At 47.5% G+C, this 71606-nt stretch overlaps 3 protein-coding genes across 3 annotated transcripts; 2 read left to right on the forward strand and 1 right to left on the reverse strand.

Moving 5' to 3' along the window:
- Window positions 1–23204: 23204 nt before the first annotated feature.
- On the forward strand, window positions 23205–26453 carry LOC136476933 (ACT domain-containing protein ACR6-like). Its single transcript, XM_066474916.1, has 7 exons — window positions 23205–23575; window positions 24408–24453; window positions 24584–24698; window positions 24822–24889; window positions 24961–25599; window positions 25674–25778; window positions 25862–26453. The coding sequence occupies exons 1-7, from the start codon at window positions 23496–23498 to the stop codon at window positions 26207–26209; spliced, it is 1401 nt and encodes a 466-aa protein (XP_066331013.1). The 5' UTR covers window positions 23205–23495; the 3' UTR covers window positions 26210–26453.
- A 184-nt stretch (window positions 26454–26637) lies between these two features.
- On the reverse strand, window positions 26638–29630 carry LOC136476935 (large ribosomal subunit protein eL8y-like). The gene is made up of 7 exons (XM_066474918.1): window positions 29514–29630; window positions 29265–29312; window positions 28968–29166; window positions 27474–27643; window positions 27222–27350; window positions 27043–27135; window positions 26638–26956 (listed from the first exon to the last, which is right to left on the reverse strand). Exons 1-7 carry the CDS (start codon window positions 29514–29516, stop codon window positions 26825–26827), a joined length of 774 nt encoding a protein of 257 aa, XP_066331015.1. The 5' UTR covers window positions 29517–29630; the 3' UTR covers window positions 26638–26824.
- A 514-nt stretch (window positions 29631–30144) lies between these two features.
- On the forward strand, window positions 30145–33612 carry LOC136476934 (uncharacterized). Its single transcript, XM_066474917.1, has 6 exons — window positions 30145–30387; window positions 31290–31557; window positions 31669–31775; window positions 31926–32058; window positions 32148–32342; window positions 33013–33612. Exons 2-6 carry the CDS (start codon window positions 31306–31308, stop codon window positions 33361–33363), a joined length of 1038 nt encoding a protein of 345 aa, XP_066331014.1. The 5' UTR covers window positions 30145–30387; window positions 31290–31305; the 3' UTR covers window positions 33364–33612.
- The last annotated feature ends 37994 nt before the right edge of the window (window positions 33613–71606 follow it).

The raw sequence follows: 71606 nt of genomic DNA on the forward strand, positions 1-71606 counted from the left end.
TCAAGCATCCACCACCTCCTGCAAATCCCCCGCAGCTGTAGAGTAGCCTTTGGAGCACCGGCCACCACCTCACGATGAGCTACGGCAAAGGACGCCACCGGGGAAGCCGACTCTGGCGAGCCCCGAGCCTCTCCCCTGCCTCACCGCCGTGTCGTCGTCACCGCTCCATTGCTGTCCCCTCCTCCGTCTCCCTCTCTCTCTGCCAGGTAGGCTCCACCGAAACGACATCTACACCCATCGGAAGAGAGGAGTCGGAGATGGCCCACACGTCAATGACACGTGATGCCGTGACCCCATGTGGCAGCCACCGTGACTCTCTCCTCCCTCTTTCCCTTCCTTCGGTGGACTCGGTCCACATAGACACTGAGGAAGAGAGAGCGAGTCCATAGCACAGTGCTATGACTGGTGCACAGCATAGTAGAAGCAGCTGACCCCGCCGCGCTGGCCCCGCGCGTCAGCCACTGAACCCGAGGGAAATTGCTGTGTACACCCGGGAAATGTACGCAGGAGGCTACAAAACCCATTTCCATGCATAGAAAAATTCCCAGAAAATTACTAAATAAACTAGGTACACTCCAGATCCTACCCAAGCATTTATATCCCAATTTCTTTATTCCAATTTCTAGAAATAATTCCCAAGTTATATTCCACATATCTTTTTCATATCTTTGATAAATCATATCTCCTTCACCCTAACTTCAAATTACTTGATTCTTCCACCAAAAATCTTCTAAACTCAAGCTGTACTTATTCATACCCTTTGCTATATTATTTGGTGCCCATTTAAATTCTAGTTTGATTGCTTTCCATTTCTATAATTAAATTAAATACTAATTATAGTAGTGACCTTCGCCAGTAGTAGTAGCTAAACCCGTATATTCGCGTATGTGTACGCACTATGACACGTACTTAAATATATCCGTACCCAATCACCTAAAATAATATAATATCTATACATACAAGGATACACCCGATACCCGGGTATACACCTATGTATGGCTAACTTTATCTTCCGCCTTTTCTTTAACCTAACTAACCCGAGGCACAAACATATGCATGTACGTATGTGCCACTAACCCAATGGACCTGTAGAAAGCCTGACCAGGTCATCTTTCCCTTTTAGGTTCACATAATAGTGAACCCTAATAATGTGGTCTGGTTTTCCACCAGATCACCACCTACTCTAACCTGACCTGTAGGAACCATACCCTTTGGATGAAATCCCTTCATCCAAACCTTACTTCAAATTTACATAATAATGATAACCTATATAACAACACATCACCCAATAGGATCAACCCATCTAGGATCGTTACCTCCACTTTGGTTGCCTATGCTTGTTTTACATGCCTTGCTTGTATTTTCCTTGTTTGTGTTTCTTGCCTACCGACACTAGACCGCATAGGATATAAGACGTGGAGAGAACCCAATGGAGCCTGGAAGTCTAGAAGACAGGAGCAGGAGAGACAGGAATTGGACAAGGATGTAATCGTCATCAAATGGAGGCAAGTCCTAACACCCACCTGTTCCTTCCCTCTACATTACATGCCATCCCTTAACCACCCCCCTTTCCACCATCACCACATTTTGCTAGCCTCCACCATAAACCCTCCACTTTCCATCTCCACTAATTAATAAACTTAACTTATAATACTTAAATTCTCCTTTTTATGAATTAATGGAATTATAATGGGTCATGACCTCGGCTATGTTAATGTCATCAATAATGATAAGGAAATGGTTACCTTGATATGAAATGAGCTCTATGAACCCGAGGATAACAATTGTGTACTTAAACTGGTAAACCTAGACTAAACCCTGACAGGGGGCGAGTGGGGGTAATTTATGTGGGGATAGATTACCTTGGTAGGAACATCTGGTGAGGGTTCCAGTGAGAGATACTCGCCTTGGTCACATAAGGATCGGTTCATAGTCCCTCTCACCTAGTGAGAAATTTCATACAGCCACATGTCTGATAAGGGTAGACTTGATCTCACACCCTGTTAGATTGAAGTATAATTTCTACTAGGAGATCGGTGCTGGCAGCAGAATATCAGGAGCCAACACGGATGCTATGTTATCTTCCGTGGTCCGGTTGGCGTGGTTGCTATGTGATCTTCCACGTTAAGCCCTTGAGTTTTTGGCCACGTTCGAGCCCATGATTATTGTTTTTGGCCGTGTTCGAGCCATGTTATTGTTTATTATGATGATTTGGTATCATCGGCACTATTATGTTGGGATGATGTTGTATTGTCTAAGATTATATGATGGGATGATGTGGTATCATCCGAGATTATGAGATGGGATGATTTGGTATCCTCCCGAGATTAGTGTGTTTTTCCAACCCCTGAGAAGCCACGGTAGAGTTATATGGAAATCTATGGTAGCACCCAAGCGAGTACAGGATCTCGTTAGGCCTATTCTTGCCACCGTGCATGGTTAGGAACTATGTCTATCATGTGGGGAAATTTGTACACCTCTGCAGAGTTTATTGAATCTATTCGAATAGCCACATCCTTGGAATGGGCAGATGCTGGGATGAGAGCAACTATGATTAGACTTCTACAACTGTGATAATCTAGTAAGATGTATTTAATTAATTTGGTAAACTATAGTTAACCTTGGGAACTGGTGAGAACGATAATACTCTGCCAGGGTCCAACCCATAATTATAATTACTTCACCCTATCACTTTTACCTTAACCACCTCCACCACTTTAACCACCACCATATAGCCTTCCCTTTCCACCTCCCCTCCACCCAAGTTTAGGGCTTGTTGAGTACTCTATGTACTCAACCCCCTCCATTCTATGTTTTTAGGAGTAAAGCTACAGGAGCACATACCCTGGATGGAACTATTGGAGCTACGCAAGGATAGAACAACAGAGTATAATCGAAGATGGAACCATGCGACTACATGAAGGAGCTACGCTAGGACTATGACAATTGGGATATAGGAGTACGCTTAAGGGATAAGTCTAGGGTTACGTCCACACTCCAAGTTGCCTATAGGAAGAGAGCCACGATGATATAGGACCGCTATCTTAGAACTCTGATGGTCTGCTATAAGGCCAATGGCCCAAGCTATGTAAACCCAAACCATGTAATATGTTTCCCCCATTAGCAATAAAAGTATGGTTTTTGATATCAATCTTGTTCGAATTGTGCATATCAGCTACTAATCCAGGGACTTGATACATGATGCACAGAGGACCCTAAATTAGGGGGACCGACAAGATGTGATCGGAGAGTTCATCTCTGGCACGACCTAATGAAGCGCTTGTTCACTGAGCTCAGACGCTACAAATGGCGAACGACGTGAGAGTTTCTCGACCTTGCAACAAGCCACGCCTCTAGCGAAGAGGTCGTCCGTGTAATCTTCTACAAGCATACGGGCAAGGCTCAAGCCTGAATCCACTAGACGAGGCTAGGGACCGCAATCACCGAATAAAGGGTAAGAAGGATAGTTGGAGGCGCCATGACAATGAGTTCGTCGCGGCTAGCCGACAGGGTCCACAAGCAAAAAACTAGCAAGCTCAACCATGTTAGTTTCGACAAGATAGTCAAGATGCCATGCCTGCAACCACTGTCTATCTGGTTAAGCACACCCTCAAGGAGTGTGACCTTGTCAAGCGCTACTTCAGTGGTGACTACAAGATGACCGGCATGAACACGCCATTCGGGTCCGCTGATAATGAAGAGAAGGGGAATGTGTATCCTAACCTGAGAGGGTGCCTCATGATCTTCGATAGACCGATGGTGTACTGAGTCCAAATGCTAGTAGAAACTCATAGCTAGGGAGATCAATGTGGCCTGCCCTAGGAGAAGCCGTCCCGGCCTTCCTAAAATGGTCAGGAAACTGTGACCATTTTTTACTGAAAGGATCACCTCGACCAGCATCCCGCAACCTAGGACGCTTCCCCCTCGTCGTGGTCCCGATCATCGGTGAGACCCACATGTCTTAGGTCCTCATGAATGGTGGGAGCGGCCTCAACCTTCTCTATGCCGAGACCTATGACACCATGGGGCTTTCATAGGCAGCCATACGACCATCTGGCGCTCCAGTTCCACAGAGTCATACCGGGGCTCCAAGTCATCCCCCTCAGGGCAAATCAACTTACCCATGACATTCGGGGGTCGAGCAAACTTCCGCACAGAGATGCTCACCATCGAAATAGCGGACTTGTGGGGGTATAACCCCCAATACCATTAGGGTTGTACATGGGCAGATCCGTTAGGGAATGCCTAGCCCACTAAGACTTTGCATGGGCCATGGTACTAGGTGGAGGCCCAGCCTATGATACGACTGCCTTATGAGGCACGACACAGGTTGGCATGCCTCACAAGACTGCATGAAGATCTTAGATGATCAAGAAAACCTGCTCGAATATGCTAGATCCTAGTAATATCTATAACTTTCTATCTTGTAAAATTGATCAGGATAGAAACAACCGATCTATAACCCTACCCCCCTGAGCTATATAAGGCGGGTAGGGACCCCCCTCATTTTCTTCTGATCATACAGTAATACAATCCACAAAGACATAGTACATAGGGTATTATGTCAAGCTGACGGCCCGAAACCTAGTCTAATCGCTATCTCTCGCATTCTATGTCACCATCCTGGCTCCCTTCATGCGCACATCCACCGATTCATATACTACCTATGGGCATATCCCTTCGGTAGACTGTCGGACGTATTTCATCGACAGTGGCACGCCAGGTTGGGGGTGTGCATGCTGAATTCATGGCGTACTAGACGGTCACTTTCCCAAGCTCCATGGTCTTTCCCCATCCTGGGCCAGATCTTCACTGGTCGGATCCATGACCTAGGGTCATTGGGCCCGACGACAACTAGGAGATCATGGAGACGGTGTAGGATCACCCTGCACCAATCAGTGCCAACACATGCAATGACATCTCTGATCCCAGTGCCCCACCGCTGGGTTAGGAGATCCATCAGCAATGATGATTTGATCGGATCCATCGATCGGGTCACAGACCGCTTAGCAGAATGTTAGCTCCTCATGGATTCGGTCTCAGATCAATCTAGAGCGAGCGACAAGTTTCCCATACTCCAAGATCACCAAGCCGCTGCAACCGAGCGACCTGCTCGGCCACATCGTTCAAGGCGGCTAGATTCCAATCTAGTGATCACGGCTACTCCAAAGGGGCGCATGGTGCGACGCTGACCACTTCCTGCTACTGGCCTATGTTTGGCTGACTACAAGGCCCCGATGGAGGACCCGTCGAAGCCCTATCCCTTTGGGCTGGAGGGTGTGGGATCTACATACCAGGATGTTATCCACCACCTCTTTATTGACCACGTCTAGCGTGACCTCGTCATCGACCTAACTAACTCCAGTCAGCCCACGCCCATGGTCAACATGGTGGTTGTTCGCTAGCTTTCGGATGAACCCTCTCTTCCAATCGAATCTCTCCACAATGTTCTGAATGATAGCCTCGATGATTATTCTGAGGGCTCAACTAAGACCGCATCGAGCTACCCTACTTTCCCTCTAAGGTTCGAGGGCATGATCTTCCATGTCAGCCATGATAGCACCACCACTGAAGAGCGTGAAGCTCGTCAAGCGAAGATCAGCCGATCAGCCAACATCAACAAGATGTAGAAGCAGCCCAAGTGGCTGACGAAGATGGTCAGTAGCATACCCCGCCTTCAACATAATCAAGAGGAGGCATTTGACATGGTGGGTGACCATCCAGTCTACCAGACCCAAGCGCCATTCGAGTTATCGCTTTCAATGAGCTTGATAAACTCCCTCACACTCCAAAGGTCGAGAAGGTCCGAGCACATATCATAGTAGTGCAAGTCCAACTCAATGAGTTTCCGAAATGATGCCCCATCTTATTCCACCCCATCAGCTCAGTAGTCGCCGCTCCCACCATGATGAAGGAGGACTAGCATCATGGCGTCGAGGGGCCCCAACCTTAGGCTAGAGGTCCCTACCTCTATAGAGGATCCAAAGGCAACTATAAAGCTCATTCACACCATGACGGACCGCCCACCGTGCCCCTAGGGAGGTTGGGGTGGTAACCACAACTAGGAGGTCAATCAACCCCCTCCCGACCTTCATGACCCCATCAACACTAGCATACATGTCCGCGGCCACATCAAAAATAGTAGGTCCACATGGTACAAAGCAGAGATGGAGCATCACGGGCAATTCGACTGCCTGAATATGAGGGATTTGTTGCCCGTCAAGCGCCACTTCCCACCGGCGCATCAGGACTTCACCCCTTCATAGAAAGGCTCAGAGCCATCTGGTGGCCTATGGATTTCAAGGTTCTTAGTGTTAACACCTATGACAAAAAGGCCAACCCTACTTAGTGGCTAACTCTATATGAGATCACTATAAGAGCCACAGGCGGAGACAAAGACGTCATGGTGAACTATCTACCCATCATGCTTAACCAATTTGCGAAAAAACTAGCTCCTTAGCCCGCGGGAGAATTCCATCTGATCTTGGGATGACCTCAAGAAAGTCTTCACCGATAATTACATGGCTATGTGCGAGCAGCCCGGCACCAAGTATGACATGGAGAAACTCCATCAATCCTTTGGGGAGTCCCTGCATGACTTCATCAGGCGCTTCTTGTAGACAAGAAATTCCATTCCCAACATCACTAATGCCAAGGCCATCATTGCTTTCACTAAGGGGCTCTGGCATGAGCAACTCTGTGGCAAGCTATACCGCAAGAGGCCCACAACCATCGGCAAACTGATACAAACAGCAAACGGATATGCCAACACCAAAGAAGCCAAATAGGTTGCACGCTCCGCTCACCACCAATGCCGCGACGATGACTGTCGTGAAGACAGGCGCTACGATAACCAAGACCACCGCCGTGATGACCAAGACCACCACAATGACCACGGTTGGCGCCAAGATGACCATGAGCCCCAGCGTGATGACCGCCCGGATAGCTCGAGAGGCAGACAAGGCTGCCGTCGCCAACCTGATAACTCCATCAACATAGTCAATGCTCATGCCAAGCACACCTACGATGCTGATTTTGGCAAGCTACTAGATGACCCATGCCCTATCCACAAGGATGCTAAGAACACCATGCGAGAGTGTAGAGGCCTAAAAATAGCGCTCAGCAGAGAATCATCAAAGAAGCCATGGTGCAACGATGATGAGACTGAGGACTGGTCAAGGTGGAGAACGAGACAAGAACAAGGGCCCAACATACCTAGGACCCCACCAAGACCAGTCGCCACCATGTTTGGTGGGAGAGCTATCTCTAAAGACAAGTGGGAGTAGAAGCTTGTAGCTCGACGTGTCATGTCGGACACTATGGATGATGGCCCCAGTCGCTGATCCCAAGTACCTCAACTAGTGGAAGCACCTAATCTCCTTCTCTAGGGCTAACCAGTGGTTGGATATCCCATACCTAGGGTGTTTCCCACTTGTCCTAGGATCTCATCATCAAGGACAGTGCGCATCTAGAAGGTCCTCATCGACAGAGGGAGCTGCCATCAACATCCTATTCGCTAGATCCCTAGAGGAGCTAAGGATCAAGAAAGAAGACCTTACCCCCATGGACTCTCTGTTCTAGGGGGTCATTCCCAAAAAAGCCTCCCTGCCTCTAGGATAGATTACACTACCGATACAATTCGGTATTGCCAAGCACTTTCACGTTGACTACGTCAACTTCCTGGTTGCCGACTTCAACATGGTGTAGCATGCCATCCTTGGCCAACCTACACTCACCAAGTTTATGGTCGTGCCGCACTACACGTACCTGGTGTTAAAGATGCCTATGGAGCAGGGGGGTCCTCTCCTTGCGCGCCAACCTCGACGTCGCCTACTCCTACGAGAAGGAAAGCTTCACGCTCACCGAGGCTACTGACATCTCCATCTGCATGTAGGACTGACTTGCATCTTCATAGCAGATCTCCTCATAGGACCTAGAGATCCCAACCATAGAGACCGCTTGAGCATCAACCAAGTCCAAGGAGGTGAAGGAAGTGGTCCTCGTTCCTGGTGACCAGTCTAAGACTGGTCGAATCGAGGCCGACCTTAATCCCAAATAGGAAGACGTGCTCGTCAGCTTCCTAAGGGAGCATGTTGACATGTTCACATGGAAACCGATGGACATGCTCGGCGTGCCTCGGGAGCTGATCGAGCACTCCTTAAATGTCTCAATGACCGCCAAGCCAATCAAGCAGAAGGTTAGACGATTTGTGCAAGACAAAAAGGAGGTCATTAGGGTAGAAATAACCTAGCTCATAACTACCAGTTTTATCAAAGAGGTGTATCATCCGGAGTGGTTAGCCAACCTAGTTCTTGTAAGAAAAAGAATAAAGAATGGAGAATGTGCGTTGATTACACCAATCTCAACAAACACTATCCTAAAGACCCCTTCAGCTTACCTTGCATTGATGAGGTCATAGATTCTACAACCAGTTGCGAGCTCTTGTGCTTTTTAGATTGCTACTCTGGTTATCATCAGATTGTGCTGAAGCAAGAAGACTAGATCAAGACATCATTCATTACGCCCTTTGGTGCATACTACTACATGACCATGTCCTTCAGGCTCAAGAACATGGGTGCGACTTATCAAAGAGCCATCCAGCACTACCTCAAGGACCAGATTAGGAAGAACATCGAGGCCTATGTTGATGACATGGTGGTTAAGTCTAAGACTACCGACACTCCAATCGTCGACCTCATTGAAGTTTTCAAAGCCCTGAAAGTGTACCGATGGAAGCTAAATCCCACTAAAAGCATTTTTAGTGTTCCATCTAGTATCCTGCTAGGCAACATCGTCAGTCACCACAGCATTGAAGCCAACCCAGAGAAGATAGCAGTGGTGACCAACATGAAGCCACCGACCTATGTCAAGGACGTCCAGAAGCTAACAGGGTGCATGGTGGCTTTAAGTCATTTCATATCCCGTCTAGGCGAAAAGGGACTCCCCTTCTTGAAGCTACTTAAGGCTCAAGAGAAATTTGTTTGGTTGGAGGACACTAACAAGGCATTCACCGAGCTCAAGCGGTTCATCACCACACCTCCGATCATGACCGCCCCCAAAAGGATGAAACCCTGCTAATCTGCATCACAACGACCAACCTAGTAGTCAGCACCACCATCGTTGTTGAATGAGAAGAGATCGTACACACATGCAAAGTCCAGCGCCCAATCTTCTTCATCAACGAGGTCCTAAACGAGTCTAAGACTCGCTACCCCTAGGTCCAGAAGCTACTGTACACCATCCTGATCACATCTCGAAAGCTTCATCACTACTTTGATGCCTACAACATAGCGGCAGTTACTGAGTACCCACTCGGCGACATCGTCCACAACAAGGAAGCCAGCGGCTGCATCATTAAATGGGTAGTCAAGCTCGGCACCTATACCATCGACTTTAGGCCTCGCCACATGATCAAGTCGTAGGCGCTCGCCGACTTCATCGCCGAGTGGACGGATATGTAGACACCTGTCCCAGTTGACCACCTCGAGTACAAGACCATGTACTTTGATGGGTCTCTCAAACTCAACGGTGCTGGGGTAGGCATATTTTTCATCTTGCCATATGGGGATAAGCTTCACTATGTTCTCCACCTATACTTTCGAGCATCCAATAATACCGCTGAATACGAGGTGGCACTTCATGGTCTCTGTATAGCTATCGAGCTTAGTGTTAAATGCCTCTAAGTGTACTGGTGACTCTGCCCTTGTGATCAATCAGCTCAACAAGGATTAGAATTGCACCAACGAGAAGATGGACGCTTACTGCGCCAGTGATAAGAAAGTTAGAAGACAAGTTCTACGGTATCGAGTACCACCATGTGGTCTGGGCTGACAACCAAGCAGCCGATGAGCTATCAAAGTTAGGGTCGACTAGGGCCAAAGTTCCTATTGGAGTGTTCATCCAGGACCTCATGACGCCATCTATCAAGCAGGGGCAAGAAGGCAGTTGAAGAAAAGCCACTTGTTGAGCTGTTAGTCACAGCGGTCCCTGGCCTAACAGTGATTAGAGGGAACCTTTCATCAAATACCTCACCACTATAGATGTTCTGGCTGACAACATAGAGAGAGAACGCCTCACCCGCCTGTAGCAAGCATTACACCCTTGTTGAAGGAAAGTTGCATTGCAAGAACGCCAAAGGAGAGCTACTCCAAAAGTGCATCTCCGTGGAAGAGGGCGAGAAGATACTCAAGGAGATCCATGCCAGCACTTGCGGTAATCACGTAGTCTCTAGAACACTGGTCGGTAAGGCCTTCTGAGCTGGTTTCTATTGGCCCTCAGCGGTTGCCGATGCGCGAAAGAAAATGAAGCATGAAACACCAACTGAAAAATCATATTCATCAAAGAGCCCTAGGTACAACCTAAGGCCCCTGGACACCATTGTGGAGGATGTCCACCATGTTCATAGTAGCCATGATGGCAGGCAGCGATGACGGCAAAGCCACTGACCATCTCCGCTCGCTCCGCCTAGCTAGCATGGTCCGAGAACCCAGGCACCACCCGACGAAAATCCTAGCCGGTGCGGAGCTGTAGGGTGCCGAGCGCAACGCCGGCTCCTTGACGGATTCTAGCCACAACCGCATGTTCGTAGTCCTCCATCAGGAAGAACCTCTTGAAGATGAGCTTCCTCCGTTTCATGGCGGGAGGCCACTAGCTACTCCTCCAATGCTGGCAATGAGGGGACACGAAGATCAGAAGGAAATAAAAAATGACAAACGATGAGTGAGACAACAAGACACAGAAGGATCCTTACCCATGATGTGGGCCTAGGTGTCAGCAGTTGCCACTTGTGCAGCAGCGGTCTCCCTCTTCGATGCCTTGAGGGCCACCCGAATGGCCTCAAGACGGCGCTCTAGCCAGCTAACCTCATGGGTGGCATCGGAGTAGCACTGGCGGGCCTCGTCCACCCCATGGACAAGCATGCGAAACTCACGCCAATCCTCCGAAGATGATGACGATGAGCTTGACCCCCTGGAAGGTAGGGTCATGGCGTGAGCGGCGCTGGTGGCCTCTACGGGTGCGGCGTGAGAAGCAGCCCTGCAAAATGCGCACAATCAACATAGGTCGAACCCTCAAACTCGAGCATTGTGAATGCACTTACCCTTGATCACGTAGGCAAGGACGGATGGGTGGCGGCGCCCCATCAACGCCCAACGACTCCTCCAATGACCGCTTGCCATGAGTCATCCTCGTTGGCAAGAAAGTGACTCCAGAAAGAGCTAGAGCGAGAGCAGGGAAGTAACAGAGTAGGTGACTCAGGGCAAATGCCTCCTCGCCATATTGCTCCAAGAGTATTTGTAGCTGCTAAGGATACTCAAGGCACACGCGCACCTGCTCACATTTACTAACCACCTAGAAAACCTCATAGAGCAGGTGAAGTGATCAGAGGAAAAGCAGAACAATGGGTGCCCATGAACCAAGTAAGCCACGCACATCCCCACTATGTCCATACCATTTCAATTTGCACGCTCGTGTTTCACGGCACACTACTGTTCGTGATTAGGTGCCATGATGCCACGATATGATCGAGGAGGCTGACCGCCCCCAGAGATAATGCATCGAGTGACCCGCTGCGACCATGACCCTGCATCATACTTAGGAAACCCACTCTTAGGCCGGCCCTTAGAAGGGCTCGAGGCCACAAAAGGGATAGGGGTAGGGAGGAGATGAGCCCCCATGGCTCTAATCGGTGGTACAGAGCCACATGACCATCTCTCCTTGTGTTCGAGTCGTTCACTTCGAAGTCTCCCGGGTTGACCCCTTTTGGGGGGAGGCATCTTGCCCCCTGGCCGCTGTGGAGGCGGTTGGGGATCAATGGGATTCACGGCCGACAATTTATGGGACATCTCACGTGAGGCACAACCGAACTCCAAGTTGATTGGTGAGGATATCAGGTCCCACTCGAATTACCCATAGACCCTGATGAGGTGCACCGCTCCAACCATGTGGTTATGGTGGACAAGCCTCTCCCCACATGGGGTGAAAACAAACTCTCTTGTGACAAGGCAACATGACCTTTTGAGGTCGGTAAGGATGCCAGGAAAGAAAAAACAAAGTTGGGTCCCCATAACACCAAAAGAAGTCAGGGCCTACCACGACTGATTCCTCCTTGCATCCCAGGTCTCAGACCTAAGGCCTACTCTGGAGACTCATAAACTATTAGAGGTCCACGACCTCTATGGGAGAGATCAACGAAGCAAATAGCCAGGGTGACACACAATGTGGAACCCCAAAACATGATACAGCTCGGTCACGCGGAAAAGACAAAAAGGTCCAAGACCTATGAGCCAATGCATGACTGCAAGAAACCTCATGACCATGTAGTAAGAGGTCAGGGAAATGATCGCCCGTGACACAACAACTCCTTCGGCTCCAAAGGAGGGAGTGCTCGGCAGTAGCGGTGCAGTCGCGTCACCATCCTACCCCGTTTAATAGGGGTGGAGTGATGGGGAAGCACTGCCTCATCCTCCTCCTATTCCACCAATAGTCTGGGTGGGCCAACGACTAGCGCATAGACCTCCGAGGGGAGCCAGAAGTGACTCTGGCCGTCGCCCATTTTGAGCACACAAGCCGCCTAGGCTCAAAGCAAGAAATGGCGGCAAGATGGCACACCAATGTCGTGTATGACCCGACGTGGTGCCATACTAACCCTTGCCCCTGACTCACAAGATCCCTTCCAGCATCGATTGTTGGGACGCACAGCCATGGCCTCTAGTTGCCACCAGCGATCCCCAGCGGGACACATGTTTAGGAACCGTGAGGTTCTCTTTAGAAACCTTTCTTCTCTTTCCCCTTTAAAAGCTAAGCTCCTCAAAGAGGTTAGAGGAAACTCAGTGCTAGGGGTAGTTCAAATAGGAAAGAAGCCCTAACTTATAGACCCAGAAGTGGGTTGAGTGGCCCGAGACCCCCTGAAAGCTCTAGTTTGGTTTTGGTGAATTGATAAAACCCTAAGTGCTAACCTAGTTCATCAAGTGATCATAAGATAGGTAGCACACTTCAAGTAGAGAAGCAAATGAAGATCATAACATGACAATGGTGATAGCATGGAGATGATCAAGGGCTTAAACTTGAAGAGAAGAAAGAGAAAAACAAAAAGCTCAAGGCAAAGGTATAACTTGTAGGAGCTATTTTGTTTTGATGATCAAGACACTTAGAGAGTGTGATCACATTTAGGTTTGATAGCCATACTATTAAGAGGGGTGAAACTCGTATCGGAATGCGGTTATCAAAGTGCCACTAGATGCTCTAACTTATTGCATATGCATTTAGGATCTAGTGGAGTGCTAACACCCTTGATAACATTTGTGAAAATATGCTAACACATGTGCACAAGGTGTTTGCAGGGTTGAGATGGGTTTGGGTCCCTACAAGATGCGTGTACAATCTCACCCACTATGTGATAGGATCCATGATGGGGGCCTTGACTTAACGGCCACCCAGACCAACGAAAACCATGACCCAAACGATCAGGATCATGGCCTTCAGCTCCTCAAAGACAACTAGGCGATCGATGACCTGAGGGTGGCTACCAACTCATGTACCATGTCCCAAGAAACCAAGAGACAAGGACAAAGACCACAGCGGAGATCATGTCGCATAGGATGGCTGGCAAACTACCACTGTGCCTACAGTGCCGCCATGGCCGGCACAGTAGGCACCACGCCACACCCTGCTGCGACATGGCCGCAAGGCGGTGATGGTAGCCACGATCAGACGTGCTCCACAAAATGGCGTAGCTTGCAAGCCAAGTTAGCTAAGACCTCCCTCAGGCTCACGACCCTTCGATTGGGAAGAACCTCCTGCTTTGTATGCGTTCTGGCCCTAAACTCTATATAAGTGCAGCCAGGGCACCCCTTCCAGACATTTAGAATCCTCTACCATTTCATTCATTCACCATTGTAGTAGGGCTCCTAGAGCTTCTCTTCGGGCAGCCCTTTGCCTAGCATAGGTCCTTCCATCTCTTCCACCATTCTTGCACCCCCCCATTGTAAGAACTTCAGAGCATTCAAGCAAGGAACACGCACTCGATCATCTCTAAGACTGGACGTAGGGGTTCGGCCTGAACCATTATAAATCCTCAGTGTCTATTGGATGCTACCATTGTCTTCCTAGAGCAGCGTGGCAATCGTATAAGTTTACTAGTCCGGTTTATGAAACACCGACATATACACAGTGCAATTGTTGTAGAATATACTTTCAGGATTCTAAACACCAGTAAATGGCTTAGGATTTAACAGTGCAATTTAGAAGATCGTTATATACTGTACTCCTTTTATGTTACTCTAAAAGGGACGGTTACTTAAGTGACATATCTCATAGTTCTCCATACCTAAAACCACTTATTTCATTGCAAAGACGAGTACGACATGAAGAGAGGAGTAGTACAAAAGACCCATATCAAAAGGGCCGGTTACTTAAGAAAACTATGACACGCCATGCTTCCATGTCGGATTTGTAACTATGGCAACTGTGAATTGTCACCTTGCCACATCAACATGTTCTTGTACTCTATTCATTTACTACAACTTCTAGAGTTATCAATTATCTCTTGCTTTGACATAATTGTTCAGTTTTTCAGTGAAAGTCCTAGAAGAACACGAAATGTGAATAAAGTGAAGCATCATTACCTGGATCACTTAGCCTTGGCTTTTGAGGAGATGGGGAGGTTGTTCATTTTTTCAGTGAAAGTCCAGAAGAACTCGAGATGTGAACGAAGTGAAGCATCATTACTTGGATCACTTGACCTTGGCTTTTGAGGAGACAGGGGAGGTCAAAAAGATATGTTTCACATTCAACATATTTTTATTCACCTTCCTCTGTTTTGGTGTTCTCATCAATTTTGAATCTGGTCATTTAGACTTCCATGAGACTTACTATACTAATAACCCCAATGTGATGACTTGAAAACATGTTGCCAAAATAGTCCTTGGATGTATTTTCTCCTTCCAGTACCTCATCGCCATAATTTAAGCGAGATTACTTTTGAGGTGTGTTTTATCCTTCAAGTACACATTGCCCAGATCCACACACATTTGTAGGGTAGCTGTTTCAGAGCTTACTTTGCAGACCGCGTTGCACATCTGCTAATTCTAAATGATACTTTAGGTGAGGTGATCCACCATTGCCGTGGATGGCGGACTACAGCAAAGGGAGACCCACTTTCTCCAGTGAAACAAAGTCGAATTAAGGTTAGCTCAGGGTCCAATACAACCTATATATGTTTGATAAGTAATTTAAATCGATCATGATGACCTTTTTTCATACCTAAACGGAGTGAAACAGTATATAGAAATGATGAGGCTTTGAATTTAGTCTTGTGCTCCAGTATCGCATTTCGTACAAACATAGATGAACTATTTTGGTGTGTGTACGATGCCTGTCATTGTTGTGTTCTAAAATTACAAGCTTACAAGCTCAGCAAAGATGATACCTTCGATTCATCCAAAACTGGTTGAGTTTAGGCTGTGGCTCTTTGCACCTCCAATCATTTTCATCTTCATATGTGCAACCATATTGGTAAATAGTGTTTGCAAATATGTAGGAAATAAAGAAATTTGTTCACAAAAACAGTAAGCACCAATATGCAATATTTAGCTACAGTGCAAAATCTCGCGTTTGTATGGGTGATCAACATGCTCTGATTGCATCATCTTTGTAGATTGAAACCGATTAATGGAGATTGAAACAACCATTTTGATATTGATTTAGTTTTTCTATGCTAATAGAGAAAAAAATACCATGGTTTTGCATATTATGATTGTGGCCTAAATTGCTTCTGCATATTATCATACAATGTATTTATTTCCGTAGATGTTCAGATAAGTGCAGGTGTGTCTGCGGCTTCCAAATGGTTGGTTATGCTATTAGATTACTCATTAGTAGGTTGCAGCTACGCTAAAATTACTAGGTTCACAAAATTGAAAATACAGGAAAAAGAAGGGTACAACAGCCACCACACCGAGTGCATCTGCTACTATGAAATTCAGGTACAACACTCTTGCTAAAATAAACCTAAACTCAACACTCTTCCATTCTGTTTGCATACATCTAACATGCTATGATATATCAACAGAATCATCCACGTGGCAAAGCACATCCTCATTCACCCGCGACCTCTCTGATCGTGTACCAACAGACCAGCATTCAAATATATAAAGCGCCTGACAACGCATGTAATACAAACCCATGCACCATCCTCAGCTCTTTGCTACCTTCACATATGTAATATGCAAATCCTCTATGTATATCTACCTACCGTATTACTTGCACTGCAGCGTCTATAACCTCCATATTCAAAATCTTGTTTGTGCCTGCCTACGCGAGCGAGGGCGCGTGCCCTCCACTAGTATACTTGCAAGTTCCTTTTATTTTCGAAAAAAATATAAAGAGCAAGTTTTTTTAAAAAAAACTATAAGGAGCAAGTTGCAGTATAGCGCTGCTGCACCTGCAATAAACAAGTACTCGTAGTGGCTAGGAGAATTTGACATCTCAAAAGGGGAATCGAATATAGTGCCACCGATTGCATATTGACATTTTGAAGTTGACTACTAATTATTATTACTACATATCTATAAACTATGTACAAGATATTATACTTCTATGAAACTATTTTCAAGACAGATTTACTCGTGTCACTTCCAAACGTCCAATCTTGAAGGGAGTAGTTGGCATGTTTGGTTGATATAACTATACTTGTCATATATTTTTGCCTAACAAGGCTACTAAGGTTGGTCTTGTCACTTTTTGTGGCAAGAAAATTAACCACTTAACCTTAGGCAACGTTAGGTGAAAAAAGTTGATCTATAACAGGTGGGAGAAATGGCTAAGAAGTTAGGCTAACTAACTTGTGGCAATAAACAAGTACTCCCTCCATCCTTAAATATAAGATATTCTATGAAGTTTAGGACAAATTATGAGGTATTGCAAATAACACATGTAACCCTTCCTTAAGTACAGAGAGACTTTTTACTTACCATATTTAGAACATGGTTGTAGACATTAATAGCAGATACACATGTGATTGGAATTTGACGGGAGTTAATTCACCTAGAATACCTTGTAGTTGGAAACAAATTTTTAATGCTTTAATACCTTATATCTTAGGACGGAGGGAGTAATTTCTAAGAAAACTATATATGGCTATGTAATCTTAGTTGTGGCAGCCGTAGGCCACAATCCAAAACATGCTCTTTTTATAGAAAAAGGATGTTTTTTCGGTATCTGTAAGAGTTTTTTGTACATAACTAAACCATATTACAGTTGCAGCCTCTTGCTGTTTTTTAGAAACTAGCAAAAATCAAAACCAAACAAAACAATGTTTCCATGCTTGGCGAATATTTTCATATCCACGGTCTCCATCATGCGACAATGTCCACTTCAAAAATGGCATATGTCGTTCTTCTTCTGCATGGTGTTGTAGAAACGTGTCCAATAAGTTACCTTAAAAATAACTTGCAAATAAGAGAATAGTGTGTAAGTTCTTAGAGCATCTCTAACATAATACCTTAAAAGTCTCATCATTTATAAATAGACAAATAGACAAAAAGATTGCACTAGCCCCCACACAAATCAGAGAGTGCAAGTGTTGGTCTACCTGTACAATCCAAAGCATGTTCTTAGAGCATCTCTAACATATTACTTACCCTCCATCTCCTAAAAGTGTATATAGATGATCTCCTATTATTGGTATTGTAGCTTTTTCTTCATCTCTTATAAGGGATAAGAGCGGACCCGCTAATTTGAGGGAGAGGGTGGGTAAGTTTTGAGTAAAAGACTTGCTATATTTCAGGTGCCTGAATTTCCAGGAATCAATTGAAAATCAATTAGTACAATCAAAAAGATAATTTACAATTTATTTCTATAATCAAACAATGACAATGTTACCTAGTTTTAAAAAAAAACATGTTACCTTAACCGCAACAAAAAATCAGACATATGAAATACTGGAGAAGTGTACTTAAAACTTTTAGGTATTGAAGATGGGACAAGTAGTCTATTCTTTGGAGCAACCACTATCCCTTTATATGACAGTTTTTTGGTATTAGAGATGGGATGCTCTTAGTCCCATGCGGCCATGCATCTTATCGTCCTCGATCTTGGTTTGTGTCAGAGACTTGGTTTGTAACGAGGGGCTTCTTATAATCTTGAATAAAGCTCTCTAAGTAATGAATGCACTTGTATATAAAAAAAATTACTCTATCCGTTCTAAATTATAAGTCGCTTTGACTTTTTAGGTTTATCTATTTTGCTATGTATCTAGACATGCTATTTATCTAGATGCATAACAAAATGAATATACCAAAAAAAGTCAAAGCGACTTATAATTTAAAACTGAGGAAGTATAAAAGAACTCACGTTCCTAAAAAATCTTATGACGAGAACGTAGCCGGCCGGCGGCCAATGCAATGCAGCTACGACATGAAGCAATCCAGAAAAGAACATCTCAGTTGCATGCCTGATTGATGACACCCACAGTAGTGGAGCGGCATGACGGAATCTCGCTAGATGGATATTTTAGCGTTGCGATCAGGCTTGATAATAGTGACCAGACACCGGACCAAATGGTGGCTCTCGATTCGACGCCGAGTGATCCAGATGGAACGCGCAACGGAGCACGCACGAGCGCGGCCGGCGCCGCTAGCTAGCTCTGCGCGTCGGTCGTGCGTGCCGAGTGCACGAGGACCAGCCCACCAGTCGCGGCGTGCTGTGCTGCGCTGCAGACTGTCGCTGTCGCCGTGCACGCCGTGCGCAGGCGCACGGCAACCAGAACATAGTGTTTGTTTGTTTGTTTTTTTTTCCTTCACGACCACACCACACTTGAGAGGCATTTTGGCACGCATGAGGCATTGAGGCCTCGATCTCCCTACTACTAGCTCTACAAGGAACGCTCGACCGTTGCCATGCTGCCACGACAGAGATTCTGTGACCTCAGCTCGTGACGATGACGATGACGCCCCGGCCGGGTGGTAGCTGACGTGCTGTCAGATATTCAGGCAGACTAATAACTTGTCTATTTGACGCTCCGCGCTCGACAAAACGGAATCGAGACCCTGGCACGGCAGATGGCACGCGATTCCGATCCGTCCATTGCGAATTCCCGGTTGCAGTACAGATGCAGAGAACAACAGTGCAACAGAATAGATCTGATCTGATCTGTGGACTTTGGGCGCCGGCGGGCCGATGCAAAATAAATATCGCCGGTCGTCTAGTGCCCGTGCCACTCGAGCACTCGACCTGCATGCACTGAAAAAAGGCTATCCTTTTTACCTGCTACTACTAGCAGATATGGAAGATTCCAATTCCCGGCCAGGATAACAGGAGGTGGTTCGAAAATTCGGGTTCGCCTTCGCCTTCGCCTTCGCGTGGTGAGTGAATGTGGTTCGGCGTGCTTTTGCTTGCCCAGGAATCGGAATCGATCACCCGTCGAGCTGGCGGAATCGCGCCTTGCCGTTGGCGAAAACTCTGCCTGTAAGGAGGATCGGTTCTGTTATTCGCGCGCGCTAGTCTAAGGTTACTGCCACCATCCAGAAGCAAAAGCTTGCAAAAGCCAAGTGGCAGGTGTATAAGCAAGGGAGATGGAACGAGCTCGCGTCGTCGTCGTCGTCGCGCACTTGCACATCCATCGATCCATGCCTTGGAAATGAAATGGGGAAGAAAAGAAAACGAACACAAACTAACAGCTGAGTGTAAGGGGTGTTTGTTTTCTACAAGTCCTCTTAAAATTCCTGTTACATCGAATATTTAGATACATGGAGTATTAAATATAGACTAATTACGAAACTAATTACACAACTTGCGACTAATTTACGAGACGAATCTTTTAAGTCTAATTAGTTCATGATTTGACACCGTGGTGCTACAGTAAAATGTACTAATGACATATTAATTAGGCTTAAAAAATAATCTCGCAAATTAGCATCTATCTATGTAATTGGTTTTATAATTAATCTATATTTAATGCTTTTTATTAGTATCTAAATATTCGATGTGATATGGATTTTATGAGCCACCGGCATGCGCGCGCGCGGGGTGAGGCGACATGATGGTTCTCAGGGAATCGGAGCACTGAAGCCGCTCGCAGTGGAGGATGGCATGGTGCACGTGTTCTATCCTACTACTCCGTAGTCCCGTAGATTTGTAGCAGCAAGCCAGCAACCAATGCAAACCGAGAGCCAGCTAGGAGCCAAGTGCGTTCTGCCTGCTTCTCCACAGGCTTCGCATTGAGTCGCTGTCGTCAAGAGTCTCTACCACTTCGCATTGCGTTCAGTTCAGACTTGAGAGGATTCTACCACTGCGCTGCATGTGACGATATTCTCCCAGCCAGAGCCAGCTGCCAGCAGGTCGAGCGGTGGCACGCACGGATGATGCACCAGCTGCTGCTGCTGCAGGTCACTGCGATGCAACTCGCTGTCCGGGCACAATGAAAGTTGGCTTTGCCCCGCCGTCGCCGTCGAGAAATTCTCCCGGATTCGCGAGCATGCAGCTGGACGATACATATCTCCATCTCGTGCGCCAATTCCGGCCGGACTCTCTACCATCTTGTCTTGAAAACAAAGCAGCAACCAGCCAGATTCTCAGATGGGTTATATCTGATATTGTGCAGCTAGCTCGAAAGGCGTGGGCTTGCACTTTCGCTTCGCTTTTCTGTTTTCTCTCCTCTCTCTCTCTCGAGCGGCCAAGAGCACGCTGTCTGTGAGCACTGCTGCGATTTCTTCTCGATCCAAAATCCAAATGGGTGATGGACATTCATCTCATGGAGCAAGACCTTAGCCCTGTTTGAAATGCACGAGTCTGAATTGCGCTGGAAATTCTCCCGACGAGTCATCTCAAATTCTCAATCCATCCGTACCTGTAGCTGGTATGAACCGGACCGTACGTCGGTCCAATGAATCCAAGGCACGCACGGACGGGCGTGGTGGATTTGGATTCAGTTCAGAAATCGGCACTGTCCCGATTTCCCGAATGTGATGAAGAAGAAAGTAACTGAAAGTTCCTTTCCGTCACCAACTGAAACGGATAAACTACTAGTACAACAGTTGACCCCACAGTGCGTGACGTGGCCCAACCCCGTACCCTCGCGCCATTTACGGATAATGAACCGCCGCGTGACGTGGCTCGCCTCGCGCCGATCTGTGACCTGTCCCCGCCCTCTCCTTATCCATCCAACGCACGGCGGCAAGGGTGCCCCCCGTCCGGCGGCCCGCCACGTCACAGGACAGGCAACAGGTCACCTACTGGCCGCTGTGTGGTGCCAACTGCCATCACGGAAAGGCTGGCGTTGATCGTGACGTGGCATGCGACGAGGTCCGCGCCGGCCGCCGCGGCCTGCGGAGCGGCTCGTCGGAAACGGCCCTAGGACGGAGCGGGGCCACGGTGGCACGCGACGGACGACCTGGACCGAACAAGACGATGGCACAGGGCATGGACTCCACGAGCTGCGGAGGTCATGATGGCCTGGTACCTAACGTACCGGGCGTTGCAATTCCAATGCTTGGGTTAGCTTACTGCTCCCTAATATAAGAGATCTAGAAGTTAAAACTACTACCAAAATTCCGAGCCCTCGATCCCCTCTTTCCTCTGTCTCTTCTTGGTAGAAAATATTGAAACTCCTTTTAAACTTAGCGTCATTCAAACGAACATTGTTAATTAAGGAAATAATAATAATCGGCTACTCTCTCTCCATCTTAATTAGTGAGGGCAATATGGTATTGTATTTTTCTTTTACGAAAGTAGTAGTCTTCCTCTCTACTTTATACTAAAATTCCCTCCCTATTAAATTGTAAGGACTTTTATTAAATATAAAGCTTTTAATGTGTCTAGACACTCACTATGTCAAAATACATATCAAAAATTATATTTTAAAAATGACAAAACGAGTTATAACTTGAAATTAAGGAAGTAATTTTTAAAAGGAAGTTCAAGTAGGTCACTGAGGTGCTAAGGCTGTCTTTCAACGGATGACCCATATGGACACCCAAACACAAAATAGGTCCTGGAGGGTACTGTATTAGCCTCCAATAGAGTACCTATATACGAGACACATTTTAGGTTGCAGCAGAGGCATAACCCAAATATGAGTATCCTCTCTCCTGGAGACTCATTTGCATAAATGATTCTCTTTTGAGTTCTGTTGTTGGAGAAGACAAAAAAAATAGGTATTGACCACTTTGTCTGTAGCGCTACCCAAACATGAAATGTGTCTTGTATTTTGGGTGATATTGTTGGAGATAGTCAACTTTTATCTTTTTCCCTAAGAATTAGGTATACTTATCCAACTATACTGTTTTAAAATTTATCTGATAACTAAGAATCCATCTTTTGACTCCTTTTTAAGTTTTAGCCGTATTCACTCCATGTGTCCCAAATATAGTAAAATGTAGGGTGTGTTTTGTTTTGTTAAAGCAATTCTTTAACCGACAACTACTACATTAGTAGATACTTTTATGATATAAATTTAAGTTATTGGTTTTGTATTCGCAAGTACTTATTAATCCTCATGAAAAATTTTCCTTTTTAAAAAATACATTTTTTGAAAAGCAAAAGTATTTGGAGATGTGGAACGCTGCACCCAAAAATACCCCGCCATGTCCGTACATAGACCATGGCTCACAGAGAAAGATACGTTCACAATGCATGCCTCTCGCCGTCTTAAAAACCCCTGCCACACTTGTGAATTGTGATAGGCTAATGCAGTCTACTCGTTTGTTGGTTTCAGTTAGGGTTTGTCAATCAGTCAACAGTGTTTTTCTCTCACGACAAACTAGTACCAGTCGGACTTATCAGCCTAGAAATCAACCAGCGAACAGGCTCATAACCTATTTACATACTCTCTCAGTTTCTAAATAGCTGTTGCTCTCGCTTTTCGAGGAACAATTTTGACTAAATATATATAAATAAATAATAATATTTATAATATAAAATTAATATCATTAGATAGATCATTGAATTTATTTTTATAATAAATTTATTCGGAGATACAAATGTTACACATATTTTTATAATAAACTTACGATACGGAAAACAAGAGCGAACGGAGAGGGAGTAATAAGTATGACAAATTTCTCGATTTTATAGTAGAAAATAAAAAGAAAGAAAGAAACAAAGAAAGAGTAAAATTACTCGCGGGAGGAATCTGCATCCGAAAAGATCCCGCGACATCCGTTTATAGACCGCAGTCTGCCTTCGTAGCACAGCACGACCAAAGGCAACTGGGCGGCAGCTGCCTTTACTCCCGCCCGTGTCCCTCGCCCCCCTGTCCGCGCTGCGCCCTCCGTCGCCGGCCTCCCCGCGCCGGTGTTAATGGAAACGGCCCGGCGTTTCCTTCCCACTGCCCCCCTCCCCTCCTCCTCCTCTCGCCTGGTCTCTTCTTCTCTACGACTCGCAGCTTCGCCGTCGCCGCTCTTCTTCTCCTTCCCCAACAGATAAAGCGGGTGGGTTGGCTTGGAAGCCTTGCGGTGGAGACGGTCTCGGATCCAACGGAGGCACGCGGATTTGCCGCCATGGCAAGGTGGGGGGAGATGGTGGAGGAGGACGACGACGACGAGTACGCTAAGCTGGTCAGGAGGATGAACCCGCCGAGGTATACGTATACAGATATACACGACTGCTCTTGTATGTATAGTTGTCTACTATTGCTCATGCCGTTTGAATTTCTTTACTGTTCTTTATTTAAAATTAAAAATTTTGGTTTGTATTTTTATGGTTGTGACTTCGTGAGGACGGTATTCTTCTCCTCGTCTACGGTTTGGTCTGCGTGTTGATCTTCCTCTTTCGTTTGTTCCAATCGATATCTAAAGCTATTTATTTATTTTTAATAATAGCAGATTAGATTTTTTTTTTGGTTTGGAATTGGAACCTATCAATTTTACATCCGTTTTCTCAATCGCTCCAAGGATTCCACTTTATTATTAATAATCAGTCGTAGGATTCCACTGGATTATTCTGCGTCACTTAGGAGCTAGGATTGAGTATATTGTGTGTTGCTAGCTAACTTGTGGATCCAACGAGTTCATGTATGTATTTCTTAACTTAAATTACTTAGTACCACAAATCCTTTCTAACACCTCAATCCATATTTTTCACTTCGAAGAATGAATTATAGTTCATGTTGTTCTGTACATGGCCGCCGTGATCTCCTTTATTCTTTGCCCTTATTCCTACCACAACCACTTTGATGTTGTCTAAAGAAGACAAGGAGTCCTTTCAGATTCATCTCTCCTTTTGTCAAAAGCTATATGGAATCCTTGATTCCCTACATGCTGCTTCTTCATGATGCTTTACTAACTACTATACAAACTGCCCCTCTAATCAACTTCCAAACTTAGAACTTTTGCTACTAATAGTCTGTCCTAGATGATCTTGAATGTTGCTTGTTGCCAAATGCTCATCGCCTACTGTGCTGATTCTTGCAGAGTGGTCATTGACAATGACGCGTGTGACAACGCAACTGTCATCCGGGTGAGATTGGACTTCACTTTCATTTGGGACCATACTGCTAACTACATTTGAGTATTTAGCTAACGCCTAACCGCACTACCTTTGTACTAGATATTAATTGATAAGGGGTGGACCTTTTCTTTCTTGCCAGGTTGATAGGGTCAAGAAGCATGGCATTTTACTGGAAGCAGTTCAAGTCCTTGTCGATCTCAACCTCGTCATCACCAAGGCTTACATTTCTTCGGACGGAAATTGGTTCATGGATGGTACTGCTTATATATCCTTTTAGTTTTTTAAATGAAATTTGACTTGCAACTGGCAGTAATAAGTTTGGTTGTTTGACCTGTCATGATGAATTTATTTGTTTTCTTGGTTCACGTCGTGTTCAGTGTTCAATGTGACCGATCAGGACGGGAGTAAGCTTCAGAACATGGAGGTCATTGACCATATTCAGAAAGTAAGCATGCTGCATTTACTGCTAATCTCTGATGTTTCCACAAGACGCCTTACCCTTGTGGTCTTCAACAGTGCCTGGAATCAGACGGCTACCTTGCGCCTCCGGCAAACGGACCGATGGGCGGCTTTGCACCGCCGGCAGAAGACCAGTTCACCTCCATCGAGCTGACCGGCGCGGACCGCCCGGGCCTCCTCTCGGAGGTGTGCGCCGTGCTCGCCGCCCTGAGCTGCAACATCGTGAAGGCCGAGGTGTGGACGCACGACAGGCGCGCCGCCGCGGTGATCCAGATCACCGACGAGTCCACCGGGCTCGCCATCCACGACGCGGGCCGGTTGTCCAGGGCGCAGGAGCTTCTCTGCAACCTGATGCAGGGCGACGGCACGTGCAACCGTGGCGGCACGGGCGTGTCTGTGGGCGCCGCACGCGCGGAGAGGCGCCTGCATAAGCTGATGCTGGAGGACCACGGCGGCGGCGGTGGCGAGAAGGCTGTTGGCGGCGGCGAGGAGAGGGGTGGCTGTGGCAAGGCGAGGCCCAAGGCCGCCAAGGTCGTGGTGATGGACTGCACGGAGAGGCAGTACACGGTGGTGATCCTGCGGTGCAGGGACCGGCCGAAGCTGCTGTTCGACACGCTGTGCGCGCTCAACGACCTGCAGTACGTCGTGTTCCACGGCATGGTCGACGCCGAGGGAGCCAGCAAGGAGGCCTACCAAGTATGCTGGCTGGCGTCGTGTTTTTTTGACCGGCAGCTCATGCTCAATGCTCACCGCTCCTGGCGTGGTTGCAGGAGTACTACATCCGGCACGTCGACGGCCACCCGGTGCGCTCCGACGCCGAGCGGACCCGCCTCGTCCGATGCCTGGAGGCCGCCGTCGAGAGGCGCGCGTCCAACGTATGAACTCCCTCCATCCATCCCTCGTCGACCCATCAGCATCGCCTTGCATGCCAGTAACACCATTGTTCACGACTGAGCAGGGGCTGGAGCTGGAGCTGGAGGTGAGGACGGAGGACAGGATGGGCCTGCTGTCGGAGATCACGCGCGTGTTCCGGGAGAACAGCCTCTCCATCATCCGGGCGGCGATCACGACCAAGGACGGCAAGGCGGAGGACACGTTCTACGTGTCGGACACGTACGGCAACCCCGTCGACGGCAGGACCATTGACGCGGTGGGCGAGCAGCTCGGGCACGCCGTGCTGAGGGTGAAGCGCAGCCGCAACGACGCGTCCGTCAAGGCCGAGGCCGAGGCCGGCGCGGTGTCCGTCCTGGGCAGCCTGCTCAAGGGCTCGTTCCAGGGCCTCAGGCTCATCAGATCCTACTCATAAACCGTAATCCAAGAACTCTAATTAGTTACACAAGATCTGGGCATTGTACATAACTCTGATTAGTTACACAAGACCTGGGCATGGGCTTTGTATATAACTCTGATTAGTTAGTTACACAAGACCTGGCCATTGTACATATATAAATCTGATGTAGGTTAGGAGATAGTGAAGTAGCAGGACATGGTTCTTGGCTTCTTGCATTGTACATTTGCGCAGTCAATCACATATCATTACAAGTGCTACAGTGAATATAGCAATACAAGTACAGGGTAGCAGAAATCAAGCCATTTCATCTGGCTTGGGAGGAAAACCTTCAGCTACATTCTTGCGTACTATGGAGGTCAAATCGTGCAAATCAGTGCCAATTGCCAGCAGCAACACATGATAACATGACACAACTTATTGTAATTCTAAACTCGTTACAGGCATAAACATAAACAGGAGATTCATAACCATTATAGAGTCACATGATCTAGGTAACAAAAACTTGGAATTCTTACATGTCTTTCTAGCATGGTTGGTCTCTCAGGAGCAAAACTCTCAAAACTAGATCTGACAACCACTATGATTGCACACGATCGCAAGGAGTACAAGATAAATTTAACAGGGCGTGACTTAGGTCATCCGCTGGGCAGCTTCCTTGGCAAGCAGCTTTTCCCTGGCCTTGGTTTTCGCCTGTGATTTGGAGCCCATGATACCACCACCCCACTTCTTCCTGACCTCATCAAACTTGTCGTTGAAGTTGGCCTAGGAGTGAGTCAAGTTCCAGTCAGTACACAAGTCAATAGAACACAAATTGGATTCTGAGAAAAAAGAAATCCATAACATCCAACCTTAATAGCCTCCAGGATCTTGCTGAACTCAAGCTTGTCCTCATTCTTGACGGTGGTCAGGCAAAGAACAGATGCGGTCTTCTTGTGAACAATCTACATGAAGTTATTCATTATTAGGACACTTTTGGCAAGCCCTTCAACACTTATAACAAGCAAAAGAAAGTTGGATGGGTTAATACCGATCCAAGGCGTGCTTTTCCCTTGACAATGCAGTATGGAACCTCCATTTTCCTGCAAAGGGCTGGAAGCCACACGACCAGCTCAATTGGATCAACATCATGGGCTATGACAACCAGTTGGGCCTTGCTCTGCAAAAAGAAGAAATAAGTAAACAAAGTATATAGTTTTATTGCCAGAGGCACCACTCTGCTATCAACCTATCACTAATCACTAATCACTAGAAGAAAACAACCATAATGGCACACACACACCTGCTCAATGAGGTAAGTCACATGGTTAAGGCCATACTTCACAACAATTGGTTTCTTTGCCTCAACAGTTTTCCCCTCATTTTCAGCCTGGGCCCTCTTCAAAAGCCTCTCCTTCTTGGCAGCTTGGTCCTCAGGGCGGTACTTAAGAAGCATCTTGAACAAGTTTGTTGCTGAAAAGGAAGATCAGGTAGAAGACAAGTTATAACAAGAACAAATGTATTAAAAGTACCATATAGCTTGAAATTTTAATTCTGGCAAAGAGATGACAAGAACCAAAGGTCTACCATATCACATATTTTAAAAGCATATATTTCCAACACTAGCCTGTATTAGTATAGATTCCACTGTGGCAAAATTTGACGCAAGGTTAATTTGTGGGTTGATAGTGTCACAAAGATTCACCTAGACATCTAAGGTTGAAAACGGACGGAAAATATCCCGTTCCAACCCGTTCCGTTTTCTACTTCCTTCCGTCCGTTTTCGTATTTGTGGGATCCCGTTTCCGTAAACGGGAAAGGGGGTTTTCCGTCCGTTTCCACGAGATCCCGTTTTTATCCAGAATTGACCCGTATTTATTCTGTTTTTCATCCCGTTTTCAATCTATGTGAGATATGTCTAGAAATTGATATGTTCATAAACCTACTAATCACAAATTATGCATTTTAACACATGGTATACTAGTGAATATTGGACCGATAATTTCGTACGTGTATATTATTTTGTGCCTTTGTTCATGTATACTCAAGAATATTTGATCATGTTATTCTAACTTATTTTTCCGGCTCTCCGTCCGTATTTGTCTGTTTCCGTATATCCCCATCTGTTTTTAATTCCGTTTTTTCGCCGAACCCGATCCCGTTTCCGCTAAAAATATAGAAACGGAAATGGGAGAGGAGTTTTTCCGCCCGTTTCCGTCCGTTTTCATCCCTATAGACATCTGTGGACTATAAACTTCATCTATTGGGAGTAAACTATGGCCAAGTTCAAAATTGCCTGCACTACATATTTCAGTATTTTATAAATATTTGCTAAACCTACAAGAATTTAATGTCCTCGATCAGCACTTTAAATATCTTCAATGGTAAAATAAACTAGTAACAAACATGTTTACTTATACGGCAAATAGAAAATTTGATAATTTAAGTTTAAGAAATGTTCTTTCCAATGCTACACAAGATAAATAAACACTGTTAAAACCTAATATCCAGAACACATGTAGCCTATTATCTATCCACTTCATCTTCATTTATGATACAAACACTCATATCCCAAATGATTGCTCGATGCATCACTCCCAAAAAATTACCCAATTACCTAGCAAATTGCATTCTTAAACTAACCAAACAATTCCTAGTCAGTAACCAAAACTTTGGCAGTGCTACTCCACGGTTGATGCTATTAACATCTCGACAAGTTAAAGTGGGCAAACCTTCTTCAAGCCTTGATCCTACTACGACCACCCTGCTATAGCAATGGACGGAACGAGGATCGTACCAAGGTTCTTGTCGAGGGTACGGGTGAACTGGTTGAGCGCTGGGGGGACCTTGAGGCGCTGCTTGAGGATGCGGCGCTGGCGCTGGATGCGCACGACCTTGGGCCACTTGACGAAGCGATGGAGGTCCTTCTTGGGCGGAAGGGCGCCGCCGATCCCGAACTGCTTCGGTCTCTTCTCGAACAGCGGGTTCGTCACCACCTGTGCCAACCAAACGCATAAACAAATCAAACCAAGCACGAAATAGCAAGCCAACAAACAACAAGAAGCACGGTAGATTGCACGGATCAGGGGCATACCGCCTTCTTCTTGGCGGGGAGCGGCGCCTTGCCGCCTCTCTTCGGGGCCTGCAAGACTAGACGATTAGCTAGATCATCAAACAGTAGTAGAACCTAAGACTCGTCGTTCAAGATCCATGGCAGCAAAGCTTAAAAGTTTCGCGAGATCCCTTGGAATTCCATTGGCGAACACAGCGAGAGGGAATTCCATTGGCGAACACAGCGAGGAGGCAGAACAGGTGAGAGGAAGCAAGAGAGAGGGGCGCGTACCATTTTGCCGGCGGCTGCTTCGGGCGAGCGGGGCGACGGCGGGGAGGAAGCGGCTGGGCGAATGGTGGCGGCGACGCGAGCTAATTTGAAGCCGGGCGGCGGTTTTATAGGAGCGTCTTCCGGGCTACGTGGTCGCGTCTGGAACGTCGGATGCGGCGTGATGGAGGCTTGGTGGGCTCTTACCCGTCCGTCCTGCGGATTAGGGTTTTGGCGGTCACGTCTGGGCCAGACGGCCCACTCAGGTTGAATGCGGCCGTGTTAGTTTGCAAAAAAAAAATGGGGCCGTGTTAGACAGGCCGGGCCGGAAGTGTTACTGGACTGGGCTGAATAACCTGTCTCTCCGCCGAGAAAATCACTGTCACCGACGTGACGTGACACGACGCCGGCGTCCAAGCGGCCGGCCGGCTGGCAGGAAGAGGGCACCTCATTTCCTCCGCCGTGGACGTGGAGGCTAGTGTAAGCTCACCGAAAGGTGGGCCCGCGCTGTAGCCTGTCTACTTCGGTTGCCACGTGGCCTATGTCTTGCGATTGCGAGCAGGTAGGTCGCTCTCCGGGTGGACTCAGTACCACCAACCCGCAACCGCCGCGCCCCCGTTAATCACTCCCCCCGAGTTCTCCGATTTTTTTCGAATTCCCCCAACTGACGGCCACCTCAAATGGAAGGGGATCTCGATCGCCTTAATTATTGCTGAAACCTGCCGGAATCCAATGAGGTAGTACTCCTATTTGCGTTCAGACCCTACACATAGCCGCCATTTGCATCTGCAGTTCAGTAGCAGCCCCGTTCGGAGCCCAGCCAGATACACACGGCAGACGACGACGCCCCGCCCCACGACGGCGAGGGCAAACAGCCGCCGCCGCACCCTCGTGACAGGTAACCCCACCCCACTCCTCCCCTTCAGTCCCCCCAATTGCTCATCGCGATCTCGCGCTTCGGTTGCACGCGGCGGCATTTACCGCCACGCGGATCTGGGCTGGTAGTCCCGTTTTCAAGTGTTAATTCGTTAGCGATTAGGGCGTGGGAATTGCGTTGTTCTCCCGCGGTGGATCTAGGGGTGGTAATGGAGAGCTGCCGGAGTGAGGCCTTCCCCCGCCGCCGTCGACGGGGTGGGTAACAGCAGCTTTCCCTCCGTAGGAGTCGCGTCGCGTTTCGACTATAAGAGTCGAGACGCGTCTCACTTCTCCGCATACTCTGCTCGTAATGGTAGTGCTTCTGGACCGTAGGGACTTCCACTTTGTGACCGGGGTCTGATTGAACCCAATTCTTCACTTGATCAATCAGTTACTCCTGGATTTATGTGCTGCGTGGTTTGCTTAGGTTCTACACTTCTACATGTGGCGCGATGTTGATAAGTTGCCAAACATTTCTGGCTCTCTTGAGTGTGCCGGTCACTGTAAACTAGGTCGTCCAATACTTGTGGAATTTTGTGTAGGGAGAGCTCACAGGTATCCACACTGTAGTGGATTGGATTATCATTTGTCAGATTGTACTGTTGTGACTTGACTAGCTGTGGATGATTACTGATCTCATGGAACCATATGAATTTCAGCTTCCATTAATTATGTTTTTTGCACTGTTGTTTTATTACTTTATCATTGTTCCATGGACTGGTGGTTGACTACACTCTGTGCTATCTATTTGTTATGGAAAATGCTCCAAACAATCACCAGAGATGCCCTTTTAACTATTTTATAATCTCCACCTGTTAGGAATGGACTGACACTTGTTCATTTTGTTCTTAAGTGCCTTTTTTTCTGCCAATAATCCACATGCAGGTTACAAGGTGTGAAAATGTCAGAAAGGGCTTTGAAAGATCTCAATATTTCTCAATCAGCAGACCTGGAGAACGGAAAAGACAATTCTGTGAAACCCTGCATCACCAAGCCTATGTTGAATGGCAACAAATGTGCCAACAAGGAAGAAAAGGCTCCATCTGCTTGCCAAGATGCTGTGACTAATGGAAATGAGGCTGTAATTGCAGATGTGGAGTACATTGATTCTGAAAATCTTGTAGATCTCCCAGATGTCAATGGAGCTCTAAGTGTATGGCACTGGTTTGCATGTTATGATATTTTATTGGACAGATGGGTTTCTCTTTGTTTGTTGGATGTAGTCAGAGCTGAGTTTAATCGTTTCTATTTTGTTTTTCAACAGACCTTAGCGAAAAGGTTGGATTCAAAGGACTGGGTTATGACATGTGAAGCTCTCAACAATGTTCGTCAGTTGGCAATGTATCACAAGGAACGATTGCAGGAGCTTCTGTAAGTTTTTCCCCAGCATATATGCAGAAAAAATTGTATTCCCGTTTAGACAATCCTTCTGATATCTTCTGGAACCACTTATCCATGCCAGTGGTACAGAATCGCATATCTCCTTTATTAATTGTTCAGTACAAACTGTTTGAATTTCAGGGAGCATCTAGTTCCTCTTATCGTGAAATCTGTGAAGAATCCAAGAAGTGCTGTATGCAAAACAGCACTAATGACTTGTGCTGACATCTTTAAGGCCTATGGTGACTTAATGGTTGACTCAATTGATCCACTGGTGAGTATTCCTATTCATTTAAAATTTCTTCTATTAACTCTGAGGTTTCTGAAAACATCCTTCTTCTTTTTTGTCTAATACATTCACAGCTAGTACAACTGTTTCTGAAGGCTTCACAAGATAAGCGATTTGTCTGTGAAGCTGCTGAGGCGGCTCTTATATCGATGACAAATTGGATCTCCCCTTTACTACTGTTGCCAAGAATGCAGCCTTACCTCAAGAACAAGAATCCGCGGATTCGAGCAAAAGCATCAGTTTGTTTCAGCAAGAGTGTACCTCGCCTTGTAAGTGAAATTTCTTGCCTGAAAATTTTGTACAGTTGCAGCTTCTCTAGTCCCAATTCTTAGTATAAAAGAAACATAAAATAGGACTTTTATTATTTAATTCAGATTATAGTTTCCTTATCTGATGTACCAGGTGATCAATCAAGTAGTTGTTAATGTTTTAGTTTCCTTGCATACTAGCCTTCTCCGTCCAATATATTCCAGATCTTTTTAGTTCTTTTAATACTTTGTATATTCTAAACATTAAATCTCCTAAGTCATAAAGTGGAGCTGGGTGGTAGCCAAATAATTAGGTAGTTGACATGTTAGGGGTTTGATGGTTTAGAATATTGTGATGGAAGATGCATAGTTAGCTGTAGGTTTTATCAGCCTGTTCGTTTGGCTATGGCTTGTCGTAAACGATCGTAAATTTTCAGCCGGAACAATATTTTTCTCACATAAACCAGCCAGCAGTACTTCTTTACAAACCAGCAACGATATGAACCAGCCAACCGAACAGGCTGTATGTCTTCATGCCTTAACTCATACTTGCTGTCATCTTCAATAGCACAACAGTGGTTGGAGGTTGAAAATATCAATTTTGTGTACTGTAGATCTACATGCGTTAGTCAATATTTTTGTTGTCCTCGTGTCTAATTTGAGGTTATATAATGTTTTTCTTTTTGTCTAGGATGTGGTGGGAATCAAAGAATATGGTATGGATAAGCTCATCCAGATTGCGGCAACCCAACTTAGTGACCAGCTTCCGGAATCAAGGGAGGCTGCTCGCAACCTGGCACTGGAACTACAAGCATTCTATGAGAAGTCTCAGGCCTCAACTTCTAACGAACATGAGGGCGAGCCTTCTGCCTCTCCTGATGCTGAATCATGGGAGGCTTTCTGCCAGTCCAAGCTCTCTGCATTAAGCGCCCAAGCCATCCTTCGTGTGACCTCTACTACTACAAAAGAGGGTGTGACCTCTACCACTACAAAAGAGGGTGTCACCTCTGCCCCAAAAGAAGGCTTGGCTGTGGGTTGCTAGCATAAGCCACAAGGAGAGATTGCGATTTTTTTCACCCCGTTCACTTTCTTGCTGTACATGCTTTTGGTTGGTCCTTCGTTACATCCAGTCGTGAAAAAAAAAATTCATCGGTTCAGGAATTCAGGTGTGACCACGGTGTTAATATTGGCGTGAGATATATCCATTATAGTTGACTGTACAATCATTTCGTTCCACTACTTGGTATTGATTGGTCAAGCAATGTAGATTTTGTTCCATGGTTCAGTTTTATATGCAACAGTCTTTTTTCTTTCGTTCCTGTGCTGGTTCTGTTATTTTGAAGGAAATGACGTTTTTTGTGTTTCAGAATTTGATGTTGATTCCTGTATCTGGTAGAGTAATCACCTACAGCATGCGCATCAAAGTGAGAACCCCTGGTGTTGATTTGACGCGAAGATACCTACGGCAGAGTATGCCACGTCCCAGTAATGACATTGTTATGCCGGTGCGCGTTGGTGGCCTGAGACTTGACATGGTTATCGTCTGGTTCTGCTGACAAAACTTGCCTCACCTCGCCTAGCGAGGAAGGCAACACGAAAACATGTTTGGATTATTTGTCCATCTGCTTCAATAGCTGTGCAGGTACGCTTTTCTTGCTAGATGAGGAGAGCCAGATTGTGTCATCGGGATGGGAAAGGTTAGCCTCGCCTGGCTAAGCAAGAAGCAAGGTTCGGCAAAACTTGCCCAGCATCCAAACGTGCCCACGTCTCTTGCCGCGTCTGTACGGGCATGTGTATTTTGCTAGCTTTGTCGTAATCAAACTATCTAAAACCAAACTAAATAGACATACTATAAAAATATATTCTACAATAAATATAATACACTTATTTTTGTAAACATTAGTATTTTTCTATAAATTTGATCTAACTTAACATGGATTGATTCTTTTTTTCTATGGAAGTTACTTTGTTTATATGAACGCCGGGAATTCACGTGATGCTCGCAAGAAAATTCGGAAAAGAGTTGCGATTTTGGAACCGGGAAAAGAATGATTTCCTTTTTCTTTTCCATAATTAATAATTACGTAAATTAAACTTCCGTTCGAGCTGACTCAACTAGTGCGACGAATAAAAGTTCTGACCTAACCAAATCTAAAAAATTTGACTCTAACACAATAGCCGGTAGGTACAGGCAAAAGATTGACTCAACGTTAGGTAGGAATCAAATTTCAAGAATAAACAAACGGAACGACTAGCGCCCGGACGTTCGGACGGACGGGGCGTCTATCCACCCGTGCCTGTAAGTAGTTTCGCGCGCCCATGCACGGCCCGCGTCAGCCCGATCGTCACCGGCATGGAGAAAGAGGGGGAGGGGGCAACAGATGCACAGTCGTCGCCGGAGGAGGGAGAGACATTGATGCGAGGAAATAGAAAAGCAAGGAGGGAGATCCAACATCCGATTAACTTTTGAAACATCTAGATGCAACACTTGCAATATACGTCTGAAGGCAGATGAAACACTCAAAACATGCATATGAAACACTTGCTGCAATACCAGATCTACTTTTGAAACATCCAGATGAAACACTTGCAACATACGTACAACATACGTACGGAAACAACTGAAACACTTGGAACATACGTCTGAAACACTTGCAAAAACATATGCAACGTCCAGATGAAACATTTGCAAACATATGTCTGGAAAAACAGATGAAACATTCAGAACATACACTTAAAACATGCGTATATAGCCATTGCAACATGTGCAACATTCCGATCAATATTTGCAACATCAAGATGAAACACTTGCAACATCCAGATAAAAACATTTATAACACTTAAAACATACACGCTTGCAACATGGACTTTCAACGCAATGTCATCTTGTTGCTTGGACGAATAGAGGCTTGTCGTTGTAGAGCTCGATGCCAGCGCGGAGGTCGGCGACGGCGCATGAAGCTTGTCGTGCAGCGGCGTGGGCAACTCACGGACGGGACAGCTTCACACAAAGCTCACCCCCCTTGCTGGCTCACCGGCTCAGTGGAGGCGGCCACATCTCGCTAGACCGGTGGAGGCGGCCGTGGCGAGTAGACAGCGCAGTGGAGCATGCCCCCGGGGGCTGAACCTGAACACAACTTCCCTACACGGTAGGGGAGCATGTGGATGACACACTCCGTGACCTCGGCCGCAACATCTGAAAGCTCTAGTTTGGTTTTGGGAAATTGATGAAACCCTAAGTGCTAACCTAGTTTATCAAGTGATCATGAGATAGGTAGCACACTCCAAGTGGTGAAGCAAATAAAGATCATAACATGATGATGATACCATGATGATGATCAAGTGCTTGGACTTGGAAAGAAGAAAGAGAAAAATAAAAAGCTCAAGGCAAAGGTATAAACCATAGGAGCTATTTTGTTTTGGTGATCAAGACACTTAGAGAGTGTGATCACATTTAGGTTTGATAGTCGTACTATTAAGAGGGGTGAAACTCGTATTGGAATACAGTTATCAAAGTGCCACTAGATGCTCTAACTCATTGCATATGCATTTAGAATCTAGTGGAGTGCTAACACCCTTGAAAATGTTTGTGAAAATATGCTAACACATGTGCACAAGGTGATACACTTGGTGGTTGGCATATTTGAGCAAGGGTGAAGAAGATAGAGTCGAAGAGGAGTTAGTCGTGCTGGTTACAGAGTGACCGGACACGTCCGGTATGGTGACCGGACACGTCCAGTATTTAGCGATAGACTCAGCGACCGGATGCATCTGGTGTGAATCAGAAAAGGCAGTATACGGCAGAGCAGCCAATCGGACGCTGGCAGCGTCCGGTCCGGTATCACCAGATGCGTCCGGTCGGGCAAGGATGCTTACTGTACTCCACCGGATGCTGAGGCTCAGCGTCCGGTCATTTTCTAATAGACGCGTCCGGTCAGCCTGGTGGCTTACTGGACTCGACCAGACTCGGTGGCTCAGCGTCCGGTCATTCGTAGTTCTACGTTCGGTGTGAGTGTCCGGTCGTCGGCAGATGGGTAGCAATGGCTCTGTTGTTTTGAACTAGACACATGGCAGTCTGGGAGCTACCAGACACGTCCGGTATGCCAACCGGACACGTTCGGTATTCACGATCGGTGTGTCCGGTGCTGCATCTGGTCAGTTGGACCGGAGCGTCCGGTCAGCCCGTGTTATGCCTAGTGAAGGGGTATAACGACTCTATTTCATGGGGGCTTCTATTTAAGCCCCATGGCCGGCTGTAGCTCATAACCTTTGGCCATTTTCATTGACATAGCAACCTTGTGAGCTTAGCCAAAGCCCTCCCACTCATCTCCATCATTGATTCATCATCATAGTGAGATTGGGAGTGAATCCAAGTGCATTGCTTGAGTGATTACATCTAGAGGCACTTGGTGTTCGTGTTTTGCTGTGGATTTCGCTTGTTACTCTTGGTGGTTGCCGCCACCTAGATGGCTTGGAGCAGCGAGGATCGTTGAGCGGAGGGTGGTGATTGTCTCTGGCTTCGATCCTGGTGATTGTGAGGGGTTCTTGACTTTTCCCCGGCGGAGCGCCAAAAGGCACTCTAGTGGATTGCTCGTGGCTTGTGTGATCCTCATCTTGTGTTGGTTGTGCGGCACCCTATTGAGAGTTTGGCATGTGAAGCCAGTTAGCGCGTGAACCTCCAAGTGAGTGAATCACCACAACGAGGACTAGCTTGCCGGCAAGCAAGTGAACCTCAGTAAAAAATCATTGTGTTCATCCTTTGATTCTGAGGTGATGGTCTTCATTGATATTGATTCTTGTGATTGATTAGTTCTCTCCTCGACATGGCGGTATAACTATCTTGCTTACTCTCTTTACATTACCGCAAACTAGTTGTCAAGCTCTTTAGTGTAGCTAGTTGTGAGAGCTTGCTTGCTTGGTTAGTGTGGCTCTTTAGTTAGCCTTTGAGAGCACACTAACATTGAGTAGTGTCATAGCTATTGTGTGAATAGATACTATCTAAACTAGAATTGTGGTAGGTGGCTTGCATTTTGAGTAGGCTAGCGCAACACTTGCTTTGCCTCATAATTGTCTAACCATTTTGTTAAGTGTTGTTGTAGAAATTTTTATTAGGCTATTCACCCCCCCTCTAGCCATTAGGACCTTTCAACATCCAACAAGATGGACGGTGACACAGCGTGTTCCTAGACTCGACCAGCCACGCGCTTTAGGCTTCTCCGCCTCAAGCATCGTGAATGGCAAAAATCTCTACCAGCGACATGAGCACTCAGCGCTTGCATCATAGCTACTCTCAACCAGCTGAGATTTTATACCTAACCATCAATGAATTTCTTCTGAGCCTAGAGATCGCGACACGCCTTAATAAGCGCACATCAAGGAGACACTCTAACGATGCGCGCGCGCCCAAGAAACCTATATTGATCGGCGTGTGCCCGACGACATGGTTCACTCATGGGGGCTACACCGCAACATACCGCGCATCGATGCCCACCGGGAAGATCATCACAATCCAAAGAAAAAGGGGACGACTCAAGGCACGCGTCCGCTGGGCCTGTCCTATGACACCACGGTCATGAAAATGGCGTCGTACCAAGCCAAAATACGCGGGTCGATCCCCAGGCAAGGTCACGACTACAACATTCAAACGAACGGATCAACAATGGATGCGCGAAAGAAAAAGAAGCACAAAACACCAACTGAAGAATCTTATTCATCAAAGGACCCTAGGTACAACCTAAGGCCCTCGGCCACTGCTATGAAGGATGTCCTCCACATCCACAGCGGCCACAATGGCGGTAGCAGTCGCAGCAAAGCCACCGACCATCTCCGTTCGCTCTACCTAGCTGGCATGGTCCGGGAACCCGAGTGCCACCTGACGAAAATCCTGGCCGGTGCGGAGCTATAGGGTAGCGAGCGCAACACCGACTCCTTGATGGATTCTGGCCACAACCGCACGTTCACTGTCCTCCATCAGAAAAACATCTTGGAGGCGAGCTTCCTCTGTCTCATGGTGGGAGGCCACCAGCAGCTCCTCCAATGCTGGCGACGAGGGGGCGTGAAGATCATAAGGAAATCAAGAATGACAAATGATGAGTGGGGCAACAAGACATAGAATCATCCTTACCCACGATGCGGACCTGGGTCGCCGGCTGTGAAAGCACGAAAGAGGCAGACGAAATGTCTTGTGGATCTCGTTGTGCTACCATAGCCCATGGACCGAAGAAGAAAGGGAGGACAGGGGGAGAAGATGTCAAGTTCCCAATGATTTCATGAGGAACTAACATCTTTGTCGCTTCTCACCTCCCCGCCCGCAAAATCCCTTCTAGCACCTGCTATTAAGGGATGCTACGCTAGCTCCTAGCCACCATCAGCTACTCCCAACAAGGTGCATGACTAAGAACCACATGATTCCCCCTAAATGCACAACCCTTGGCTCCTCACCATCTCCTCAAATACCTGGCCATTCTGGGAAGTCTAAGATAGCACGAGTCCACAGCCGCGAATGGTCCGAACGAAAGAAAAACACCTACTTATAAGGCCCAAAGGTGAACCAAACGGCTTGGGACCCCCACACCGCATGGCGCACCACGGAAGGTCATAACCAAATCCAGATGCCCACGTAAGGGTAGAGGAGTCAGGACCCTCCCAAAAGGAAAAACTATAACAGGGTCGACACTTAAGTCACGAACTCCAAAACATGATACACTAGCGTGGCAGGGCTCGTCAGTCACGTACCACATCGTCAGGACATCTTGATGGAACAAAACGCAACAACCACCTACCATGTTAAATATGCTAGCCCACAAGGGGTCGAGCGGCGAAGCTTGGAAAAGCCACGACCATGAGCCCGTGCTCTAACGCACACGCGTACCAGCACTTTCATGATCACTTCATGATTGCACAAATGCTCGGAGGCTACTATCGGGGTTGTAACCCCGGGGTGTCTTAAGGCACCGATTAGTTAGCAGGCCATGTGGCCCACAACACAATGGCTCACGAAGGCCTAAACGACCGAGGCCTAGTGAAAGTCGAGTGGAGCAGGCCAGGCACCAAATATGGGGTCAGCCCTGACCCATCTTAGTCACACGGCGCTCGAAAGACACATGACCTCTCCCCATCATGACCCCCAAAATGGATGGGGGTGGTCAAGCGCAGCTAAGCGTGCCTGCTCTGACAAGAGCAAGAATGCCACACTAACCCCACAAGGACCAAGGGAACAGCGGTCACCTCGGCCTGGTCAGACACCATCCTTGTGCCACGCCGCACCAACAAGACAACACCGTGCCACGATGGCAACAGGTACGGTACCCACCATCCAAATACATACCGAGTAGATACTTATACGATCCCACCCACTACGAGATGAGATCCATGACAAGGGGATCGACAAAAAAAACCATCCAAACTAGCAAGATGCCATGACCACGATGATCAGGGTCGAGGCCCTTGGCCAAGCAAAGCGACCAAAGCGATTGATGATCCAGGGCAACTACCTACTTTGGGTACGATGCCCTTAGGAACCAGGAGACGATGATGAAGGCCATGACACATGCCGCATTGCACATGATTGCTGACAAACCACCAACAAGGCTATAGTGCCACCATGCCCGGCATAGTACTGCCATGCCATGCCCTGCCACAACATGGCCAAAAGACCATGACGATAGCCACGACCAGATGTGCACCAGAAGATGGCAAAGCTTGAAAGCCAAGTTAGCTAGGCCTTCCCTCAGGCGCTCGACCCCTTGGTTGGGAGAACCTCCTCTTTGTACAAGCCCTGGCCCTGAACTCTATATAAGGACCACCAAGGCAAGACGGTTCACATCCTCTACCATTCCATTCACTCACCATTGTAGTAGGGCTCCTAGAGCTTCTCTTTGGGTAGCCCTTCACCTAGCATAGGTCCTTCCATCTCTTTCACCATTCTTGCACCCCCATTGTAAGAACTTCAGAGCATTCAAACGAGGAACACACACTCGATCATCTCTGAGACTAGACATAGGGCTCTGGCCTAAACCAGTATAAATCCTCGTGTCTATTGGATGCTACTATCGTCTTCCTAGAGCAGCATGACAATTGTATAAGTTTACTAGTCCGGTTTACAAAACACCTACAGTTGGCACGCCAGGTAGGGGACAGTCGCGCACTCTCGATTGTTGAAAAGGAAATGATGGCTCCCTGCACTTACGACGGACTTGCTCTTGGCGCAGCCCTCGACGGCCACATCCGCTTTGGAAGCCTTGAGTTCACCAACATCAACAAGCCAACTCCCGTTGACGGTCTTCTCCCTAGCCAAACCTTGCACTTTGGGGACTTAGACTTCGTGGCCGACCGCCTGGGTCAGTTGTGACTGAGCGAAGAGAATGCGGCTTTGCCGCACATCTCGATGCCTGATCATGGACCGGCCTAAGCCGGTCCTGCGATTATTGACTCCGATGCGCTAGCATGCCGAGTCGATGCCTATCTCGGGGTGAACCCCATGCCAAAGTTGAGCCGATGCGTGTTTTACATGTTGGCAAACGCTTTTGCCCAACTCTCCAAAGGTGGGCCCCTACTGCCAGAGGCCAAATTCTAGAACCCTAGCACTCCACTGTCCTTCAAAATGAGGGCCATGATCGTGCTCTTTGAGCAAGAGCTAGCCAGGCGCAATGGCCAAACAATGACGCTAGATTCCCCTGGGTTCATGGGAATGATGGAGCGAGACCTAGAGTCCCTCTATGACTTCTTGCTAGCAACCCCTGAGAGCACAAACTCTGAGTCTGATTCTAAGGGGAGTTGCCCTCCATTGAGGGAGTGCAACATGTTGCACCCTTCAAAGGATGGGGCAGCGTCAATAGAGGACGTAGAGGATGATGCCTATCCGATCCCCTACACCCCTAGGGAACAGGCCGAGTATGACCAGGAGCACCTAGAATGAGCTAGGGCACGGGAAGCTGATCAGGCCAACGCATGTCGTGACTATGGATGCCCTAGCCCGTAACACCTCGATGCTGAGGGCACGTGGGCATGGGCACACCGTGTGTATGATCAAATCCAATAGGGTAAGAGCGAAATGCCAGTCATCCCTTGAGCTAGCCAGAACATCATGGCTAAAAGCTCTAGTTTGGTTTTGGTGAATTGATGAAACCTTAAGTGCTAACCTAGTTTATCAAAGTAATTATGAGATAGGTGGCACATTCCAAGTGGTGAAGCAAATGGTGATGATCATGATGATGGTGTGACCATGGTGATGATCAAGTGCTTGGACTTGGAAAAGAAGAAAGAGAAAAACAAAAAGCTCAAGGCAAAGGTGATATCCATATGAGCTTTTTGGTTTGGTGATCGAGACACATAGCGAGTGTGATCACATTTAGGATCGATAGCCATACTATTAAGAGAGGTGAAAATCGTATCAAAATGCGGTTATCAAAGTGCCACTAGATGCTCTAACTCATTGTATATGCATTTAGATTCTAGTGAGTGCTAACAACCTTGAAAATATTTGTGAAAATATGCTAACACACATGCACAAGGTGATATACTTGGTAGTTGATACATTTGAGCAAGGGTGGAGAAGTTGGTGAGATGAAGGAGGTGATTGTCACTGAAAAATAGTGACCAGATGCTAGTCACGTAGTGACCAGACACACCTGTGCTGAGTCCGGTCCTTTATAAATTTTGTGGCGCTCTTGGGCTTGGTCTGGTGGTTGACCAGATGCAGCACAGTCATTGTGACCAGACGCACAGGGCCTGTGTCCGATCACAAGTGATGTAGGCTAACATGGTGGCACTTAGTGAGTAGAAGGAGGACCTAACACTTGGTGCGTCCGGTCAGGGCAGACCTAACGCGTTCGATCGGCATTTGGATGCTCTAGAACCTCTCTGGAGTTGGCCTGATGCATGGAGGCTGTTCTAATTGATGTGTCCAGTCATTCTTTGGTGGCACGTGGGTGTGCATAGATCTAACGTGGAGGTGGCATGTCCGATCACCCTATGTGGCGTCCGATCATCACTTAAGCTAACTCGTGAATGAAGTAGCAGTTGGTGATCAGCGACCGAGATTGAACCGAGGGGCAACGTGGCAGCCATCCGTTGATAGGATGTTGGCTGGGTGCGTCCGATTGTTTTGATCGGCGCGTCCAAGCAGCGCGTGATAGGCAGCAGTGTTGATCCCAATGACTCTTTTTTTGTGGGGGCTTCTATTTAAGCCCTATGGCTGGCTCATGCTCACTCTCTTGGCCATTTGCATTGACATAGCAACCTTGTGAGCTTAGCCAAAGTCCTCCCACATATCTCCATCATTGATTCATCATCTTTGTGAGATTGGGAGAGAATCCAAGTGCATTGCTAGAGTGCTTATATCTAGAGGCACTTGGTGTTCATGTTTCGCTGTGGGATTCACTTGTTACTCTTGGTGGTTGCTGCCACCTAGATGGCTTAGAGTAGCAAGGATCATCGAGTGGAGGTTGGTAATTGTCTCCAGCTCCGGTCATAGTGATTGTGATGGGTTCTTGACCTTTCTCTGGCAGAGAGCCAAAAGGTACTCTAGTGGATTGCTCATGGCTTGTGTTATCCTCATCTTGTGTTGGTTGTGCGGCACCCTATTGAGGGTTTGGTGTGTGATGCCAATTAGTGTGTGAACCTCCAAGTGAGTGAATCACCACAATAAGGACTAGCTTGCCGGTAAGCAAGTGAACCTCGGTAAAAAATCTTGTGTCACCTTGTCCAAAAATTTCATTGGTTATCTTATGATTGATTGATTGGCTTCATCTTGTGATTGGCTCATACCTCAACATGTTGGTATAATCATCACCATCCTCTCTTGCATTACATTCCTAGTGTGTAAGCTAAGCTCTTTAGTGTAATTAGTTTTGAGAGCTAGCTTGTGTTGGGTCTAGTGGTTAGTGAGGCTCTTTAGTTAGTCATTATGAGCTCACTAACTTAGTGTAGTGCCATAGCCATTGTGTGGATAGAGACTATAGCAACTAGAATTATGGTAGGTGGCTTGCATTTTTAGTAGGCTAGTGCAACACTCGCTTCACCGTTTATTTGACTAACCACATTGCTCAAGTGTTGTTGTAGAAATTTTTATAGGATATTCATCCCCCCTCTAGCCATTAGGACCTTTCAAGTGGTATTGGAGCCATGGTCACCGTGATTTGAGGCTTAACAACCTTCAGTGTCAAAATGGCTCAAATCAACAACACCAAGAAGCCACCCTAATTTGATGGCACAAATTATCCATATTGGAAGTCAAAGATGACCACACATATCAAGTTAATCAATAGAAATGTGTGGAAGGTGGTAGAAACCAAAATTGAGATTGCCGATCCAGAGAGTCCCACCACGGCTGAAGAAGTGCTTCTCTAAAACAATGACATTGCTCTAAGTGCCATTCATGATGCAATTGATGAGAGAACATTTGAGCAAATCAAGAACATTGAGATGGCTCATGAGGCTTGGAAGAAGTTGGAAGAATCATTTGAGGGCACCAAGGCAATAAAGGGTGCAAAGGCATACATTCTCAAGGACAAATTTGCTAGCTTCAAGATGAAGGAAGATGAGAGTGTGTCGGACATGTTCCATCGGATGGAAGTGCTTGTCAATGATCTCAAAGAACTTGGTGAGAAGGTGGAGGACAAGGACTTCTCTCATAAGTTCTTGAGATTCTTACCCACAAGATTTGGCATGTTGGTCACCTTGCTAGTGAGGACCGGTTTGGACATAATGACACCAAATCAAATCTTGGGACATATCATGACCGATGATGCTTATGTAGATGATGATGAGAATTAAGAAAAGAGGGAGAAGAAAGATGAGAAGAAGGATGACAAGAAGAAGAGTGTGGCATTTAAGGCCACATCATCCAAGGGTAAGGCAAAGCAAGAATCATCAAGTGAAGATGAAGACTTGAGCTTTGATGAGATGGATGATGAGAAGATGGCTCTCTTTGTCAAGAGATTTGGCAAGTTCATAATGAAGAAGGGTGGTTCATATTTGGTCACTTGGGATAGTGATGCTTCCTCAAGTGATGATGATGATGTGATGATGACAAGACCACCAAGAAGAAGGCTCTTGCAAGCATTGCTATCAATGAGAAGCCTTCTATCGGTGCAGAAAGTGACCAACAAGTAAATATTTGTAGTTTTGCCGTACGTTGTGATCGGAGGTGGCCTAGCACTCAATAGCATAGGGCTTATACTAGTTTAGGCAACGTGCCCTACGTCTAGTTTGAGTCAGTCAGTGATTTTATTCCTAAGCCTAGGTGCTCGAAGTTTGCAGTGGGGTTACAAACAAGGAGGAAGATGGGGGGTACAAGAGGTTCGGTCGGTCTCTGCATGAGGATTCGGAGGGGCATGAGCCTATGAGGACTCTACTTCCACTGGTGGCTGTCCTAGAGCACCTGCCATAGCATACTCCTAGGACGGATGGTGGCTAGGCGCCATGTCGCTGATGCTAGAGCCATCACTCTCAACATCGTCATCCATGAGGTCAAGGAAACAGGTGGGAGCATAGCTCGCCATCTCCATGAATTTGGACATGAGAGGGGGTGTCTCCAACATCCTTCAGAGCCCCTAGGCGTACGCATCCACGGGAGACGCGAGGCCGTAGGGGAACCGGTCGCATGGCGATCACGGCGGGGACAACTGGGTCCCTTCGGATAATTGGTGGAAAATAGAGAATAGTAAGTAAATAACAGTATGTACATTACTCAGAGCGGGGTTTAAGCAGAGAGTTTACTCAGAATGAAGTGCAGATGCCTCATCATTGAAGTCGTCGTGCGTCCCAGAGCCGATGGAGGGTGCCCCTTCGACGAGCGCCAGAACGAATGCCTCCTCGTAGAGATGTAGTACGCCAAGCCAATCGGCAACGAAGTCCAGGCTTCTAAAGAGGAAGGCCTAGGATGGCTTAGAGATGGGTGGAACCCATGTCCCAATAGGTGGGAGTGTGGGAAACTCCAGTGAGCCAAAGCAATTAGTATCGCCTGAGCCCACCATGGCGAAGGTGGCAGAAAAGTGGGCCATCCGATGACCAAAAAGTGTTGAACATACAATGTCTTCCCCACGGACAGCGCCAACTGTCGGTGCAGAAAGTGACCAACAAGTAAATATTTGTAGTTTTGCCATACGTTGTGATCAGAGGTGGCCTAGCACTAAATGACATAGGGTTTATACTGGTTCAGGCAATGTGCCCTACGTCCAGTTTGAGTCAGTCGGTGACCTTATTCCTGAGTCCAAGTGCTCGAAGTTTATAGTGGGGTTACAAATGAGAAGGAGAAAGATGGGGGGTACAAGAGGTCTGGTCGGACTCCGATCGGAAGGGCCGAGAGTGATAGGAGCCCCGCTGTGAGCTAAGTGTTCAAGCATGTGCTTGTGGTTCGAACCTAGCAGTTCTGTGGTTGTGAACTAGGGAACTTGATCGATCTAATGAATCTGACTGAGCTTGATGAACTTGGATGAACTGAGTTTTTTGGGAGAGAGCCCATCCCATTTTATAGACGAAGGGGATGGCCTTACAAGTGAGAGGTAGGGAGTACGTATGCTTCTAAGCCTTGTTGCCCATGTCGGTGGGTACATGATGATGGTAGGCGCCCACAACACTATTGGATGTCAGATGCACGTGGGAGGTTGTGTTGTCTTCTTCGGGTATGACAGACGTCGGTGCTCGCCACACTGGTGATACCTAGAGGTTTGTGAGGGGTTTTACCATGTTCGCCTGGTTTGGCAAATGCCGGCGCCTACAACACTGTCGATGCCCAGAGGCATGTGGAGGGGCCTTACCGTATGGGAGTCAATGATGCTCACAATACTATAGGGGAAAATATTGGCACCTACAACACTACTCGAGCTTTGTTGTGCCAGGGAGGTTGCAGAGTACTATTTCTACAGGTGTACAGAGTATGGTCCCCAGTATTGCGGTTTGACTTGTGCGTCCTGCCTTACTTTCTCCATCTATTTCCTGGTCCTTATCGAGCGGGCATCCCCGGTCGGTTAGTCCCAGTCAGCTCTGACCGCGCCAGTCGGAGAAGAGTAGTGAGCAGGGGCTTGACGCATCCCCGGTCAGGAGACATGGGTCAGAGTCGGAAGTAGTGCTTTCACCAGGCGTTTTGGTCAGAGAGGACGTCCGAAGGTGGGCTAGGGACCGAAGCGAGCGCTCCGGTCGGAGATGTGGGCTAGAGTTGGAAATGGGCGCCGTTCCTCCTCGGCCAGGCCTTTCGGTCGGTGATTGGATTGCCCTTCTGGACTGTTATTTAGGTACTTGGGCCGGCTCATGAGTTGCGCGTTGTTTGCAACATTGCCTGCTAGGCCGAGCCTCTGTGGGGAAGCCGGTCCGCGAGGGACCCCGAGTTTATGAACCCAATAGGATCCCCTGAGCCCCCAAGCCCCCGGGCAATTTGGGTAGAATCATCTGGGGGATTTTTGTCTTGACGGTGGGTGTGCGCGAGCGCACCCGCGGGTGTAGCCCCCAGGTGATTCGGGTAGAATTGTTTGGGGGGGGTTTCGTGTTGCCAGCGGGGGAGGTTTTTGTTTCGTCAGTGGGTGTGCATGAGCGCCCCCGTGGGTGTAGCCCCCTAGCCCCTGGGTGATTCGAGCAGAATCATCTGGGGGTGTTGTCAGCGGGCGTGTGTGTGTGTTTTTTAGTTGAGACAGAGTCATCAACCAAGGCGTCGTTGCGTAGCCGAGGCGATTAGTTTTAGGATTAGGTGAGACAGAGCTCACGGATGCTGGTGTTGGTGCACGCCGTGGGATCGGGCGAGGCAGTTAGTTTAGGGATCGGACGAGATGGAGTCTGCAGGACCTAGCATCGATGCGTGCCGGGGGACTAGGTGAGTCAGAGTCGTGGATCCTGGCCTTTATGTAGCCCATGTATCCATGGCAGTTAGTCAGTTAGTTTAGGGATCAGGCGAGGCAGAGCTCGCAGATCCTGATGGGGTGAGTTTGGGGTCGCAGACCTAGCTGTTTGGTGTGCAGTCGAAGCATAGCCAAGGGATGGGGCGAGTTCGGGGTCGCAGACCTAGGCATTTGCTGTGCAGTCAAAGTGTAGCCGAATGGGGCGAGTTTGGGGTCGCAGACCTAGGTGTTTGGTGTGTAGTCGAAGCATAGCCAGATGGGGAGAGTTTGGGGTCGCAGACCCAGGTGTTTGGTGTGCAGTCGAAGCATAGCCGGATGGGGCGAGTTTGGGGTCATAGACCTAGGCGTTTGGTGTGCAGTCAAAGTGTAGCTGGATGGGGCGAGTTCGGGGTCGTAGACCCTAGTGTTTTGGCGTCTTGAGCCCTCAAGCCCTATTGGGCCTTGGTAGGGGTCAGTTTGAGTTATGTGTGTTACCCCGTCCTTAGTTTCTCATGACCAGAGGGGCTAAGCTTTGTCGCTTGCCTTGATCACTCGGGCTCAAGTGACGCGCTCGGTGAGTTCGCTAACGGGTATGATCGAGTGGAATTTGGGTTCATCATTCATGATGGGGTTAGCATAGCCCTCTTATGACATTCCACTGCTCCTTTACCTGCAACCTGGCAGATGCCTGGGTCATTCCGGAGACCGACCTAGGTGGCCTAATGGCCTCCCCTAGATGGAGATTCTGTGGGCTTGGCAGAGGCTTAGGATCGAACGAGAAGATTGAGATGACCCTGTCTGCTTTGGGGAAGATGGGGCGAGGGCCGCATGAGGCTCATCTGCATTTTCTCCCCTGGCTCTGTTTGATGTGGGGTAGCTTTCGAGCCCCGGTCGGTCGTTGCTCATGTTGAATGAGGCAACTGCCGCTTCGTGACACAACACGGAGTGTTGTGATGCATTTCGCTGCACATGCGTTGCTTAGTTCCTAAGGCCCCGAGCGGTTCAGGGCCCAAATCATCCAGGGGGCATGGGCATATGGAATGAATGCTTGTATGGATGTATGAAATGATTATAAGGAAATAGTGGGGGTCGATAGTGCTACCTTGATGACTTGAGTGATGGGGTTTGAAGAGCTCTAGTCGGAAATGTCGGACCAGGACCCATGCTCGTCGTTCATGATGGAGTCAGTATGGCCTATATGGGGCGTCCCTTTGCTCCTTACCTATCTCTCGATATTTTTCTTGAGCCATTCGATCGACTTTAGGAAGCCCGATGGTTTCTCCTGGCGGAGATCCCATGTTTTGGGTTTTTTTTCAAGTGCCGCCTGGGGAAGCAGAGAGCTGCCTGTGTGTGGTGGTGCTTTGGTTCTTGCGCCCGGCGTGCGGTAGTGGTGGGCTATACCCAGGCCATGTCCCGTCTGATCAGGCGCTGTTCCAATAGGCAGGGTATGTCTCATCGGTCAGGGCGCGTCCCATCGTATCTTATCTGCATTAAATGGAAAGGGAGAGGGTTTTTCGCTCTATCATTTTGACTTTCCCGATCGGTGCGCCTTCCCCAACTGTTGCGCCCTTTTCCTTAAGTAGGAGAAGGGAGAGGGTTTTCACCCCATTCCTTCGCCTATTTCCCATCTGTTGCGTCCTCTTGTCTTCCTTCTTGCCGAGAGCATCTTTGAGAGCCGCAACGGTTCCTAGGAAAGAAAAGGGGAGAGCGAGGGAGAGGAGAAAACTCACAAATCCTTTTGCGAACCCGGAGCAAAATGTCAGACTGGAGGTCATCCACCATGAGGGAGTCGGTGCTGTAGGCCTTCATTGTGAAGGGGTTTTTGATGAGGACATCACTTCTTCAGAGGTACCCACTGATCCTCCAACCATCATGCAAGGTCCAATGACCCGGGCTCGAAAGCGACAACTCAATTTAGAGGTGAGCTCGTTCTTAAGTGATACTTTTCATACTTTTGAGAATAGACTACTACCTAATGATGTTATCTTGCTTAGGAACATTGGAGAGGGTCATGAAGGACTTAGAGGAAGTGGTGGAGGTGATGATGACCAGTAAGGACGTCCAACACAAGCCGGAGGCCCAGTCCAACAAGAATTCGAGTCTGCCTCGGCCTCCAGGACCAGTCTGCCTTAAACTGGTCACCCAAGACGCATCCAGACTTCGTTTTCGATGATCCACATATGGATGGAAAGCTAATTTGATAAGGAAGTCAATCCAAGTGTTTTCATGTCAAAATCTATTCGGAATCAATGGGAATCATCAAAACAAGTCAGTGTCCAGAATCTGCCAGGGTGCTACGACACCGTCTTTTGGTCCATTGGACCATGTATCGAGTTTGGACCCATTAGGGGCACATCCAGGGGTCTTGCATGACCCTAGAGTCTTCATAAACAGCTGCCGCCCCTCTAATAGGGTTTGGGTTTTGCTTAGATTAATCTGTTGAGAACAGTTTCGCCGTTCATCGGTTTGTGAGACCCCAACTCGTGAGATTAATCATTCATTTGCAATTTGGTTGCGTTCTTTCTTGTTCTTGCTTGTGTTCTTCGTTGCGTAGGCAGGGATTAGCCTTCTTGGCGAGGTCAACCTGGTCCATGACTCAGTTGATAACCAGAGGAGCTGTGGTGCTAAGATTGCAGGGTTCGATCTTTCGATCTGAAGCCGGATCGGTGTGTCATTCTTCGCCGCAACGATAGTTACCATCACCTGACGGAAGATCGGGATCCTCATCTCCATTAAGTGGTAATCAGAGCTAAGGCATACCATCAAGTTTAGTTTTATTCCCTAGTTTTGAGTGTTTCGCGTTTGTCCCATAGTCTAGTGCCATACTTGTTTTTCCTGTCCTAGAACCTTCCGCGCTATAGCCTTTGCATATTTCAGTTTCAGAGTCCGTCGTGTTGAGTTTGTGTCCTGGTCGAGGTCTTGTTGCTGGTTAGGTTGTGTTAGAGTCCAGTTTGTGTGTTTTTCCCCATCGTTTCCATCAAATCTTGTCTGTTGTGACCAATTTTGCACACATTGCTCCCGTTTTGTCCTCTAATTCGGAGCCAATTCTTAAAACTGGTCTAGTTTTCACATACGAACTCCGTTTTCGATGTTCCATATATGCAAATCGACCAGGAAAAATTTTTGGATCCGTCCATCCCTAGCTTTGTAGGGGTTTGGAATTTTTAGATTGGTCAAAAAGTGGTCACAAGATCCTCGTTTCGTGGTCACAAGGTTTTTGTCGATTTTGATCCAGTTTTCTAGAAATTCCACAGGCCACATCTTACACTTGTTTCAGCTCATATTTTCTGTGGTTACTTCTTTTGTGCTCCTAAATAAAGAAAAAATATCAAAAAGATAAAATAAAAAAGTCGAAATTTCCCAAAAAAACAACGACAGCCCAAAAAATAGAAAAAAGAGAGGGGCAAAAGAGGAATAATATCTAGAGGAGCACATAGAGAAGACCAAAGTGAGCTGTGTTAGTGTGTGCTGTCTGGTTCCTTGTTTGTGTTGCTGTTTCCATCCACCATACTTGTTTTTCTTATATCTATCACCTTGCTATCCACCATACTTTTGTCACACACCTGGTACTTGCAACATTTTAGACCAGCAACGAGAATAAGTACTTTGGACTATAATTTAGCATTACTTTCTGTTACTGACTTGTATGCCAGATATACATATTACTCTTTGTTTACCTTCCAAGCTCCACAAATTCTTTAGATTAGTACAGAAAAAGGGCCTTGCAATCTCGGTACCACTGCCTCACAGGTATCACGAACCAGCCGCCGGTTGTACCGCCCACTGCTTGTGTTGGTAAGAACTTTGTAAGAGCTTGGTAAGATGCTTCCACTTGCTGTGAAAAGTGACACCACTGCAACCATGTAGTCATTTGGTAGGGATAACTTTCACCTATTTGTTCCTGTTTTTGTGTTTTCAATGGCAGGAGATGAACAGACTGGAGATAACAATCCTAAGGGTTTCAACGAGTGTGTCAGTCAAGAGTAACTACAAGTTGTTGTAGAGGATGCCTAAAAAAGGATGAATGAGGCCGTTAGGAAGGCCGTCACTGACGCACTCATTGAGCTCAATATTGGCAATAGCATGGAGAGATTGGACAAGCGAATTTCCACGCTAACCGACAAGGTTACTGAGTTGGAAACCTTTGTGGCGGGCAACAACGATGTCTCCGGCAGCAACACCGATGGTCAAGACATGGTGTATGATGCCAATGGGAACATAAGTCGAGCAATTGTCCAACAAGAGAGATTACGACAACGTCTTTGCCGCAACACGACAGGTATGGGTGGTGTCCACCACCACCACCATCAAGGTAATAATCACCGTGTGCCCGATGATCCTTATGCTAAAATTAAGTTCACAATACCATCTTTTTTGGGTCATTATGATGCTGAGGGATATCTTGATTGGGAGATGATGGTAGAACAAAAGTTTAGTGCCCACCTTGTACCTGAGCAGCATAGAGTTAGACAAGCTACTAGTGAGTTTAAGGATTTTGCCATTATTTGGTGGAATGGGCTAGCTGCACAGGATGCTTTACCTGGTACATGGGAAGAACTTAAGGTAGCTATGCGTGATTGTTTTGTTCCTCCTTATCATAGAGATTTGCGTAAGAAATTGACGCATTTAGAACAAGGAGATAAATCTGTACAGGATTACTATGGTGAGCTCCAAAAGGGATTGATGCGCTGTAGTGTTGTGGAGGGAAACGAAGATGCCATTTGTCATTTTTATTCGGGTTTGAGGCATGAGATTCAGGACATTGTTGATTATAAAGAATTTAACACTATCAACCAGTTGTTTTAGTTTGCTATGCTTGCAGAAAAGGAATTGTAGGGGCATGAACAGCAGGGCAAGAGCAAGGTGAGCACCAGCACATACACGCCACGCTCGGCACCATCTTTGGGGCTGACCAAGCCAACCACTTTTCAGACGCCTCCACCAGCGAGCAAGCGACCAACAGCCTCTGGAGTTTCTGCTACACCTAAGGCACCTCCCGCAAGACCTTCAGATTTAGGTAAAAATTCTTTGCAGGTGCCTACCAAGAGTTCCTCATCCGTTGCATCAATGGGACGCACTTTAGGTATTTAGTGTCACCGCTACCATGGCATTGGCCATGTGTAGAAGGATTGCCCAAGTCAACGGGCATATATTGCTACAGAAGATGGTTATATCAGCACCTTTGACATTGAGAATGAAGAAGACCAAGATGCAGATGAGGAGGACAGCAAAGTCCTTGGTGACGAGGCCATGGCATCCTATAGGAGCATCATTGTACAGTGGGTGCTCAGCTCACAAGTCCAGCAACCTGAGAAGCTACAATGGCATAACTTGTTCCAGATTTTCTTTGTCATCAGCGACCGTCGAGCACGTGTAATTATTGATGGAGGTAGCTGCAATAATTTGGTGAGTTCTGATTTGGTCAAGAAGCTTAGCTTGACCACACGCCCACACCCACGTCCATACCATATTCAGTGGCTAAATGATTCTGGTAAAGCAAAGGTAACACAAACTTGCAGAGTTTCATTTTCCATTGGTTCTTATGCTGATTCTGTTGACTGTGATGTGGTACCTATGCAAGCTTGTTCACTTTTATTGGGTCGTCCTTGGGAACATGATAATGATGCTACACACTATGGTAGAAGTAATAAATACACTTTTGTGCATAAAGGAAAGAAAAATACTTTGGTACCTTTGACCCCTGCTCAAATTGTACAAGCTGATAGAGAACGCGCTGCTAGTTTGAATGATGTTCAATCTGAAAATCAGCAAGTTGCTAATTCTATTTTCCCACCTAAAAAGGATAAGTCTACATCTATTTCTAAGGCTGAGGGGATTAAATTGAAGGGTGGTGTTATGCTTGCAACAAAATGGGACTTTGCTGAAATTTCTGATGATGATATTTGCTATGCTTTGGTATGCAAACGAGCTATGTTTTTGCTTGATGATATTGTTAGCTCGGTACCTTCTACTGTCACTAACCTTTTGTAGGAGTATGAGGACATTTTTCCAGCTGAGATACCCTCGGGGCTGCCACCTATAAGAGGGATAGAGCATCAAATCAATTTGATTCCGGGAGCAACCTTGCCCAACCGTGCTGCTTATCGAACCAATCCTGAGGAGACTAAGGAAATTCAACGACAAGTCCAAAACCTTTTGGACCACGGGTATGTACATGAAAGCCTTAGTCCTTGTGCCGTTCCTGTACTTTTGGTTCCTAAGAAAGATGGAAGTTGGCGTATGTGTGTTGATTGTAGAGCCATCAATAATATTACTATTCGGTATCGCCATCCTATTCCTAGGCTAGATAACATGCTAGATGAGTTGTGTGGTTCTATAATTTTCACTAAGATTGACTTGCAAAGTGGCTACCACCAAATTAGAATGAAAATTGGAGATGAATGGAAAACTGTGTTTAAAACCAAATTCGGGTTGTATGAGTGGTTAGTAATGCCTTTTGGTTTGACAAATGCACCTAGCACTTTCATGCGCTTAATGAATGAGGTTTTAAGAGCTTTTATTGGACATTTTATGGTAGTTTACTTTGATGATATATTGATTTATAGCAAGTCTTTTGATGAACATATGGATCACTTACGTGTTGTTTTTAATGCTTTACGTGATGCACATTTATTTGGTAACCTTGAGAAGTGCATCTTTTGCATGGATTGAGTTTCTTTTCTTGGCTATGTTGTAACTCCATAGGGAATTGAGGTGGACGAGATGAAAATTGAAGCCATAAAGAGCTGACTGGTTCCCCAAATCGTTACACAGGTGAGGAGTTTTCTTAGTCTTGTAGGATTCTATCGCCGCTTCGTCAAAGATTTTAGCACCATTATTGCCCCATTGCATGAGTCGACGAAGAAAGGAGTGGTGTTTCATTGGGGAGAGGCACAAGAGGAGTCCTTTGACACTTTGAAGGACAAGCTTACACATGCACCATTGCTGCAACTTCCAAATTTTGGTAAGACTTTTGAGCTAGAATGTGATGCTAGTGGAGTTGGCATTGGCGGTATTTTGATGCAAAATGGTAAACCAGTTGCTTACTTTAGTGAAAAATTGCATGGTCCTGTTCTTAATTATACCACGTATGATAAAGAATTGTATGCACTTGTTCGTTCTTTGGAGACGTGGAGTCATTATTTGTGGCCTAAAGAATTTGTTATTCATTCTGATCATGAATCGCTTAAGTATCTTTGCTCTCAAAATAATCTGAATCGTAGGCATGCTAAATGGGTTGAATTTATTGAATCTTTTCGTTATATCATCAAACACAAGAAAGGGAAGGATAATGTGATTGCTAATGCTTTGTCTAGAAGATATACATTGCTGTCCCAACTTGATTGCTGGATTTTTGGTCTTCAATCCATTAAAGAACAATATGCGCTTGATCCTGATTTTAAGGATGTGTTGCTTAATTGTAGAGAGGGACGCACATGGAATAAGTTTATGATCAGTGATGGGTTTTTGTTTAGAGCTAACCGCCTATGCATTCCAGTTGGTTCCATTTGTCTTTTGTTATTGCAGGAGGCACATGGAGGCGGATTGATGGGACATTTTGGTGCCAAGAAGACGGAGGAGGTGCTATCCACACACTTCTTTTGGCCAAAGATGAGGCGAGATGTAGAGCGGTATGTGGCTCGGTGTGCCACATGTCAAAAAGTTAAGTCGTGGTTGAACCCACATGGTTTGTATATGCCTCTTCCTGTTCCTTCTACTCCTTGGGCAGATATATCTATGGATTTTGTGTTGGGATTGCCAAGGACTAAGAGGGGAGGGATAGTATTTTTGTGGTGGTTGATCATTTTTCTAAGATGGCACATTTTATTCCTTGTCATAAGAGCGACGATGCTGTTCATATTGCTGACCTTTTCTTTCAAGAAATCATTCGCTTGCATGGTATGCCTTCTACTATTGTTTCAGATCACGATGCAAAACTCTTGAGTCATTTTTGGCGCACGTTGTGGAATAAATTGGGGACCAAGCTACTGTTTTCTACAACATGTCATCCCCAAACTGATGGGCAAACTGAGGTTGTGAATCGAACATTGTCCACCATGTTGAGAGCCATTTTGAAGCGCAATTTGAAGATATGGGAAGAGTGTTTGCCGCATGTGGAGTTTGCATATAACAGGGCGGAACATTCCACCACCAAGGTAAGTCCTTTTTAGGTAGTGTATGGTTTTAACCCCCGTGCTCCTATTGATCTTTTGCCTTTACCTACCACTGAGAGAATACATAGTGATGCTAGAGAGCGTGCTGATTTTATTCGTAAGTTGCATGAAACAACTAAAGCAAATATTGAAAGCATGAATAAAAAGTATAGAATTGCTGGTAGTAAAGGTAGAAAAGAGATTAAACTTGAACCGGGTGATTTGGTTTGGTTACATTTAAGAAAAGATAGATTTCCTGAGCTATGTAAGTCTAAATTAATGCCAAGAGCAGCTGGTCCTTATAAGATCATTGAGAAAATAAATGATAATGCCTACAAACTTGAATTGCCACCCGAGTTCGGGGTTAGTCCCACATTTAACATTACAGATTTGAAACCTTATTTGGGAGAAGAAGATGAGCTTGAGTCGAGGATGACTCCAATTCAAGAGGGGGAGGATGATGAGGACATCACTTCTTTAGAGGTACCCGCTGATCCTCCAACCGTCATGCAAGGTCCAATGACCCAGGCTCGAAAGCGACAACTCAATTTAGAGGTGAGCTCGTTCTTAAGCGATACTTTTCATACTTTTGAGAATAGACTACTACCTAATGATGTTATCTTACTTAGGAACATTGGAGAGGGTCATGAAGGACTTAGAGGAAGTGGTGGAGGTGATGATGACCAGCAAGGACGTCCAACACAAGCCGGAGGCCCAGTCCAACAAGAATTCGAGTCTGCCTTGGCCTCCAAGATCAGTCTGCCTTAAACTGGTCACCCAGGACACATCCGGACTCCATTTTTGATAATCCACTTATGGATGGAAAGCTAATTTGATAAGGAAGCCAATCCAAGTGGTTTCACATCAAAAGCTATTCGGAATCAACAGGAATCATCAAAACAAGTCAGCATCCAGAATCTACCAAGGTGCTGCGACACCGTCTTTTGGTCCGTTGGACCATGTATCGAGTTTGGGCCCATTAGGGGCACGTCTAGGGGTCTTGCATGACCCTAGAGTCTTCATAAACAGCCGCCATCCCTCCAATAGGGTTTGGGTTTTGCTTAGATTAATCTATTGAGAACAGTTTCGCCGTTCATCGGTTTATGAGACCCCAACTCGTGAGATTAATCATTCATTTGCAATTTGGTTGCATTCTTTCTTGTTCTTGCTTGTGTCCTTCGTTGTGTAGGTAGGGATTAGCCTTCTTGGTGAGGTCAACCTAGTCCGTGACTCGGTTGATAACCAGAGGAGCTGTGGTGCTAAGATTGTAGGGTTTGATCTTTCGATCTGAAGCCGGATCGGTGTGTCATTCTCCGCCACAATGATAGTTACCATCATCTAATGGAAGATCGGGATCCCCATCTCCATTAGTTTCTATCATTGAAGGAGGTGGCGCACTGGAGGGCTTTCAGGAGGGAGGAGTTTCTGCAACCTTGGCCCAGTGAGGTGGTTTCTTTTCTTGCCTTTCATGAGCATGGGTTAGGATACCTCACGCATTGGTTCCTACGCAGGCTCCTCAATGAGTGGCTTCTGGAGCTGCAGCACCTCAATCCGATGGGGGCGCTGCATATCGTCGGCTTCGTCACCATCTATGAGGCCTTCCTCGGGATGGAGCCACATGCAAACTTCTTCCAACAGCTGTTCTCTAGGCAAGCTTTGCCAGTGGGGAATCCGCCCGAGGTCGCACCGGTGGGGGGCTTCACCCTGTAGAGAAAACCAAGCATGGGAGGCTCATATCCCATGTATATCCCCTATGACTCCAATCGTGGGTGGCACAGGGAGTGGTTTTATATTAGGAACCTGGTGGAGGGGCCATTTCTGGCATTCACCGGTGGGAGGCCGAGGAAGCAAGATAGTTGGTCGTGGGGCCCTATCTGTCGGGGGAAGAAGAAGGTGGAGATCATCGAGGAGGAGCTCCAAAAGCTCATGTGGCATGGCCTTGATGGGGTGCTGGTGTTCCATACCCTATATCGCTGTTGGGTTACTCCATTTGCAGAGAGGACGCGACCGATGTGGAGGTATGGCCGCCCGTTAGACCCTGATCATGCGTCGCCGGAGGAGCTACCAAATGATGAGGTCTAGAGTCGCCTCAATCGGGTGCTATAGCTAAAGCCCAAAGAGAAGGTCGATGGAAAGCCCAGACCTCAATGCCTCATTGGTGTCCAAACTAGTATGCTCTCCTCCATGTTCTTTTCCTCTCTGCTTTCCTACTTTTTTTATTTTGAGTCACCTATTTTTGTAGGGACTTGATGCTTATAGGTCTTGGCTGCATCTCTCAAAGGGGCCAGAGGGCATGGCTCGGTAGGCTGCCCAGAAGGAGGTGGCAGATGCCAGGAAGAAGAAGAAAGTTGAGGTGGCTTAGTGAAGGTATAAGAAGGAGAAGGAGATTGCCTGACGCGTGAAGGTCGGGGAAAATAAGAGTGATGTCAAGTCAGAGATTGAGTCGGAGGATCCCACAAAGGTGGATGACATGGTTTTCTCCGAGGAGGAGGAAAGCCAGGAGGTTGTTGTGACCTTGGTAGAGCATCGCAACCTTGTGGTGATGTCTGCTAGTGATGAGCAAGAGGCGAAGAGGCACATCGAGGTTCCTATGCCGAGGAAGCGTGCCGCGAGTGCGGACGCCGTCGGTGAACGGGAGGCGAAGTAAACATGGTCATCGCGCCCCTTGGTGGCGTCGTCGGTCTCGTCCTTGCCTACTGTAGGCATGGCCGAGCAGACCAGGTGGTTAGAGGAGCGGGCTTGCACCCATGCGTTGCTGGGACTAGTGCCAGTGCATGACTTGCAGTAGGAGGATGCTCCGCCTGCTGCTCTAGTCGATGCGTCCCGAGCCGAAGGTCGCGGTGACCCGCAGGTCAGGGCGGAGCTAGTTGGGATGACTATGCCCCCAACTAAAGTGAGGGGGCATGAGTCATAGCCTAGGAGTGGCCCTCGCCCTGTGGGCCTATCGACGTCGGACCTTGGTTTCAGAGTCATGCCGCTTACCTCCTGGTATGTTTTTCTTTGTTTCTTTTCGATCTTTTGCTGTTGAGTCTATTTTGGAGTATGATTGACCTATACTTTTTGTTAGCGGCCAGTCGATGTTAGGGTTGAGCATCGCCCCAACTCCCGTGCAGGAGGTTTGGAGGCCCACCCTACAGCGCGCCACAGTGGGCGGTAGGGGGAACAGGGTGGTGGTGGTGAGCCCTTCCCTTCCGAGGGTGGTGCCCCCTGGGCTAGTTGCTAGTGCGGCGGCAGCGGCGATGATCCCAATGGTGACAACAGGGGCTTCAGCGGAGGTGTCCCTTATGGCCCCTCCTTCACCGGCTGTGGTGGAAGAGGAGTGGGAGACCGAGCTCCCTACCTCGCCGGTCGGAGGGCTGCACGGCTCACCCTCGAGGTTGGATTTGAAGGCGCCGAGGGGAGACGCGTCCGGGACAAAGTCAAAATGCCCGTCAGCAGCCCGTGCAACTGAGGTGGTGGAGATCCCATCCAATGATGAAGCAGATGACATGGTGGAACTGCCGGTGCCATCGTGGGAGCTGGCGATGATTTGGTCAGAGGCTAGGCCCTCTGGTGAGCTACTAGAGGATGACCTAGAGTGGCCCTACCCCGAGGACCCGTCAAAGGTGTAGTTTGTCCTTTGGGATTCCTAGGAGTGTTAGCTCTAGGACATCCTTGGGGGGAAAGGACTCGCCATAGAGTCAAATCTCGCCCAGCTGTCGGTGAAGCTCGAGGACGCCTAGGTGTAGGTTAAGTCCACCCAACAGTTGGTCAAGGTCAACCTACAGCTCGCCATGAGGTGAGTTTCCCATGTTTGTCCTTGACCTCTTGGTCTCTTGTTGGTTATCTCGGCATGCTCATTTTTTGTTTTTGTAGGGTCTGAAGGTGATGTCGTCCCGCAAGTCCCATTTCCTTCAGATGGAGCATGCTCGGATGGCCAAGCTTGAGCATCAGCTGGAGTCCGCCCGCCGTGAGTCCCAAGACTAGGTGACCAAGGTGACCGCAGTGCGGATGGAGGAGCAGCATGCAGTGGAGCAGGCGACCGCTGCCGAGTGGGGGCCTAAGATGGCAAAGGCCCACTAGGCGAAGACCGAGGCAAGGCTACAAAAATCCCTAGCGGACACTGAGGCGGTGCTCCAAAAGTCCCTATAGACCCTTGAGTTAGAGTAGAATGCCCTGGAGTTGGAGCCAAACGCCCTAGAGTCAGCTCAAAAGGCCCTAGAGTCAGAGCGAAAGGCCCAGTCGAAGGCAAACCGGGAAGTGGTCGCGCTTCAGGGCCGAGTGATGGGGATAGAGGAGGCAAGCACTCGGCTGCACAAGCAGGTGGCCCAGTAGGCGAAGGACCTCTCCACCCTTGAGAACTTCCACCTTAGTATGTACCTTCCGTATTTTTCGTCGTGTTGGTTTCTTCCTTTAGCTTGTTTCTGAGCTTGTCGCCCCTCTTCCATAGCTGGGCAAAAATGTGAAGTTGTTGGAGCAGCACCTAGAGACGGTCAAGGCAATGTTTGGCCAGAATGTGGAGGCGCTGGCCAAGTCCCTTGAGGAGCGACATGCTCTCAAGGGTGAACTTGACTAGATCCGCAACGTTGCCTAGTTCGTCGTCTCGGAGGTCTTCGGGTCGGCCCCAAGCACCGGCGTGCCCGCCATCCAGCTAGCGGAGGTTTTGGATGAGGTCTGGGTCCTCATCACACATGGGCTGTTCTACGGAGCGTCAGGAGTGTTGACTTCGGTGGCGATGTACCACCCAAACATGGATTTTGCCACTATCTGTAGTGGGTATGCCAATGGCTTGAGCATGGAGGACATCCAATCACTCAGGGAGAGCTTACTGTCGCATGCAAGGATGGTGGGAGAGCAAGTCTCTGCGTAGTGGGTGATGGATGCCCGCCATGAGGACATGGCTGGAAGTGTGCATCGGGGGGACGTTGCTCAGCCTGTGGATGGCACGGAGCGTGGGTCAGAGGTGGACATCGCCCCAGCTTCAATTGAGCTGAATGTCATCCCGCCAAGGAGTGAGCAGCCCATGCCTTCGCTGGTCGCACCGATAGCAGATGCCGCCAAGCCACCTCAATAGCTTGTAAAGTATAAGTAGTTTAGTAGATGTAAAAAGTTTAAGTTCATGGGGGAGCCTCCGTATAAACATTCTTGTGTGTTTAATGACTACAATCGGTTTCATTTTTTGTGATGGAGTCACTCCGTTTAGGGAGGCTTGTCCCTTCCATTCCTTAGTTTTCCCTTAGCATAATTTTGTTTTTTGTTCTTTCTTTTCCGTACTTGCCCATTCATTCTATAGGCTGCAACCTTAGGATCCTAGGGCATGGCCCACGAGGCTCAGCTACTCATAACCGTAGGTAGAGGCAGGGTGCGATCAGTCAGAATATTTTAAAGCAAAGCTACATAAGGCAATTTAAAGGAACGAACTACCCTTTTGTTCGGGTAGGAAGGAGTTTCACCATATGATAGTAAACGAAAAAGAGAGGTAGTAGTGCACCCTCATAGAGCCCCCGAGCGACCCAGGGTGAAAAGTGTTTGGGTCAGGGTGCTCTTATATGAGCAAACACTAAGTAAACAATGGTAAGACTGAATTTTAGGGGAAGAAATGACATAGCTGTTCCAAGCGTCGGTGAGAATGTCGTCATTGTCGTCCTTCAGTTGGTAGGCATCTGGTCAGATCACCTTGACCTTTAGTCGTCTAGATCTTTGCTCGCTACACCCCCTTTCTTAGCCGCTACTTCTTCGCCTTTTTCTTCCTTTGGCCTGCCGGCCTATCGCAGAAGGAGCTTGAGGAGCTCATAGTCCTTATAGAGGTGTTTGATGGGGTAGGAGTGGTTGGTGCATGGGCTCTCCATGAACTCATTGAAGTGACCCAGAAGGTCCTACTGGGGCTGCTTGCCCATGTGATCGGCCATGGCAACCAACGCGGAGCTGGCCGGTCGATGGCGATCTTTTCTATTCTTTTTCCCCCTCTATGTGGAGGGGCCCTTGTCCTGATCTTGGCGCTTGGCCTTGCCTTTGCCTTGGCCTCCATTGGAGCGCTATGGGAGCGGCACAAGCTGGATGTGTTGGACAAAGGCCCATGGTCCCAGGCCATCCAGGCTGGGACTCCGGTCATTGCTACGAGCATCTCGGTTCGGCCTGAGCCGCTCATGTATAGGCGATCAATGTGGAGCGGTCACCAAGTCAAGACGAGGCGCAGATGCGGCCTCTTATGCTGTGCTCGGTGGCTGTAGTAGCGAGCGGGTGGAGCGATTTATCTAGTGCATCCCCACTCCCCTGGTAGGGAGAGAGGCTATGAGTTAGTGTCGTGATGCGGAGGTCTCTGCCTGTTGAACGGCGGCAGTCTCCACAAGTGCCTGAAGGTTCCGGTGGATCGCCTGTTCTTGGAGGTCATTCGGCTTGGGAAGGCCGCGTAGAAGTATCGCCGCTACAGCGATGTTCTAATTGGCCCGAGCGAACTATGGGGGATCATTCCCCCTATCCATGGTGTTGTGCTGGACCCGATGAGCGTGACCCCAAGCGTCGCTCACTAGTCTATGCACATGGAGCATAGTGTGGGGCACCGAGCATGTTGGCACAGTTGGCGGCTAGTTCAGCCACTGTTGTTGTAGCTCCTCGCCATGCTCCCATGTGAGCGTGGGGGTCTCCACATGAGGGTCTAGAGGGGCATGAGCCTACGAGGACTCTGCTTCCACCGATGGCTATCCCTGATCATCCGCCATAGCGCACTCCCAGGATGGACGGTGGCTACGCACCATGTCGCCGATGCTGGAGCCGTCACTCTCAACATCGTCATCCATAAGGTCGAGGAAATAGGTGGGAGCATAGCTCGCCATCCCCATGAATTCGGACATGAGAGGGGGCGGCGCCGACATCCTTCGGAGCCCCTAGGCATATGCGTCCGTGGGAGACACAAGGCTATAGGGGAACCGGTCACATGGCGGTCACGGCGGGGACAACTGGGTCCCTTCAGATAATTGGCGGAAAATAGAGAACAATAAGTAAATAGCAGTATGTACATTACTCACAGCAGGGTTTAAGCAGAGAGTTTGCTCGGAATGAAGCACAGATGCCTCATCATTGAAGTCATCATGCGTCCCGGAGCCGATGGAGGGTGCCCCTCTGACGGGCGCCGGAAAGAATGCCTCCTCGAGGAGGTGTAGTACGCTGAGCCAGTCAGCGATGAAGTCCAGGCTTCCAAAGAGGAAGGCATGAGATGGCTCAGAGACAGGTGGAACCCACGTCCCAATAGGTGGGAGTGCGAGAAACTCCAGTGAGCCAAAACGAGTAGTATCGCCTGAGCCCGCCATGGTGAAGGTGGTGGAAAAGTGGGCCATTCGATCACCAAAAAGTGTTGAACGTACAACGTCTTCCCCACGGACGGCGCCAACTGTCGGTGCAGAAAGTGACCAACAAGTAAATATTTGTAGTTTTGCCATACATTATGATTGGAGGTGGCCTAGCACTCAATGACACAAGGTTTATACTGGTTCAGGCAACATGCCCTATGTCCAGTTTGCATCGGTCGGTGACTTTATTCCTGAGCCCAGGTGCTCGTAGTTTGCAGTGGGGTTACAAACGAGAAGGAGGAAGATGGGGGGGGTACAAGAGGTCTGGTCGGACTCCGGTCGGAAGGGCCAAGAGTGATGGGAGCCCCGCTACAAGCTAAGTGTTCAAGCATGTGCTTTTGGTTCGAACCTAGTGATTCTGTGGTTGTGAACTAGGGAACTTGATCGATCTAATGAATTTGACTGAGCTTAATGAACTTGGATGAACTGAGTTTTTTGGGAGAGAGCGCATCCCCTTTTATAGATGAAGGGGATGGCCTTACAAGTGAGAGGGAGAGAGTATGTATGCTTCTAAGCCTTGTTGCCCACATCGGCGGGTATAGGATGATGGTAGGCGCCCACAATACTATTGGATGTCAGATGCACGTGGGAGGTTGTGTTGTCTTCTTCGGGTATGGCAGACATCGGCGCCTGCCACATTGGTGATACCTAGAGGTTTGTGAGGGGTTTTACCATGTTCACCTAGTATGGTAAATGCCGACGCCCACAACACTGTCGATGCCCAGAGGCATGTGGGAGGGCCTTACCGTATGGGAGTCAATGGCGCCCACAATACTATAGGGGAAAATGTTGGCGCCTACAACACTACTCAGGCTTTGTTGTGCCAGGGAGGTTGCAGAGTACTATTTCTATAGGTGTATAGAGTACGGTCCCTAGTATTGCGGTTTGACTTATGCGTCCTGCCTTACTTTCTCTGTCCATTTCTTGGTTCTTACTGAGCGGGCGTCCCTGGTCGATTAGTCCTAGTCACCTTTGACCGCGCCAGTCAGAGAAGAGCAGTGAGTAGGGGCTTGGTGCATCCTAGGTCAGGAGACGCTGGTCGGAGTTGGAAGTAGTGCTTTCACTAGGCATTCCGATCAGAGAGGACGTCTAGAGGTGGGCTAGGGACCGAAGCGAGTGCTTCGTTTGGAGATGTGGGCTGGAGTTGGAAACAAGCACCGTTCCTCCGCGGCCAGGCCTTCCGATCAGTGATTGGATCGCCCTTCTAGCCTATTATTTAGGTACTTGGGCTGGCCCATGAGTTGTGCATTGTTTGCAATGTTGCCTGTTGGGCTGAGCCTCTGCGGGGAAGCCGGTCCGTGAGGGACCCTGGGTTTATGAATCCGACACCTTCTCTCTTTGACTCTCCATGATGCTTTGTGGCAAAGGCTGCTAAGGTCAATTACAAAGCCGGAGGAAGGCATTGGGTTCTTGATAGTGGGTGCACTCAATATATGACCGGTGATGCAAGAATGTTCAACTCAATCAATATCAATGGAAATGATGGTTATGATAGTATCATATTTGGTGATAATGGCAAAGGCAAGGTCAAAGGGTGGGTAAGATTGCACTATCCAATGACATGAGCATATCCAATGTGTTGCTAGTTGAGAGCTTGAACTTTAATTTACTATCTGTGACATAATTGTGTGATCTTGGATTCAAATGCATATTTGGGGTAGATGATGTAGAGATCAAAAGTGTAGATGGCTCTAACTTGATCTTCAAAGGCTTTAGATATGAGAATCTATACTTGGTTGATTTCAATGCTAGTGAAGCTCAATTGTCAACATGCTTGTTCACTAAGTTTAGTATGGGTTGGTTATGGCATAGAAGGCTTGGTCATTGAAATGATCAAGATGCCCAAGAGGGGGGAGGTGAATTGGGCTAATTTCAAATTTCTTTGCAATAATCAAAACCTATGGTTAGCCCAATTAACCCCTTGTGCCTAGAAGGTGTTTCTATTGATCTAACGCACAAAGTTTAGCACCCTAAGTTCCTATCCTACTCTAGCATGACAATTCTAGGAATGCAAATGACAAGTAATGAATTGCTCAAGTAAATGCTTAAAGTAAAGAGAGGAGAAGGAACACGGCAATGTTTTGTCGAGGTATCGGAGAGTCGCCACTCCCCACTAGTCCTTGTTGGAGCACCCACGCAAGGGTGCAGCTCCCCCTTGATCCATGCAAGGATCAAGTGCTCTCTATGGGTTGAATATTCGACACTCCGTCGCGGTGAGTCACCCACAACCGCTCACAACTTGAGTTGGGTCACCCACAAGCTCCGCTAGATGATCACTAAACTCCCAAACATCACCAAGTCATCTAGGTGATGGCGATCACCAAGAGTAACAAACACGAACTCTCACTTGACCATGACAAGCCTAATGAGAAGGGTGGATGAACACTTTGCTACTCTTGATCTTCACTAATGAGGGCTCTCTTTGGGATTCTCAAATCTCAATCACCTCACTAGGACCTTGCTCTTCTTGGCATGCACAAATATGTTTCTCAGCTGTTGGAATGAGCAAAAGTACCCCCACACATGAGTGGAGGTTGTATTTATAACACCGGCTAAAAAACAAACTGTTATGTGCCTCTGTGGGGTGACCGGACGCTCCGATCATGTTGACCGGACGCTTTGGTCAGTACACCCCAAACTCCAGTGGTTAAGTGTCGACCAGACGCTGGTAGCGTCCGATCAACACTGACCGGACGTGTCCGATCACGTTTTCCCCCTCACTAGAACCTTACTGATGTCGACCGGATGCTAGACCCCCAGCATCTGGTCACTTGCTGAGCAGTGTCTGGTCAGTAGCCAAAACCTGATCAGCATTCGGTCAGCAATGATCGGACATGTCCAATTAGGATTCTCCCTCTCTGGGACCTTACTAGAGTCGACCGGACACTGGCCCTCAGCGTCCGGTGACTTGACCTTGTAGCATCCAGTCACTTCCAGATGCTTTCACCTTGGTCAAATAAACTAACCGAACCTTAAGCCAGTGTTCGGTCACACTAGAGCTAGCGTCTAGTCAGTATTTGACCCTTCATTCACTTCCAACTCTCGATCATATGTGAATGAAGTTTGCTCCATTGGATCAAAGGGCTGTTATGGAGCTACCTAGTGCTAGTTTGAACAAGTGTGCACCACACCTAACTCACTAGACTCACCTAGGTCAAGCTACCCATTCATACCCCCCTTAATAGTATGGCCAAAGGAAAAACAAAGTCCTAAACTACTCTAAGTGTCTCTCCAACTCCAATCGACACTTAGAACTAGTCCATCCTTAACCTTGTCCTCCATCCTTTGAAAACCAAAACAATTTCCATTGTAGGGGCATGACAACCTTGATTGCCCAATAGATCTCCATTACCGTGACCTAACTTAATTGTTTCTGTAAAACACATGTTAGTCACAGTAATCACGTATTGTCATTAATCACTGAAACCCAACTAGGGCCCTAGATGCTTTCAATCTCCCCATTTTTGGTGATTGATGACAATACTACCTCGGGTATGTGAAAGAGATGAGGTTTTTAACATGCTTGGTTCATATAAGATTTTAGCAATAAGAACAAAAGTGTTAGACAAGCTTATATGACCCAAGCCAACATGATGTACTCAAAAGATATGAAATAAGCATGAGTACAAGTAATGAAACTCATTTGCATCAAAGTAAAACGTGGAAGCAAATGCAAATGAACAAAGCACAAGTGATATGACATATAAAGAATTCAAAGTAGAGAGCACACATGTCATATATCACGATCACGTAGATATCACCATCACATAAAAATAGTAGTAAACATGAATGCATAATGTATCACACACACAAATGCATAATAGTGTATCTCACATATAAAAACTCCAAATGTAATAGATAAGCTAATATAATAACTAAGCTCCCCCTAGATATGTAGCTCCCCCTAAGCCTAACATACTCAAACCCTCTCCCCCTTTGGTGTCAAACACCAAAACCTAAGGGTCGGTCGGTGGGGCTGTAGTGGACGAGCCGAGCGCTGAGGTACGAGGAGCGAGGTGGAACTGGGTGCCATCATCATCTAATCTAGAGCTCTGAGCTGTTTGACCCTCTGTAGCTAGAAGTGAGGCTAAAGCAGTCTAGGTTGGATCAGGAACTAGTGCTGCTGTAGGCTGAGCTGGTATAACTAAAGCGGCCGGCTCTGATGATGCCACTGAGGAGGGGAGCGTCTTTGTAGTCACTGTGATAGGTGCAGCCATAGAAAGACCTAGAACATGCAGGTATGGAGGAGTGGGCTACCCTATCAACTCATTGAAGGAGGCTCCAAGAGTCCTAGAGACTGAAGTGTCTGGCACTAGCAGCGATGACGTCTGTGCTGATGTGAAGCCCGTCTAAAGAGGTGTGAACTACGAGGCTATCACTAGCAAAGCGGACCATTGGGACACCTGCTCTATCGGTGACGCATATTGTGTTGGTGGCTATCCCTGACTCTGAAGCCCACTAGGCTGTAATGCTGGAGTCATCAAAGTGGTGGCAGGCTGACCAAGCTAGGGCAAAGCATGTGGCGGTGGAGCCCCAATCGCTGTCACTACATGCTGCATGAATCCAAGAAGCTGCTGCTGCATGAGGATCTACTACTAATGCATAGCCTGTTGCTGCTGCTGTAGAGCCTATGTCTGTTGCTGAATAACTAGCTGCTATCGTTGGAACTCGTCCTACCAAGTCTGGAACTAAGCAAATGTAGCAGCTGTCTCCTGAGTCTATCGTGCCTAGTCCTGCCTCATCCGCTCAAGTATAGCAAGAAGAGCGGGATCTGTCTGCAGGGCAGGTGGCACTAAACTAGAGCTATTGGCCTCAGCATCATGTCATCGTGGAGGCATCTAAGGAATGGGCTGGTAGTCATCATCAGAACTGTCACTAGGCTCACTAGTGGCCAACCCCTCCTGCTGAGCAAGCTGCTCCTCCTCTGTGGCTGCAATACCCTTGATAATATCATCCTGCTGGGCTATAGTCTCTGGTACCTCTAGACGATGGCATGGCTAGCTAGGTGCCTATGGTGTACTGTGGAGGATCATCTGAGTCAGGTTATAAGTAGGAAACTCTGTAATGGTGCCACTATACTCAATAATCATCTTAGGCAACCTAACTGTAACTGCTCTATGGATAAAGAATGTGATCCAATGAGCGTAGGGTAGCTGCCTATGACCTTTGAAGCCCTCGGCTATAGTGTCCTCCATCTCTGATAGAAGAAGATCCCAAATATCAAAAATTGTCTGCTGCATCAGAGAGTTGAGAAGCCAGAGCTGTATACGAGTCAATCCCTCTCTATATCCCATCCTCGAAAGTAAAGTCCTCCTCATGATAGCCTCAATCACACGAGCAGTGGGAGTGAGATCACTGGGGTTCCTCTGCGACCCCTCGCCAAAGGGCTCTATGAAACAGTGATGAACCAAGTCCATAGGAGGTACCATACCACCATGAGGGCATCTCGGGGTGCGGTCTATCCATAGCACACCTCATGGAGCCTGACTAGCTGCTCCTAAAGACTAAGAATCTCCCTGACCCTAGTGCTTGTAAGCCGATAGTCTCTACCACTGAATGCAAACTGTATGAACCTATGCTAGGGGTCAATCCATAGAGTAGCATAGAACTGTCAAACCTAAGATGGAACATACAGCATGTCCATCCGATCAGATCTGTCAGCCCTAGCAAATAGGATAGATACGGGTGAATGTGCTCTCTAGCTGCTGCTACTATAGACTCTATGTTGCACACTCTCTATGATCTGAAGACTATTCCACTATTGAGATAGGCATTATAGAAGTCCTCCTACAGAGGTGTATAGAATCCCTCTGATGCTCTCTCATCTCTCCTGGGTGGAAACCACACCACAAAGTCCATGAACCTCAACTGCTGCACCTGCTTGGCCGTGGTGGCCCTCAGGTCAAGATGGGTCACTAGAGGCAGACCCTGTGGTCGAGGCGGTGGATGAGAACCCCTCCTCTGAGTGTCTGGCCTCGGTGTAACTGGAGCACGAGTACGACCAGAGCGATGTAACTGTGGCTATGGTGCCGGCTCTATCTCCTCGGCCTGCTCACCCTCCTGAGACTGCTATGCTGGCTGTGGCTCCTAAGTCTGCTCTACTACCTATGGCTGCTGCTATGGCTCCCCCTAAGGTTGAACCTCGTCAATGGCAACACGCTGTCCTCCAATCATGAGGGTCCTAGCTAGACCACCATAAAGGCGCTCAACTCGCTCAACTGAAGCCCTCGCCTCTGGTGAAAGCTGATCAGTAATCTGGACTCCACTATGAGTGCCTCCTCTCTCGGCATGCTCTATGGCCTCTACAACTACGGTGGCTCTCACTGTATCTACATCTAGATACTTGCGCTTCCTTACTACCAACTTCTTTGTCACCTTGCCTTTTGGATCTATAGGCTGGCGAGGCAGGGGCCTCAGATCCTTGTCACCGGGACCACCTCTGACATTCTTTGTATGAGCCATCTGATGGATCAAAGAAGAATCAACTGCCCTTAACAAAGATCAACTATCACTTTCGAGGCTTGGCCTCGTTCCGTACTCACGAGCTTGGCCCCGAGTTGACTGACAACTGTAACCATGATCTCAATGGCACCAACTCATTGCACGATGGAATAGATAGGATATATAAATAAATACAATATATCTAATAGATATGAAACCCTAGGAAGCAAGCAATTTAGGTACAAGATTGAAATGGAGGCTTGCTACCTGTTGAATCGGTGACTAGAGAAAAGAGAAGCGTCACGTGGGGAACCACCAAATTGGCTAGGGTTAGGGTTCACGATGAGCAGTGAATTGACGGCCCTAGATGCAATTAAAGTCAGTGCTTTGAAACCAATCTAGGTCATGGGCAAAGTAATGTGAGTGCTAGAGCATGGCCTTACCGACGCTAGGCGTGGGGTGTGGACACTGTAGTGGATCTCAGCGGCGTGCTGGCACGGTGTGGTGTGGCGAAGGTTAGGGCTGTGGATGTGCTCGGCGGCATGGGAGCATGGCTAGCGCGTAGGAGAGGATGGCATGGTGGCGCGGGCTTGCTCGACGATGCTGGTGCAGGGCTTGCGGTGGCGTGCGGTGCAGCAGGGAGGCGCGCGGGTGAAGCTGTCATTGGGGAGGCATTGTGCGGCAGCGTGAGGATGGCGGCTTAGGCGCAGCGATGATGATGGCTAAGGGCAGTGGCAGATTAGGGCCTTAGGTCAATAGAAGATGGGATTTTAAGGTGGCCCCGATGGATTAGAAAAGGAAACAAGAAAAGAGATTGAATCCCGCACATTTCCCATTGACCGGACACTCCGGTGGCAGCGATCGGACGCTGCCACCCAGCATCCGGTCAATTCCAGTAAGGTCCAAAACCCCTAGAATCGTGATCGGACGCGTCTGATGGACACCAACCAGACACAGCCAGAGTCCGGTCACCTAGTCTTGACGTCTTCATGATCGACCGGATGCTAAACCTCCATCTGACCAGACGCTGGGAAAACACTATTTTAGCATCCGATCACTCCTTCTTGGTAGCTGTTTGTAACACCTTTGGTGTTTTGACCTAGCACTAAAATTTGACATGTCATCATATGCATTGCAAAGCATTCATGAAGTAGAAAAATCTTGAATGCATTCACTAAATAAGCTTTATTTCATAATGTTGTTATTTTATGTGATGTGATTCAAAACCCTAAATAAAGATCATGACCACAAGGGTCAAAGTTCATGTGATCATGTGAGGCCATGTGTCATTTGACTCAAATAACCCTAATGGGCCATGTTACTGGTCAAAAATCAAAGTTAAAGTAAAAAGATAAACAAATCAAATTTGAATTCAAATTCAAATCATAAAGGTCCTTTTTGCCCCTTTTGTCTAATTCAAAATCCATGTGGAATTTGGGGTTGAGGCAAAAAGCAAAGTTGAAGATTATTTTATAAGGATCAACTTTGGTATTCAAAGTTTTTCAAGTTTACATATAAAATTTGGAGTAATTTTGAAATAATTCAAATGCTCAAATGCACCCAGATTTCAAATTTCAAAATGGAGGTAGAATTTGAAAATGTTCCTTGAAGCAAAGTTGTAGAGTTTGAAAAGTTGAGCAACTTTCATTTTTGGAGATTTTCAACTTCTTTAGAAAATTTGTGAGTAATTTGAAAAATAGACGCAGTGGCAAATCTGTAAATACTTCAAAAATCAAGATAACCACAGGACGCCACCGCCTCACCGCTGGCGTCCTTTCTTCGGTCTTCCAGGCACGCCTACGACTGCCCTTGGCTTCGCGCTGGTGTGGGGAGCACGCTGCATGTCGAGTCCACGTGCTCCTGGCTGAGCTATAAGACCCAGACGACGTCGTTGATTTTTCTTTCCTTCCCTCTGTTTTCCCGACGTCGCCGTCTCAACTCCGGTGAGCTTCTCTCATTTCCTCAGAGCAAGTTAGCCCCAAAAAAGCCATGTTCTAGTTCCGTCTGCTCCTTGCGCATCCGACCGAGCTGCTGCTACCACCTGATTTCGCCGAGAGCTCGCTGTCCACATTCATCTTCCTCGCGGTCGGCGACCTCAACGGAAACTCCGATTCACCGTGGCCAGCATCATCCGGTGAACCGTTGCCCTTGCTTACTGCCTCTATGGATTCATCTCGATGCTATAGTGCTTATTCCACTCTTGCCTACTCGTTTTGCCCACTGTAGTCGCCGGAACGCTGTCGTCGATGAGGTCCGCTTTGCCGTGATCTCGGTCACTGTCGAAACGCGTCACCATAGCTTCTCCGGTCTCGCTTGTTGCTTCAACACGATCGGGGTGAGCCACTGATGCTTCCTAAACTCTCTGTTTCACCGTTACCGGCCTTGTTTCATCGGCGTAATGTTGCTGTGCCACCGCGTCCGCCATGGCCGGTGTCAGCCTTGTTCCATGTCGTAATCAACCTCCAAAGTACCACTAATCGATGCGCCTAGCTCTGGTGAACATGTTAGTACTTTGGCCATCGCTGTTGGGCTCACCGTCGGTGAGTTAGCGCCGGT

Source organism: Miscanthus floridulus, chromosome 8 (genome assembly GCF_019320115.1).
Source record: "Miscanthus floridulus cultivar M001 chromosome 8, ASM1932011v1, whole genome shotgun sequence".
NCBI classification, from domain to species: Eukaryota; Viridiplantae; Streptophyta; class Magnoliopsida; order Poales; family Poaceae; genus Miscanthus; species Miscanthus floridulus.

Coding starts and splice junctions, on each gene's coding strand:
- LOC136476933 (XM_066474916.1), top strand. CDS start 23,496: ATGGCAAGGTGGGGGGAGATGGTGGAGGAGGACGACGACGACGAGTAC. Junction 25,600..25,673: donor CCAGCAAGGAGGCCTACCAA/GTATGCTGGCTG, acceptor GCGTGGTTGCAG/GAGTACTACATCCGGCACGT. Junction 25,779..25,861: donor TCGAGAGGCGCGCGTCCAAC/GTATGAACTCCC, acceptor ACGACTGAGCAG/GGGCTGGAGCTGGAGCTGGA.
- LOC136476935 (XM_066474918.1), bottom strand. Junction 27,351..27,473: donor TGACTTACCTCATTGAGCAG/GTGTGTGTGTGC, acceptor TTCTTTTTGCAG/AGCAAGGCCCAACTGGTTGT. Junction 26,957..27,042: donor AGATCCTGGAGGCTATTAAG/GTTGGATGTTAT, acceptor ACTCACTCCTAG/GCCAACTTCAACGACAAGTT.
- LOC136476934 (XM_066474917.1), top strand. CDS start 31,306: ATGTCAGAAAGGGCTTTGAAAGATCTCAATATTTCTCAATCAGCAGAC. Junction 31,558..31,668: donor ATGTCAATGGAGCTCTAAGT/GTATGGCACTGG, acceptor GTTTTTCAACAG/ACCTTAGCGAAAAGGTTGGA. Junction 32,343..33,012: donor GCAAGAGTGTACCTCGCCTT/GTAAGTGAAATT, acceptor CTTTTTGTCTAG/GATGTGGTGGGAATCAAAGA.